General features: G+C 33.9%; 2 protein-coding genes, 2 long non-coding RNA genes and 2 pseudogenes across 5 annotated transcripts in view; all 6 read right to left on the bottom strand.

Moving 5' to 3' along the window:
* Nucleotides 1-473: 473 nt before the first annotated feature.
* On the bottom strand, nt 474-21986 carry LOC147387402 (G-type lectin S-receptor-like serine/threonine-protein kinase B120; annotated as a pseudogene). Its single transcript, XR_015171200.1, has 7 exons — nt 20619-21986; nt 2570-2677; nt 2274-2467; nt 1979-2189; nt 1554-1791; nt 992-1141; nt 474-899 (listed from the first exon to the last, which is right to left on the bottom strand). The product of XR_015171200.1 is annotated as a G-type lectin S-receptor-like serine/threonine-protein kinase B120 (transcript).
* An 8359-nt stretch (nt 21987-30345) lies between these two features.
* On the bottom strand, nt 30346-30807 carry LOC147387403 (G-type lectin S-receptor-like serine/threonine-protein kinase SD1-13 pseudogene; annotated as a pseudogene).
* Nucleotides 30808-33838: 3031 nt separating this feature from the next.
* LOC147387404 (uncharacterized) lies at nt 33839-35273 on the bottom strand. The gene is made up of 3 exons (XR_015171392.1): nt 34824-35273; nt 34497-34732; nt 33839-34266 (listed from the first exon to the last, which is right to left on the bottom strand). It is a non-coding gene; the product is annotated as an uncharacterized LOC147387404 (long non-coding RNA).
* A 1078-nt stretch (nt 35274-36351) lies between these two features.
* Nucleotides 36352-37721, bottom strand: LOC147387405 (uncharacterized). Its single transcript, XR_015171389.1, has 4 exons — nt 37647-37721; nt 37051-37120; nt 36824-36949; nt 36352-36710 (listed from the first exon to the last, which is right to left on the bottom strand). It is a non-coding gene; the product is annotated as an uncharacterized LOC147387405 (long non-coding RNA).
* A 7549-nt stretch (nt 37722-45270) lies between these two features.
* On the bottom strand, nt 45271-49557 carry LOC147387406 (G-type lectin S-receptor-like serine/threonine-protein kinase At1g11300). The gene is made up of 7 exons (XM_086420182.1): nt 47828-49557; nt 47659-47679; nt 47289-47554; nt 46888-47098; nt 46247-46484; nt 45853-46000; nt 45271-45743 (listed from the first exon to the last, which is right to left on the bottom strand). The coding sequence occupies exons 1-7, from the start codon at nt 49161-49163 to the stop codon at nt 45435-45437; spliced, it is 2529 nt and encodes an 842-aa protein (XP_086276308.1). The 5' UTR covers nt 49164-49557; the 3' UTR covers nt 45271-45434.
* Nucleotides 49558-69294: 19737 nt separating this feature from the next.
* LOC147387407 (G-type lectin S-receptor-like serine/threonine-protein kinase At1g11300) overlaps nt 69295-72089 on the bottom strand; it is a 3841-nt gene continuing 1046 nt past the window's right edge. Inside the window, exons 1-7 of the mRNA XM_086420183.1 lie at nt 71746-72089; nt 71578-71598; nt 71205-71473; nt 70806-71016; nt 70232-70469; nt 69889-70036; nt 69295-69780 (exon numbers count right to left, since the gene is read on the bottom strand). The exon at nt 71746-72089 is cut by the window's right edge and continues 1046 nt beyond it. Of these exons, the coding sequence (XP_086276309.1) occupies nt 69472-69780; nt 69889-70036; nt 70232-70469; nt 70806-71016; nt 71205-71473; nt 71578-71598; nt 71746-72089 (1540 nt within the window). The 3' untranslated portion in view covers nt 69295-69471. The remainder of the gene's footprint in view (nt 69781-69888; nt 70037-70231; nt 70470-70805; nt 71017-71204; nt 71474-71577; nt 71599-71745) is intronic.

The raw sequence follows: 72089 nt of genomic DNA on the forward strand, positions 1-72089 counted from the left end.
CACCTCAAGATTTACTAATCGAGTCCTATAGTTTTCTTCTTTTCACCTTGATTTCTACCACGCCAGAGTGCCTGTAGATTCATTCCAATCTGATGGAATGATGGCCTATAATTGTTTTTGTTAATTTTTTTTTTCCCAAAATTACTATCTTTTATAATTATAAAAACAAAATCAACCCTACTTTTAGAAAAAAAAAATCATCAAATTAATAGTAAAAAAAATGAACAGAGTGAGTACATATTTGTTCAATATATTGAATATTTTCATTTGATTTGAAATATCATTGTAAAAAGGATTTTCATGATGAACGAGTTATCCTCTCGAAGATATAGAGGTCGATCACAAACCTCATATTGACCGATTAAGAGTGGATCTAAATCAAGAAAATAATAGATTTATAGGGTGAACACCATGAAATTACCAAGTTAGGATGATTTAGCTTAATCCGACTAGATTTTTAAGGAACTGTTGGATGGAACAAAATTAGGTTTCTCTTATTCAAAGTTTAGTGTGCTCTGTACACAGAAAATGGCATGAGAACACTATAAAATTACAGCTGCTTATGTCAAGAAAACTAGGTAATCATGGAAGTCAAGAGCACCACCAAGTTATCGCCCTCCAACTGACGTTATCGTAACAGTATTTATCGAGATACGACTTACATCAGAGCCCACATGTATTCTCTTGAAAGTAAATGCAGGTTGCTTTGGTGTTGGAAGGGTTGTCTCACTGCCAAGCATGAAAACTATTGTAGACATGTTTGGCCTATCAATTGCATGTTCTTGCACACAAAGTAGTCCCACATGAATGCATCTCATCAATTCTAATGGAGAATATGAGTCAACCAATGATGGATCCATCAACTCACATACCTTGTCTTCATTCCACAATCTCCATGCCTGAAAAGAATTACAAGTATTGCAACTTGAAAATTATAAGAAACAATAAGATTGTAAATTATATAAAATAGAATAAATTGAAATATGCTTACATATCCTAAAAGGTTTAAAGATTGTTCATGCTGATAGAAGCTTGTATTCCTCTTACTGCTCACAATCTCTAATAGCAAGACTCCAAGCTAAAGACGTCAGATTTCTCAGAAAATGTACCTTCCATGGCATACTCTGGGGACATATAGCCACTGCAGTCGTTCGTAAACAAGTTATAATTAATCAAATTATTAAGGTAAGGAGGAAAAATAAACACTACGTGCAAACTGGAAAATTCGGCATAAAAATTTGACTGGCCAACACCCACGAATATTAGAAACTGAATTTTGACTGTCTAGGACCATCGAAATTCTTGATGTTCCCAGATTCAACGGCTTAGAGCTGTCAAATTTCTCTCATCCTTCGTTAATTTGACAGTTTCGGCCCATCGAAAAAAAAAAAAAATTGACAATGAAAACTTGGACGCCAATTTGACCACTTGGTCTGTCGAATTTTATGAAACTTACTATGAAAACAGGTTTTTTTCACATTGTGAAAAATTCTATGCCAATTGGGCTTTTTTCACATTGTGAAAACTGGTTTTATTTATGAAATGAAACTTACTATGTTCCAACAACTCTATTCGTATTTGCTAGTGTTTGCTTCCCTCCAAATATCCTAGCCGTGCCAAAGTCTGAAATTTTAGGGTTCATATCCTCATCCAAAAGAATGTTACTGGCCTTCAAATCTCGATGAATCACTCTTAGCCGAGAATCACGATGAAGATAAAGAAGCCCCCGAGCGATACCATCAACAATGTTGAAGCGTTTACCCCAATCTAGCAACACTCGTCTTGTTGGATCTGAGACACATACCAATTACAATATGATGTCCAAATGTAGGTATGTTTTACAAGTATAAATTAAATGATATCGTGATAAAAGTAACATCAATAGGTTTGTGTTCTAGACTCTTGGTTTAATTAGTCAAAATATGCATTTTGAACTATTTCAATATATATCTTTAAGAGAGTATTTGGGTATACTAACCAAAGAGAAGGGCATCCAAACTTTTATGAGGCATGTACTCATAGACTAAAATCTTCTCCTCCCCATCAATGCAGAAGCCGAGGAGCCTAACAAGGTTCCTATGTTGGAGTTTAGATATCAACTTAAGTTCATTCTTGAACTCTTGAATGCCTTGTCCGGAGCTTCTCGATAGTCTTTTCACTGCTATCTCTTGTCCATCTCGTAGCGTACCCTGAAAAAAACACATTCATGGAAGGAATTAATTCTTCATATTCATACCGATCCATTTCCTACATTTTAATAAATTAAAGATTACCTTATAAACCGGACCAAATCCCCCCTCCCCAAGTTTATTCACAAAGTTGTTTGTAGCGATTTTTATAGTCCCAAAGTCAAATAATGGTAGTTCTGTGTTTTCGCTTCCCTTTGCATGACCTTCCAACACAATTGCCTGTGGAGACTCTATAATTTTACCTGAATCAGTAATCTCTAGCAATTCTTTCTTTTTCCCTGAATTAGAAAATGAGCATTGAAAATTTGATAATCTCAAACAAATGAAGTTATGATTTAGGAACTTCACTAGACTCACTAACAGAGTCACGAAACACTAACCTCTTCGTTTTGCCTTCAACCAATATAAAATGAATGCTAAGGCGCTCACAATTATTAATCCAGCAATGGTTATGAGTACAATGATGTATGTCTTATGTTTCTTTCCACCTGTATAAAAAATAATTAGTAAGCGAAGTGGACAAAATGTTTCTACAACTTTCTTAAGATTGACCAAAAAAGAAAAAAAAAAAACCTTACTTCGACCCATAACATCTCGGAACAAATTTGTCTCAGAGTCCCCAAAGAATCCAAAATAAAATTTTAAGGTGGGACTAGTTGAAAACAGAATGAAACAGAATAGTAAATAAATAATAAGATATTGAACAAGAAGAGAGATGAAGAAATAGTAAATGGGATTAATACATAGTTCTAACTATGAATAGTGTTCCCTTGATGAATGCATCCTCCTTTCGCTCACAGCGTTATATGGTCCTGAAGGTTTGAGTGCAGAAATAGAGAGGACCATCCAACACCATGGCCTCCAGAAGGGTGTACTCTTCAATGATTCCATTCTTGTCAACTTTGGCACCCAATCTGTTGGAACATGTGCGATGTGAACTCTTCATGACAGGGATATATTAACTTACCAAATTCTGAGTGCGCAAGATGAAGGAAAAGATTCTCTCCACAAACGGGAAACTCCCGAATATCGATCAGATCACCTCCCCAAACCATACAATCAATTCCTGCAACAAACGCATATGCTAGACACGGACAATTTCTCAAGCACTCATCTTGGCATTGTGTTTCATTGTGAACATTCAAGTAATTCGAAAAATCTGGCAATTTAAAACCTTCCAACTTGAAAAACTCATCTATTCCCCTCATTTAAATTTGTATTATTTTTCTCACACTGCAATTGTGTTCTTCTAACACACCCTCCAATCCAATTCCCCTTACCCCATTCCTCAATAAAATTGGCTTCAAATCCTTGGAGACGCCTACACATCGGTGACTTAACCACAGTACATGTCCTGAAAGGTCCACACCTACCATAAAAATCACATTGATCCTCAGGTGTCCTCCAATCTTCAGTCCATTTCTTGACCCCTTCATTCCAACTCATCTGCTTAAGAATTCCCGAAGAACCCATAGTGAGAAACAAAACCTGAGTGTTGTACATCGAAAATGACAAAATATACCCCGGCTTGATTATCGGGGAGGTACTGAAAACCATTAAGATAAATTGAATTCATTGCTGGCACTCCAACTAGGGTAGACCCATTCCATTCCCCACTTCTCCAATATGGAACTGATCCGTTCCAAACAAAAGCCTGCGGTATTTGTGAATGACCCAACACCGAAAATGAAATTTCTGGGTGATGGATCATTGTCGCTTTTCCATGAAGTTAGGAAATTTGTTTTGTTTGTTTTAGTGATCAATCCGATCTTCATATTCTGCAAGAATGTATCCGTCGGGTGATTGAAGCTCTGGCATAAGTAATTGCTTTGTTGTGAATTATTTGTATTTAAAACAAGATTTCCATCATCTAAGAGTTGTGCTATTGAATTATTGGATGAAACAGTAACTTTTGTCGACCATATAGTTTTTGTCTCCCATCCAAAGGCATTACATTTCCGTCCCTACTAATTGCTACAACTCCAGAGGAATCACTTAACGGTTTCTCTCTATTAGCGACCCATACTACTTTTCAGTCAGAGATTTTCAAGTATCACATTCCAACGTAACGATTACTAGAATTTCCAGGACTAAAGAAGCCTAATTCAAAAACTTCACCTACCGACGTTAATGTTTCTCCAACTTTGATCGATTGGGTCAATGATATAATGTTTATCCCAAAGCAAAATCGCGAAACAAACAAGTATACAAACAATATAGATGAAAGAAGAAAACTTACTTCTCTATTTTCAATACCCATTTGCATCAAAATATCTTCTTCTTGAGAATGAATTGATGAGGAAGGAAATATAATTATGGTGTGATTGAAATTGTTTCAATCACTAGAAGTCAATAATAATTCAATTAAACTGATTATATTTTATAATGTAAATCACTAAATCTAATAATATTTTGTATTTGAAGGAAAAAAGACTAGAACTAGCCAAACGTAGAAATTTCTATTTGGATAATCAAAGATGATTACCACATCTTTATATAATACTTTTTTAAAGAACTCAAGGACTTCAGTCTTTAAAGAGAATGTGAACAATTGATTAATCAATCAATCTTTACTATCAGGTTTTCTTTTTAATTAAAATAATAGCAAGATGGACTTTTGGGAAAGACAATTCAAACGTTGTGTCCTATGCATGGATAATGGAGAATCCTTAGATCATATTCTACTTCATTGCAAATTTTCTCATGGTATTTGGGCACATTTCTTTAAGTTGTATGGAATCCTAACTTGTCTACTAAAAATGATAAAGGACCTCTTCGCATGTTGGATATCGATTGGGTATCCTTTTAGAGGCACGAGGAGACTGTTGTTGAGCATTACACCTTTCGCAATATGTTGGGGGTTGTGGCTGGAGGGGAATAGACGCATTTTTGAGGGGAAACAAATGGATGGCACAGATATGATTGTATATTTTGGGTCTTTTGTTTTGTTGGTACAAAGTTTATAAGGAACTTAGGGGGCTATTTTTCGAGGATTTTTTTTTTTTCAACTGGGATGGGATTCATCGTATTTCTCGAGAGTAGCTTCTCTTGTAAGGTCCTGCAAGGTTGATCATCTCGATATCCTAGCTTTGATTCATGAATAAATGTTACTTATCAAAAAGAAAATTCAAACATTATGTTTGGATTGAGAGAAACGGAGAGAAGAGAAAAGAAAGTAAATAAGTTTCTCTCCATTTCTCTTTTTTGGTTTGTTAAGTGAGGAGGGAAGAGAAAATAATTTGAGGGAAGAGGAAAGTTAAAAAAACAAAAGCTGAGTTTTCTTTCTCCAAAAGTGGAGAGAAGAAGAGAAAACTTTTTAAAATATTTTATAATTCCAACTCTACCCCTAGATTTCTTTTAAGATATTTTAAATTTCCAAAGTTGTCCCAAGTTCTCTCTTGTCAATCCAAACATGGTCGAGAGAAATTGAATTTCTCTTCTCTTCTCTTCTCTTAATGAGTTTCTCTTCTCTCCACTTCTCTCAATCCAAACATAAAACTAGATGTAACAATACTATGGAAGAACAAAAAAGGAAATTTCAAAGAAACTAAATTTAAAAAACTGACCAAAATGTATTGGGGTATTTAAGTCATTAAATAAATAAATGAAGAGTATTATAGTCCAAAAATCACAAACTTAAAATTTTATTTGATTCAGAGGAAGCCTAAAAGGAGAAAGTGAGGCCTAACAAACTCACTAGAAATATTAGAAAAAGTCAAGATGAAGAGAGCTACTATTAGCACTGGAACTTTTACTTATTACAACCAAATTAAGCAAATGTGAATTACTAAAAATAAGTAAAACTTGGGCGACCAATAGAAACTCTTTCTCTTTTTTTGTTTAGATTTCTATTTGTTAGATTTAGGATTTTATATGAGCCTAATCTTAATCGTAAAAAAACTGTTGAAGTTGGTTGAATGTGTAATAATGCTTTGCAATGTTGAGGTAATAACTTGGACCAAACTTTTGTAATGTTTGAATTATGAGTTTTAATCTTTAATTAGGGTGTGATAAATAATTTAAAAAATTGGAGTGTAATAAGTAAAAGTTGGGGTGTTAATAGTAACTCGTTAATATATTTGGTGTGCAATAGAATGTCCCTAATAAAATTACTTGATTTTTAAAAATTATGACCTTAGAAATGTGGGTGGTCTTCCCTTCAAACTTACCTAGTGTACCATTGATTAATGATCCTTGAGTTTGACATTTGGTAGTGGCACCAATAGGGATTCTTTAAGGATCAAGTCAATATGAATTGGAAAATGTTGAGGTAACATTAAAATTGACATCACTTCTCACATTGCTAACGTGGATGTATGTACGAAATCATAGATGATTTTCATAAAGATACGAGGAAAAGGCTATATGTGCACCTCCATAATAGTAATATGAGAATCGACGTAAATATTTCAATGTTACTCTAGCACGACTTGTATGAGTTTTATATAAAAGAGTTTAGGTTTTGGTTCAAGGAAAATATTGACCTTTACTATAAAAGATTGTCATTTACTGGGTAAGAATCCCTATTTAGATTTATCATATTTTGTACTTTCGTCATTGTCGAGAATAAATTTCGACAGATTTACCTCGAGATTCGTAAGATATTATCACAAATGATTTATTAATTTTTGATGAAAAAAGAGATATAATCTCAGTGTTTCCTCTGATTAACAGTCAAGTACAAAATAGTGACGTATGCAACATTTTTTTTTTTTGAACTTCACGCTTTATTGACTGAGAAAGTTGCCTGGACGGTGGCTTTGTTTGTGCTTTATCTTCTTTAGAGGATTCTGTAGATTTTCTTCTCTACGGGCTTCACACTTTATCTGTTGAGAATATTTTCTTGGTTTCTAGAAAAAGACTTTATATTTAATCTTCTCTTTAGTCGGAGTCTGAATCTCTGAAGAATTTTATTTTGTCTCTAAAAGAGTACTTGAGAGCTTCTTCTTCTCTAAAGGGAGAGCTTTTGTCTTTCTAGAGAAAGTGATCCAAATCCATTCTCAATGAGAGAGGCTCTTGTATTTATAGACTTAAAGATAAATTGACTTTCCAATTGTACCATAACTTAAAGAAGTTTAATTGATTTGTTTAAAGGTTAAATTTGTCTAAATCCAATTTTAAGGTTTCTACGGATTATTTTTGGGTCAAACTCATTTATTTGAGTATAAGGCCTAATATTTAATATGGATCAATTGAATTTGTAGGATCATGGGTTTTATCTGTGAAAATCCAAACCCAAACCATATGAGACCTGTCCCGATTAATAGACCCCCAATTTGAATGTGAGGCTCATTTATATTTTCATTATTTTTTTATTTACAACATTCATAAAAGCCTCCTCAAAAGTTAGGTGTCTACAAATGCCCCTTCAAGGATGCATAGCTAACGACTATGTATCCTTGATTCTGTTCACAAGAGCACCATGTTTTGATAAAGATGATTTTTTTATTATTAAACATTACCAAAATAAAATGGATTTTGGTAAGGCATGATGATGGAATCCCATTGAAACAAATAGTTTGGAGTTTGGACCTTAGGCTTAGAAGGTTAGGGCCCACAATAAATTTGGCTTAGAAAATTGCTTTGGCACTAGGTACGTGCCATATAAGAATTGGGTTTAGATTTGGATAAGCCCATTAAAATGTTATTTGTTCCCAATTACTTAACCTCTAAGGTTAGGTGTGCCACGTACATGAGAAGTATGCAATCTAAGCCCTTGAGTTATTAATTTTTAAAGAACAAAACTTACAAACCTCTTTTCTGTATTGATTTTTCTTTACCATTCCAGGTAGCACAAACAGGTACGTACTCCTCTCAACCATTTTCAATGTGGGCAATGATTTGGGCTTTAGATGTATTGGGCCATAAGTTGAGCTCAATGGCCTAAGTAAGATTTGAATCTTACTAAGTTAGTAAGCATAGCTTACAATTTCTTCTTTTTTTTCGAATTTTTTTTTTCACGTCTCTGTTTTTCTTCTTCCTTACGTCTCTGCACCGTTGAGAGTCCCACTCCTCTTCCATCTCTTCTTTCCTACTCCTTCTCCAATTCCACTTTTTCTTTTGCTTATTTATTCCATTCTCCCTCCCTCTTTTGTTACGCATTTTTTTTGGAGCGATCTTCACAACATGTGTATCCACTCACGTTCTAATTGCAGCCACTTACCAGTATTCCTCTGTTCTCTCTCTCTCTCTCTCTCTTTAAGGGGAACAGGGACTGTCCCCAACATACATAGATGCACACAAGTAAACTACTCTCTCCTTTTCTTTTCTCTTCTCTTCCCTTTTTTTTTTTTTTACATAAAACAAGGATTGCTCCACACCTATACACACCACCACATACGTGATATACGCACACTCACTGATCCTTTCTTTTCTCTTTTCTTTTTATTCTTTTTTTAATTTTTGTTGTCCCCCACACACTTCGATGAACACATGGACACTCTTTTTCTATCTAAATCTTTTCTTCAAATTTCAATATATATATTTTTTAATTCTTCCTTTGCAGCAGCATCATATGTATATGACATTTTTTTTCTTTTTCTTTTCTTCTCTCTTGGTTCTTTCTTCTGTCCTGCTTCACATAAATCGATTTTTTTTAAATTCTTCTGTCACACCACTTTCTCACATGCATCACGTATATATATTTTTTTTAAAACAAAACAGGGGTTACGCCTTGCACTCACAAACACACGTGCTTGTATGACCCACGTCACTCAAACAAATCATCTTTGATATTGATATAAGACTATCAATAACATTGATATAAAGATTTGATACTGTCATATGTGTTTTGTATCTTCCCCTGATTAGATTTTGCTTTTCCATGGTTCAAAACTTGTGAATGAGCTAATATTGAAATTTATTTATACTTCTCTTTTTCTTATAGATCTAACACTATCAATAGTATTGATATAAAGATCTGATTCTTTTGAACTGATAGCAGCTCGGCTACAACTTCGAAACTATAGAAAAGTATGGACCTTAATCATTCCTCTCATATTTTTTTTTTGGAACTTTATCATCTTCGCATATTTTTTCTTTTTTTTCTTATGATGAGTTGTAACAAGAATTACAAATCAGGAACTTGTCAAAAGTATTGCGTGATGAGAACTGTACACGTAGAAGACCCATGCGACGAAACATTTGTACAATTTCAACTATTCATCAGTAGTACTTAAGAGTGGACAACGTCAACTGACTAAAAAAGGTTAATTGGCTAGAAGAATTACGGGACACAAAATTTATACACACAGAAGGACCATGCGACGAAATATTTATAAAGCCGGTTGATTAATCTCTAAAGCAACAGTTCATCAGTAGTGCTTAGGAGTGGACAACATCAATTGGCTAGAAGAATTATAGGACGCAAGATTTGTACAAGTAGAAGGACCATGCGATGAAATATTTGTATAGCTGATTGGCAATCTTTAAAGCAACTGTCCATCAATAGTTCTTAAGAGTAGACAACGTCAACTGGCTAGAAGAATCACGAGACAAAAGATTGTACACGTAGAAGAACAATGCGACAAAATATTTGTATAGTCGATAGGCCAATCTCTAAAGCAATTGTTCATCAGTAGTACTTAGGAGTGGACAATGTCAACTACTTAGAAGAATCACGTGACGCAAGATTTGTACACGTAGAAGAACGATGTGACGAAATATTTGTACAGCAGATTGACCAATCTCTAATACGACTGTTCATCAGTATTGCTTAGAAGTGGACAACGTCAACTGGTTAGAAGAATCACATGACGCAAGATTTGTACACACAGATGGACTATGCGACGAATATTTGTATAGTCGATTGATAAATCTCTAAAGCAACTGTCATAAGTAGTGCTTAGGAGTGGACAACGTCAACTGGCTAGAAAAATCATGTGACGCAAGATTTGTACAAGCGAAAGGACCATGCAACGAAATATTTGTATAGTCAATTGGCTAATCTCTAAAGCAACTGTTCATTAGTAGTACTTAGGAGTGGATAACGTCAACTGGTTAGAAAATTATGTGACGAAGTATTTGTTCATGTCGGTTGGTCAATCTCTAAAGCAACTGTTCGTCAGTAGTATTCAAGAGTAGATAACGTCAACTGGCCAGAAAAATCATGTGACGAAATATTTATTCATGCCGATTGATCAATCTCTAAAGCTACTATTCATCAGTAATGCTCAAAAGTGGATAACGTCAATTGGCTAGAAGAACCATGCGACGAAGTATTTGTACATTCCAGTTGACCAATCTCTAAAATAATTATTCATCAATAGTGCTCAAGTGTAGACAACGTCAACTGACTGAAAACATCAACTGGCTAGAAGAACCATGCAATGAAATATTTATACATGCCAATTGGCCAATCTCTAGCATTAGAACATTATTAAGCATGTTGGCTTTTTTTATTCATACTATTATATATTTTTAGTCAATATGATACTAGTACTTAGTGATACATGATATTTTTGAATAAGTGTGTTTATTCTTTTTTTTTTTAATGTCGTAAAGATGGCTAGAGATACTTTTTCCAAAGGTTCAAGGAATAAGAATAGTTTCAAACTGAGCTTATCGCGTGAAGATTGGGTAAATGACCCTACATATCCTTCTTAGAAGGGAAAATGATTTTTTTCCCATGTTATGATAGTTGGTCCTTCGAGAGGAGGAAACATTTCATTTGTGGAGTTGAAACTTATCATACACACACCGATGACCGATCCTTCGAAGGCACAGGTGTAGACACCCCATTTTTGCATCCGCCTGATTAATCAACTCGTCAACTCGATCGCAAAAGTTTCCAATGATGGATGTCTATTCCAATGCTTTATTTTGTTACCAGATATATTTTAGAAATTCGGATGAGGTATCGCGAATTGACAAAACTTAGAAACCACGCTACGCTAGGAAAATACGACCCTAGAAACATAGAAATCATCATCTTGCAGACCAAAAAGAAGCTTCACGATAAAAATCACTAAAAATGATCAAATTACCAAAATACCCCTAACATCAAAACAAACCTAGAGCCTACATTACGCTTAGGAAAACCCATTCAAACACATAAAACAACAAATCGAAACCAAATAAATCATTTCACCAATTTTCACAAAATTTGACAAAATTACGAAAATACCCCTCATAAAATTCACTATCATTTCACACACGAAATTTCATAAATGAAAAAAACCAACATTCCCATTGAATTCCTTACAAAAAACTGATTCCAAAACATCCTGAAACATTGAAAAACGACTTAAAACGTAAAAAATCCTCTCCGAGGGCAAAACGATAATTTTACAACTTTAATAATTAAAATTTTCGAAATTAATAAATAAATCATTAAAAAATGTAAAAAGAAACATTAAGGTCAATCAGGTAAAACTAAAGTCAAGTAAGGCTAAAGTCAAAACATTAAAATCAACCAAGAAAGACTAAAGTCAAAGTATTAAAGTCAATATCATAAGACTAAAGTCAAAACCCTAAATCAAAACACTAATCAAGTCAATCTCATAAGACTAAAAGTCAAAACCCTAAATCAAAAACCTAATCTAAACTAATCAAGTCAATTTCATAAGACTAAAAGTCAAAACCCTAAATTAAAACCCTAAAGACTAAGTCCATCTCATGAGACCAAAGTCTAAACCCTAATTGAAACCCTAAAAGAAACCCTAATGAAACCCTAATTCTCTTAAAAAACTTTATAAATAGGAGCCTCCACACCCTATTTTCATATCAAAGAAAAAACCCTAGGAAAACTAAGTAAAGAAGCCTCCATAGCCTCCCCAAAACCCTAATTTTGGAGCCCCAACTCCTTCCCTAACACCCATACTCCGATTTTAGCCTCAAAAACATCCAAAAACCTCTCAAAAAGATCCCAAAAATCTACAACAAATTCGAAGCACCCAGATCCAAGAAGGAGATACCTTATCTCGGAGATCAGAAATCAGATCCGGAGATAGAACGAAGTAAGGAATACGGTACAAAGAGCCATTCTCACCAGATCTGAGGAAATAGCACTTTTGTAGATCGAAGGTAAGTTTTTTTTTATTATTTTTTTAATCTAGGTTTGTCATTAGCAATGTAGATGTATTTGGGATAAGTAGAGACCGGCATTGGCCGGACGGGGTTGGTGCCTAATACCTTCCAACCCCGTAACATGATCCCCGGATTCGGATTTTCTGTAGTAGATTAGTTTTTATCCATTTTAGAGTCAGTTTGGTTCCTAGACCACAATAACTAGGTGGCGACTCCCAAACCTCAAGGGTCAAAAGCGGATCTGCGCACCCCGCGGATCGAGGGCGCTTTCAACAGGATAAAGAAAGGGACACATTACTTGACATGACAGCTTTAACTGAATATCCTTCAACATCTGACGTACTCCATGGAGATGAGATTGATACGGAGCGTCAACTACCTTTATGTCATCCTCCACATCATGATCAAACTCGTAATTGTCCACAAGCTGTTGTAGCGCTAGAAAATCATGCAACTTTCCATTGGATGGGATTCTAATATTGAACCTCGAGGCAACATTCGATATCTTAATGATTTTTTTATACTAGAACTCGGATATGAGTCATAAACTGTAGAGCAGAAAGTCAGCAACTTCCCTTGGTGAAGCTATATTTGCAGCTAGTAAGGAGTATAGTCGTCCTAATAGCATGTATCTGATTTTATATGAGTTTTGATCTCTCGAGACCAACACTTTTTGTGATGGGTCGTGGGGAAGTTGACATTTCTTTATAGCAAATGCAGAAGATTTTTGGGCTTTCTATCACGGGTGAATATAAGAAGAAGTGGTACTCAATTTCAATAAACTCATGGGTTGCAACGATGTTTCAAGACTTCTTCTTTCTTGTTAGTATTTGTTCAAGGCATATGTTTTACTGATTTTTGAAAGGGGAGTGACTGTGTTAGCCATAGTAAGTGGCTTGATTTCTGATACACAAAAATTGAATGAATTTCTAATCTTCGTCTGATGGTGGAGTATAAGGAATGACAAAATCATTCTTCTTTGATTGTAATGACCGCTAGCATCCTAGAACACAATTACGAAGACCTTTTTTTTCGAGTTACTTTGGTTAAGGAAAATTGTAAAAAGGGCGAAAATCCATTTATTAGACTCAATTTTCCTGTGAATCAGAATGTTGAAGATGAAGCTATGATAGTTACATATCTCTCATTGTGGTTGTATCGCTTTGTTCTCCCTTACGAGGATGGTGATGTTCTTCATCCAGGCACTTTCAAGGTAGCAGTACTGATGGCTCGAGGTACTATATTCAGCTTGGTACCTCCACTTTTGTGTTGTTTGTACAAAGGTTTAACTCAGACCTATTGGGGTATGAAAACACAGATAGTTGTAGGTGCTTCCACGAATTATTATCCCCTTTATTATTTTTTTGGGTGGGTTGGATTTCATTTTTCTCGAAGAGTATTTGGTGACTTTGATGTTGACTTTGAACCTTCGTATTTAGTTCGCACAGCTAGTATTTCCAACTCGTACTTTTGTTGGGAAGATAGTATTAAGGATGCGAGGGATTTAATTATTATCATGAATTCTAATGATTTTAAATGGCATCTTGAGGATGTTTGATCGCCAAAAGGTCATAAAATGATACAAACTGATAATGGTGATGACATTTTTAAGATTCAAGCTTCATGATAAGCTATCATCCTAGATTTGTCGTGTTTTGATGTGGTTATGTTTGCGAGGTGGAAATGTATAGTCCTCACAAGTTTGCTCATCAACAAGACTTTTGTCAACGTATCCCTAGAACTCCAATTTTTTTCACAAGATTCATGTACGTGATAGAGTTACATAGTTTGTGATCCTCTTTGACCTAGACCAAGAGTCGAGTCAACTTTTTTATTCCTCCGAAAGTGCAAGACATGAGTCAGTAATTTAATAAGAGTTATAGAAATTGGTGGGTTCAAAACGTAGTGCCTCATTTAGATGCCCTTGATTTTCGTCTTCTTAAGAATAACGTTTTAGTTCTGAACTTTAATTTAGATGAAAGGAAAGAAGTTGAAGATCATGAGACGCGTCATACTTTGCTTGTCACGTAAAAACCTTTTCAAAAAAGAAAAATATAGCATACGCTTATTAATGAAATGCAAAAGGTCATTACGGAACCTATATTGAAATTGCATTTCAAAAAAATACCGTTCATTGCAACAGCTATTCAAATGAAGCAGACCAACATTCTTGGGGTAGATATAGAGAAGGTTGTTTGTAAATCAATGCCTATGGATTCTTTGAAGCATGTTGTTCAAACTGAGCTTAATGATACGGGTGTAACCTCGGGTAGGCAAGAAACTGAAGCTGAGAATGATGTGTTTTCTAGGAAATGTAATTTTACATACTTTCTCTTTGTTGGAAATTTTATGCTTCTTATATATATACATAATTTTTTGTGATCTAATTATTCTCGTAGGATCATCAACTGATATATATACTTCGTTGCCAATTTGTTTGCCCCAGAAGATTTTGCAGACCTATTTGCCTTCTTGGGTATAGGAGATATTTGGAATGTCAGTCATCTTAGCAGAGGGATTTTGAAATTAGTTGGTACTGAAGACCTTTCAAAAAGTGATGGGAACGAGATTTCTTCTTGCCATCGTCAAAGTTTAAGTGGTACTCCATCACCTTCAACTACACATACTGCTACCACAAGTCGCTACTTCTGAAAAGTCGCTTAATACCCAAGTTTGAGAAGAAGGGGGCTTTACTTATTGTTGAGACGAAGTGCACTTGATGATGATGAAGTAGTTGCTTACGAAGCAAAGAGGGAGTCTTTGAAGAAGAAGTTTTGGAACCTTACTTCTTTATATTAAGCTATTTATTTATTTTTATTTTTTTTTTACTATATATGACTTAGAAAATTATGACATTATTTATTTCATTTGAAATTAATAAAATTCCCTTATTTCCTTATACAGGTATATAATTTTTTTTGTTGATGTGGTTGAACCTGAAGTAAATTTACAGGCTGCCTACGTACCTAAAATGGGATCAAACCATAATGTAGTTCAGACGGGTTATACTCTAAGTTTTGCTTAGATTGCCCTCTTGAGTTTTCAATCTAGCGAGCTCTTTCAACTCTTTTTTTTAGACCGTTCATAGTTTTAACTTATGCAGGTTAAGAGTATCATGTAGTTTAAGTTCGTACAATAATGAACATTGTCAAACAATTTTGACTCCTACCAATGAGCATTGTCAAATAGTTTAGGCTCGTGCTAGGGAGTATTTTCGAGTTCTTCATCTGACGACGTACAATTTTCTTCAAGAAATTCCTTAATAGTAATGTGATTTACAGAAACAACATTTTCAAAATTTTCTATTCCCATAGTTGAAACTCGGCTGTCATTTGTTTGGTTTGTGAGATGGTGTATCGTTTCACAACTAATGCATCTAATATTGAGACCTTTAAAGCTGTTTATCTTTTCATGCTAGACGGAATAGTGATATGCAAACCATTACTATCTTTATGCTCAATATATTTATTTTTTTGCTTAAGTCGACATCGCGATTCTTTTCGTATTTTACTCTAACATTCTAACTAAGTCTAGATAATGCAGACACACGAAATTTATGAATTTGTACATCATGCTCATCATCTAAAGCATCCAATCGATCAAATATCGACATGGTCGAGAAGTGACCACCAATTTGATCAAAAACCAATGTTCGTCGAACTAGTGTTTTTTTTATAGACACATCGATGACTTCTATTGTAGTATGTTGTGACGAAGCTGTCTTCATCTTAGAAATTTTGATTGGAGCCTCTGACGTATATCCTAGCCCTATTCGTGTGAATGGGACTCTCTCTCTAGCTCGAACAAGTTTGACTTGTGTTGTCACTAAACCATGAATTTGATCGGTTGGTGGTTGTTCACCCAATCGCATATGCTCACATTTCCCATAATCAACAATCTTAGATAACTTTGAAGTCTTAAGACTGAACCAATTTTTGGACTCTACCTTTGCGATGTTGTTTTTATGGTTCTTTACGATTTTTGTAGTAGGGACAATATTTTTCACAAGTGTCCTTACTACGTAAGATTTTTGAAGAAATATAACCGGAAGGATTAGCTCTTTTTTCAACGTCTCCAATTTAATTTTAGAAACAAAAGGCTTGGTCTTTGAAGAAATCTCTTCGAAAGGTGATTGTCTGGGCTTCCATTGCGATTGTGGTACATAACGAAGCATTGGGGTTGGCAACACAATTGTGGATGACGCATTCACCTTTGATTGACTCACTTTGATCCGTTGAATTTCTAGTTCATATTCATGTACTTGTTCGTTCTGAATTTAAGGACTAGAAGAAATCTTCTCGACATCATTCATGGTATGCTTTCCTTTGTCAGGTTTTTGCTTACTAGAAGAAGGTACCGAAATTGAAATTGCTTATTGAATTATGTCGTCTCCAAAATAAAATTTTGCATCGACAAAATATGTTTTCGCCTTGTCAAACGATTGATCTTCGATTACTACACATTTCTATACACCATCTTGGTTATACTTGAAGCAATGGTGTAATGTGGATGGTATTACTACAGTTTCATGCAACCATGGTCGATCGAGAAACAAGTGATATGAAGTTTTACAATCAATCACGTAGAAGAGCGTTGTTGATTTCAAATCTGCGATTGAGAGCTTAACTCTTATTATACCGATAACTCTCTAGCCACCCAAGTTGAAGCCTTGAATTATCAACTTACTGCGAGTAAGTTGATCTGATGAGATTCCAACTTATTTCATGGTACGAATTAGCATGATGTTGACTGCAGAATCATAATCCAAGAGGATTCTTTAAACTTTATTCTCCCTTACATAACCTATGACATAAAAAGACCTATTGTGAGGTCTCGACCCCAATTGAAGATCTTCATCAGTAAAGGTAATCGTGGCTATACACATACCATCTTGTTGTGGATCTATGTCGGGTTGAACTTCCTGTTTTGATTTAGGTGAGGTTTGCTTTGAAGTATGCTGAACCTTTTGGAGTTCATTAGAGAAATCCAAGTCGACCTGTGAATCTTTTATTTTCGATGTGATATTATCTTTCTCAAGTCTCTAATCTCCATTACTAGAAGTAGTAGGATGTTATTTGGACATATCATCAATATCATCTTCTAGCACTTCCGTTTCAACTTGTTGACATGAAATCATGTAGATTTCCTTCAAAAGCTTCATAAGTAAGAATTCTATAAGAGTAATCGGCACACGAGGAAGTTGCTGAAGGATGTCTTCGAGATTTAAAGGTAGAACTCGAAAAGCTTTCTTCTTTGTTACTCTCTTTCGTTCCTTTGACCCTATATTTGATTTTGACGTTCTTATTTTTCTCTTTTGCTTTGGAGTTGGAAGAGTCGACACATGTGTATAGCGTCTTTCTCGACGAGTGACGACTGTCCCACCTTTTGTCATCAATCAAAGTAGACTGCAAGATACTCGACTTTGCATTTGAAGCCGAATGAGATCCTTATTAGGGTGACTTAGGAAATGTGACGATCTTTCCTTGATTTGGCCTTGCTCCCAATATGGGATGGGTCTTTTCAACATCAAAATGTACAAACATGAGCTGTGGTGGTTGAAGTAAAGCTTTTGTGATTTGGGGAAAATGGAGTGAGTGTTGCATATGAACTTGACAAGAGTATTGGACCAAAAGATCCAAATGTGATAGAGGTCATATTGAAAGTAGCAACATTTTCGACACAATCAAGTTCAATTTTCCCTTGACATGCTAAATCCATGATTTTCTCTTTAAAAACGAAATATTTTTCAACAAAGTGACTAATCACCTATGATAACGATAATACTTTAGATCATTGTCACAACTTGCTTCCTCAGGTTGTTTGGGCATTGGAAGTTCAATGAGTTTTAATTTCAGCAGCTCTTCGAACATGCCTAAGATGGTAGCATCAAGAAAAGGGTACTCCTTTGCCTCAAGCTCTTTAAGAGTTTTCCAAACTTTTCTTTTTTCTTATGTTGAATCAACTATTGGCTGATATTTTCTTCTCTTACATGTGATCTTGACAAATTTTCTGGTGGTGGTAGACAAGACTTCTTTAGTTTTGAAGGACTTGCCATCCTTCTTTTCCTACCTTCAAGATTCGCTTGGTCATGGAGTTTGATGTATAGTTATAATCTGTTCCATGTCATGGGTTCGAGTAGCTAACTCTTCAAAAGTGTGTGACTTAATTCCTTTCAGGATATAAAAGAGTTGTCAGTGCATCCCTTAAACACATATCTCGATAGCATAAGATTGAGAGAGTAGATCCATATAGTTAAGGAAAAGATTTCTCCAACTCTCGATATACTCGATGATCGATTCATCCTTCCTTTGTTTGACGGTAGCGAGCTTCACTAAACTCACCATTTTTCTAGTGTTGTAAAAATGGCTAAGGAATACTCTTTTAAGTTGATCCCAACTGTCTATTGAGTTGGGTTCCAAGTCGATGTACCAATCAAACGCATTGCTGCGGAGGGAACGAACGAATTATTTTACCATGAAGTCATAGAATGTACCAGCGTTGTTACGAGTTTCGATGAAGTGGGAAATATGTTGTTTTGGATTGTCTTTTTCCTCGAACTGTTGAAATTTTAGCAGTTGATATCTTGTTGGAAGACGCATTTGTTTGATGCGTTCAACGTAGGGTTTGGAATAGACCAATGAAGACTGTGGCATGCCTCCATAGTGAGCACGAATGTGGTCAGTGATCATCACTTACAGTTGTTGAATGGAAAGCGAAGCAACAGACCCATGTGGTGGGTCTCGTGTAGCTTTCTGTGAGCCAGAATAGTTTTCTCGTTGTTCATTTTCGAGTGGAATCGTGTATGCTTCAGGGGTGAATCCTGGAGGATGTGAGAGTCCAGCACTAGATTCATTTTCATTGTCTTTCTGCTCTAAACTACTAACAATGGTTCTTCCATTGCCTTTGTCAATTTGTTGATGGTGTCTGCCATCTGAGCAACTTGTTCCTCCCTTGTTAACGCTCCAACTGTCATCACTACCCTGATAGAAGTGTGAGTTTGTGAAGAAGAAATGATCGATAGAAATCTAGACAATCCTTGCTTGACTTCGAATCAGATCCAAAACCTGATAAGTCATCTTCTACAATGTCCACCCACGATGCATTCGTTGTGAGTCCCATTTTTGTGGCACGTTTCTTGAAGTAATGCTGGAGACGCTCCATCAATTTGGAACTACTTGTTTTTGTCATTGTTTATGTTACATGATGATCACGACTGATAACCTAAGCAGATTCAAGGAAGAAAGTATTTTCTTACCTTTCTCAATAACGGTAGATGTGATAGCGTTGATGTTGCAAGATACCATCAATGCTTTGGTTGATGCTTTTGTAGTTGACTGAAAAGATGAGAGGTTGGGATAATCCCATCGGGCATGTCAGAAATTTGTCAACAATAAATTTCAACATATATACCTTGAGATTCATGAAATATGATCATAAATGATTTTATTGATTTTTGATGAAAGAGGAGATACAGATCTCAGTGTTTCCTCTGATTAACATTCAAGTACCAAAATAATGACATATATAGCTTTTCTTTTCTCCGGACTTCGCGTTTTATCAACTAAGAAAATTGTTTGAACGGTGGCTTTGCTTGTGCTTGATCTTCTGTAGAGACTTTTGTAGATTTTCCTCTCTCCGAGCTTCGTTCGCCCTTTATCGGTTGAGAATATTTTCTTGACTTTTGGAGAAGGGCTTTATGCTTAATCTTCTCTTTAGTCGAAGTCCGGATCTCTGAAGAACTTTGCTTTATCTCTAGAGGAGTGCTTGGGTATAAGACCCAATATTTAATATGGATCACTTGGATTTGTTGGATCATGGGTTTTATCTACGAAAACTCAAACCTAAACCATATGATGCATGTCCTGATTAATGGACTCCCAATTTGAATGCAAGACTTATTTATATCTTCATTATTTTTTTATTTACAAAATTTGTAAAAGCCTCCTCAAAATTTAGGTGCCTACAATCATCTCTTTCGTAGGGTTACTGTATAATACTAAATACTATGAAAAAAGATTATATAAATCAAATCAATACTATAACTGTCTTTTAAAATTGTTGTTCCACATTGAAATTTATTCTTAAATGCTCCAATATATTCATGCTTGTAGTAAAAAATGATAGAAGAGAAGAAAGAAAAGAATAAGAATATGAACAAGAACAAGAACAGAAATGAAGAAATAGAAAATAGGGCTAATACATAGTTCTAACTATGAATTGTGTTCCCTTGATGAGTGTATCCTTCTTTGGCTCACAGAGTTATATGGTCCTGAAAATTTGGGTGTAGGAATCAAGAGGACCATCCAACACCATGGCCTCAAGAAGGTTGCACTCTTCACTGATTCGGTTCTTGTAAACGTTGACACACAATAAGTTGGAGCATGAGAGTGATAGATAACTTACCAAATTCTGAGTGTGCAAGACGAAGAAAAAGCACCTCCCCACCAACGGGAAACACCCGAATATCGATCAGATCACCGCCCCAAACCATACACTTAATTCCTCCAACAATTGCATATGCTAGACACGAGCAGTTTCTCAAGCATTCATCTTGGCATTGTGTTTCATTATCAACATTCAAGTAATTCGAAAAATCTGGCAATTTAAGACCTTCCAACTTGAAAAACTCATCTCCTTTCCCCTCATTTAAATTTGTATTATTTTTCTCACACTGCAATTGTGTTCTTCTAACACACCCTCCACTCCAATTCCCCTTTCCCCATTCCTCAATAAAATTGGGTTCAAATCCTTGCAGACACCTACACATCGGTGATTTAACCACATTACATGTCCCGAAAGATCCACACTTACCATAAAAATCACATTGATCCTTAGGTGTCCTCCAATCTTCAGTCAATTTCTTGTCCCCTTCATACCAACTCATTTCCCTAAGAATTCCCGAAGAACCAATATTGAAAAGTAAACCATAAGAGTTGTTGTATACCGAAAATGAAAAGTATAGCCCGCCTTCATCATCAGGGAGGTAGTGAAAACCATTAAGATACGCTGAATTCATTGTTGGCACTCCAATTAGGATAGACCCATTCCATTCCCCACTTCTCCAAAATGGAGCCGATCCGTTCCAAACAAAAGCCTGTGGTATTTGTGGATGACCGATACCGCAAATGAAATTTCCGGGTGATGGATCATCGTCACTTTTCCATGAAGTTAGGAAACGTTTTTCCTTTGTTCTAGTGTTCAATCCGATCTTCATATTCTGCAAGAATGTATCCGTCGGGTGATTGAAGCTCTCCCATAAGTAATTCCTTTGCTGTGAATTATTTGGATTTAAAACAAGATTTCCATCATCTAAGAGTTGTGCTATTGAATTAATGGATGAAAAAGTAACATTTGTGGACCATATAGTGTTTTTTCTCCCATCCAAAAGCACGAGATTTCCATCCCTACTTATCGTTAAAACTCCAGAGAAATCACTTAGCGGTTTCTCTCTATTAGCGACCCATACTACTTTTCGATCAGAGATTTTCAAGTACCATATTCCAACGTAACGATTACTAGAATTTCCAGGACTAAAGAAGCCTAATTCAAAAACTTCACCTACCGACGTTAATGTTTCTCCATCTGTGACCGATTGGGTTGATGATATATTGTTTATCGCAAAGCAAGATCGTGATACTAACAAGCACGTAAACAATATAGATGAAAGAAAAAAACTTACTTTTCTGTATCCAATACCCATTTGCATCAAAATATCTTGTTCTTGAGAATGAAATGATGGGGAAGGAAATATAGCTGTGGTGTGATTGAAATCGTTAGGATAGCTAGAAGTCAATAATTCAATTTAACTGATACTATGTATATGTCATATTTTATGTTTCCTAATGTAAATGTCAAAGTGAATTTAGTAGGTAATACAAAAAGAGTTGACTTAGAAATCCAAGTTGAGGTGCTTGAAGTTCTTGATACGTTTCCTTCCAAGCTCCTCCACTAAAATCACTTTCAATTCATCATTCTTGACTTTGACTTTGATATTGATATTTATGGTCACAAATGCTTAGTCCCTTACAACCAGGTTCTCTGCCAATACTGTGCTTTCAAGCGACTTAATTGCTACGTAAACTTCATTCGTCATATAAGTAATCATTTGTTTGAAACTTGTGTGAATAATTAGGACACCACATGGTATAAACAACTACTCAATACCCATATTTTGAAGTAATCATGATTAAAAATTATATTACTTCTTGTTGTGTGAAAGCGTGCAATAAATAAAATGAACAACGAGCAAGAAATTGAATGCAAATGAAAATAGAAAAAAATAGAAAACAGAAGACATGATTTACATGGTTCGGTAAGATGCATATGTCCACGGGTAGTGATGATCAATCCACTATCTTCAACAAGATTTTACGAAGTTCGTCAAAAACCCTAATCCCCTGTTACACCCCTTTTCACTATCTCTCTCTAGCGGCTCTCTCTTACACGTTAAGAATGAACCCTAAAATACCCTTTATATACTTAGGGTAAAAAAATATATTGACAATGGGTTGGATCAAAACCCAAACCAAAATGGGTCCAAATTTTCAGATCAAACGGGTCAGAGAAAAGGTGGGAAACCCCCACACATTACCAATTAATCGGGTGAAACGGGTCGTTAACAGATCATCAAGAAATCAGATTGAATACATAACAATTCTCCAACACTTCTAATAAAGGGATAAGGATGAATGTGGAAAGAATTCCAATGGAATGAGAGAAGGAGAATTTATAAATAAGAGGTCATCCAAAGTAAAGGAATGCAATTTCAATTCTCTCAAACATTTGCTCTATGTGAAAAGTAGTAAGGTAGAAGGAGCAAAGGTGTAATTGTAGACAAGAAAGAGGGAGAAGACATCATTGTTCATTCTCCATCTTATTATTGAGAAAATTCGTTTTACATTTTTCAAAGCACGGAAGTACACTATGTGAAAAGTAGAAAATTCTACAGAAAAAATTGATGGGCGAAGGCCCACAAATTTTAGAAATTGAATTTTGACGGTCTAGGACCGTTGAAATTCTTGATGTTCCTAGATTTGACAGCTTAGAGCTGTTGAATTTCTCTCTTCCTTCATTAATTTGACAGATTCGGCCTGTCGAAAAAAAAAATTGACAATGAAAAATTCGACGCCAATTCGACCTTTTGATTTGTCGTATTTTATGAAATTTGATGGCCAACGGCCATCAAATTTGGGCTTTTTTCACATTGTGATAGTACCATAGACACATCAGCCTTCTTCTTCTTTTTTCTTGGTATGCAATTAAAAATGCAGAAGAGATGGTCAAAATTTTGGCCCCTGATGTGTTGGTCAAACGAGTGTAATTTTGGAGACTGCATGAGACCACACCTTCCCATTGGCCGATTTGTATTGAAGGGCATCCGAACAGGCATAAAGTGGGTAGTTTTTGTAATTTTGAGATGCCGTTTAGTACACGTGGACCAATGGGAATATATCGTGTCGGTGCGGTCTCTAAAATCCCACTCTGGTAGTAACATTGTTAGTAATCGATATGAAAAGGGAGAATATTAAGTACCCCCTATCTTTTGGAAGATAATTAATAACTAAATTAGTAAATTTTTTCTTTCTAAATACCATCCATTTCAACAAAAATTTAAAGTATCCAATATCCTTCCTCACATCATTATTATTATTTTTTTAACTCGGTTGAGTTTTTCAATTGTGATTATAATTCATACCAACAATTTGTGATGGCGAGTGACAATCGAAGAATGACATACTAATAATAGCAAAGATTTAGATGTAATTTTCGATCTATAACAATAAATGACCAATGAAGGAGATACTTACTACACTGGCTTTCAAGAGTTGACTATGACTTCTCATCAACATAAAATTAAGAAATACTTAAAATATGCACGTTATCTACCTTCAAAAAATGTACTAGTGACATTGTTGATTGAACATGTTTTATGGCTCTCTAGAGATAAATCTGAACCAGAACCAATATGTCTTTCAGTAAATGGAGATTGCTTTGGGGTGGGAAGGCTCCTAATTTCACTAGTAAGCATCGAAATTATGGTTGACACAGTCGGTATGTCTTTGGCAAAATCTTGCACACACAATAGTCCCACATGAATACACTTCAAAAAAAATTCTGTGAATCATTGTTCAGATAAGGTCAAATCAATTAGTGCTACCACCTCGCCTTCATTCCATAATTTCCATGCCAGTGTCAATCATATATAAAAGACTTCAATTGCTTGAAATTGACATTTTCTTTAGTTCAAAATAGGTAAATAAAAAATAGTTAATGGTAAGGTTGAAGATGATGGATTTTGGAGAGAAAATTTAAGGTTAGAAGTTGAAGAAAAGGGCACTTAGATCATTTCTCGTTAGCTTATGGGAGAAAACCAAGCTCAAGTCAGGAAACGTCATCAATTTAAAAATATAGAGTATTTTAAATATTAACCAAAGCCTACGTGCCCTTAACTTCGATCTTCTTAATATACTAATGCAAGATGAACTCATCACCCTCATCTTCAACCTCAAATTGAAAGCCTTTGATTTATCTTCTCAGATTCATTGAATGTCAACAACTTGAGTGAAAAAATTCATCCTAGTCTTCAACCTTACGGTTAATATACTTTAGGTTTTAAATCTAAAAATAAGATAGGATTTTTGAAATTGAAGAGTATGAGATTTTTTATAGAAAATTTTAAGATTTCGTTCTGGGACTAAGGTGTTCATTTTCCAAAACGATGAATTGAATATGAGGTTAAATAGATTAAAACTATTTTAATATAAAAGTTAAAAAGCTTTAAAATGACTAGTATTAGGAAGAAAAAAAATTCTTGTTTTTTTGTTACAGGTTGAAAATGAGGGTATTTTTGTTGTTTTTTGTGGGTCAACAAAGGGAGAATAATGCCAAGGAGCACATGTCGTTAGATTGAAAACATTGGTGGGCGCTCATCTCAAATAATGACCAACATGTGTAGTGAGGTCTAAAGAAGCAAAAAAATTGATGTCTGGCTCCGCCATTGCATGCTTACCCCAACCATGCATTAGAAGTGAATGTTTTCAACAACCTAAAAAACAAAAAACAAAAACTCGTTAGGACCGATGGACGTGAACCTTTACATTTTGAAAATAAAAACTTTAAAACGTGTTGTTCAAGGGTATGTTTTGGACCTGATGGACAGTCAATTCCCCAGAAAGAGTTCGTTAGTGACCATTGGACCTGAACTTTTACATTTTTGTTAAATAAAAAATTGAAAAGATGTTGCTCAAATGAATGTTTTGGGATACGTAAAATTGAAAACGCGTCTTTAAACCGGATGTTTTGATTATTTTTAAAAATTGAAAACATGTCCTTGAACCAGACGGTTTGACTGACACAGTGAAAAGAGGCTCTTCAACGGCTTGTTTTGGGAGGGGTAAAACTGGCAACCTCAAAATAACCGGTTTGTTACCCTTTAAAAAAAATTAAAAATCATTAACTTTTAATAAATAAATTGTTATTTTTTTAAATAACTTTCCCTTTTTTTTTGTTTTCAAAGTTACATTGAGGAGACTTCCAAACAACTCCTTTCTTTATTTTTGGTTTGATTTTTTTTCCCTCAAACCCAAGGGCCGAGTCAGGATTTTCTTGTAGTGGGGGCAAACTATGACATAGTGAAGATGAATGGTCTTAAGGAGAAATTAAGAGGTTTTAAGTTAGAAGTTGAAGAAATTGATATCTAGGTCATTGCTAATTAATATTTGAGAAGACCCAATCAAGAGGCAATGTCATCAACAAAAAATTGAAGAGGTGAGGGAGTGGGGACAAATGGGGCATGTAATTAGTTTAAAATATAGGAGTGTCTTAAAGTTCTGTGGGAACAAATGAGCCATGTTATTCATATTTTTAAATAAAAGTTTAGCCTCATGTTGAGGCTCTCCATCAAACAAATGGTTGAGATGATATAGGTTTTCAAGAAAAATGTTCCCCTAGAAAAAAAAAATTTGTATTGGTTCCTAGGCGATCAATATTGATTATTCCTCTTATCTCAATTGTTTGTTTGATGGAGGAGTTGGAATCTAGCATTTTCAAAAATAATAAAATGAAAAATGAAAGTGATGTAATTGTCTATAAGCGGATTTGTGACTTATAATCCAAGACATTGAATGCATTTTTGGATGTGTGGTTCAATTCGAATCATCCAACTAATTAAAAAAGTATTATGATGAAGCTTATAAAACATTAATAAGATAGAGACAGGGGTGGAGCCAGGATTTTCCTGTAGTGGGGGCAAACTATGGTTAGTTGTTTAGTGAAGATGAATAGTTTTAAGGAGAAATTAAGAGCTTTTTAGTTAGAAGTTGAAGAAAATGATATTTAGGTCATTTCTAATTAATATTTGAAAAGTTCCGGTCAAGAGGCAATGTCATCAACAAAAAATTGAAGAGGTGAGGGAGTGGGGATAAATGGGGCATGTAATTAGTTTAAAATATAGTGGTGTCTGAAAATTCTGTGGGGGCAAAAATTGGAGGTAGGTGAGGGTGTAAGGGAAAATAGGGAGAGAAGTGAGGGAATGAGGACAAATGGGGCATGTAATTAGTTGAAAATATAGGGGTGTCTCAAAGTTCTATGGGGGCAAAAATTGGACGGAGGTGAGGGTGTGGAGGCATATGGGGAGAGAGGTGCGGGAGTGGGAACAAATGGGATATGTAATTAATTGAAAATATAAGGATGACTCAAAGTTCTGGGGACAATTTGCCCCCACCAACTCCTTACTAGCTCCACCCCTGCTCAAACCACATCCTCCCTCTCTTTTTTCTTTATTTTCAAACTTAATTTACGCGTGAAAGACTCTCAATATTGTTGAAATACTAAAACAACAATGGTGTTTGAAATGAAGTTAACCGAATCACATTGATTTTTTGTAGATACTTGATAAATAGATAAGACAACTACAAGTAGTGAGATAATTGATTCACCACCCTGGCCACTTGATTTAATCCTTAAATATGATTCAGTGGTTCTCAATGTACCTTAAAAGGTTACAACATAACTATTTCTCTGACACCCTCTCTCAATCGAGTCCTTTGAATGAGGAAAGTATGATTGATCACATAATATCAATATCATCGATTGTACTTGTTGGATATCACCACCAATGTGTTGACGAACCTGATTGTCAATTGCATGTCGATGAGATGAAGGGTTCCTCTTATTTATTGTCTGAGAAAATTGTATGATATGTCCATGCATATTAAAGATGAGGACCATTTCACGCAACTTAGATGGGCAAAGATTAGTTTAGGCTAGATTGAAACCAGACGGATGTTAATCTGGAAACAATTTGATAATCAAGTGATCTCCAATGGACCATTAAACGGGCTCAATGTCGGGTTATGTTGTGGGCTTGATAATCGACCATGACCTCTATTGGGCCTGAAAAAGAGAATGGATCTCAATGGGCCAAGTGAATTTTCAAGTTGGTATCAACCAAGCAGGCTTGAGACAAATAAGGCATCTTTTAGGCCTTAAGTTAAAGAGATTGGGCTCATCTTAGGCCAATGGGCTTTTCATTTTCTTATAATACCCACAAGCAATACTGGAAAAATGTGGTTTTTTTTTTTTTTCGAAGAAAAGAGAAAAAGATGATTGGGGATATTATTATATGGACAAAATAGAAGCGAGGGACTCTTGTTTGAGGAGGATTTATTTTGTTTCAAATTATTTTAGATAATTTTCTCTTCTAAAGAGAGGAGAGACAAATTCAAATCTTGAGATTTTTCTCCCGATCTTAAGAGAATTCTTTTGAGAAATTATGACGAAGAACTATGTAAAATCTAAGTGTCTCTTATTCATCCATTTGAAGGAGCAAGAATTCATTCAGATATGTATAACATTATTTTTCTCTATCTTACAGTTTCTTGATTCTCTATGTTCGATTATAAATTTATATATTGGATTTTGACTTGTTTACACTTGATTTTATTTCATTTTTATTTATGAAAACAAAATTTTAAATTCCTAAGTTCACTATTTTATCATTAATTCTGATTTTCAATCACAAAATTTGATCTCAAACTTTGGCGAAATTCTCATTTAGATCTGAATTTTCGATTCAAATCTGATCGAGAAACTATTTTAATCATGATTTCAAGTTTGGAACTTAAGAGAGATTCCAGAATGAAGAACATGACTGATCACCTTGTTGTATTTGTGATATTGGATCACGGATCATTCTATTTGCAGTGGGGACAAGATCAGTCAAGAATTAATCACTGTCCCCCAAATTCAAATAAGATCTGAGTTATGAGAGGGGGAAATAGGAGGAAAATTTTTTTTTTTTTTTTTTTTTTTGTATTTCACATTTCCTTGACTGAGAGTAGTGTCAAGATTCCCATTCATGACAAATCATGTGATTCATAAGCAAAACCACCTATAAAAGGTAAATGTAAGGTTATTAAATGAATCCTTTTTTCGCAGAACAAAATTATATCTCCAAAGATTTAGTCACAAAAACTCAAAACACGAAAAACAAGTGGTTTTTACTGATGTCAAGTTCAACATTTTTTTTTAAAAAAATTGTTGAATTCAATAAGTTGAATGCCAAACTTGACAATAAAAAGTGGTGAGCCTAAAATGTAGTGAATTCAACAATAAATAAAAAGTGACAAGCCAACCAATAAGAAATAAAAAATTTGTCGACAACAAATTTAATAAGAAATTTGTCGATAATAAATTTCACAAATCTACCTTAAGAACCGTGAAACAAGATTGCAAATGATTTTACTGATTTAATAAAAATGAGAGTGCAAATCTCTATGTTTTCCTTTAATTAACAATCAAGTACAAAACTAAATATGACGTGTATAGCTTTCTTCTCTCCAGGTTTCGAGTGTGATTGACTAAAAATGTTGCTTTGACAGTGGCTCTGTTTATGTTTGATTTTCTTAGAGACTTCTATAATTTTTTTTTTTTTCGGATTTTACATTTTATAAGTTGCTAATGATTTCTTGACTTCTGAAGAAGGGCTTTAGGCTTGGATTTCTCTTTAATTGGAGTCTGAGTCTCTTGAAGAACTTTATTTTGTTTCTTGATGAGGGCTTGAGAACTTCTTCTTCTTTAATAGGAAAATTTCTATCTTTTGAGAGAAAGTGATCCAAATCCCCTCCCAATGAGGGAGGCTATGGTATTCATAGACTTAAAGATAGTTTAACTTTTCAAATATACTATAATTTAAAGAGTTTTGATTGGTTTGTGTAAAAGTTAAACTCGTTCAAATCCAATTTTAAAGATTGTTGGTGGGCCAAACTCTTTTATTTGGGTGTGGGGCCCAACATTTAATATGTGGATCATTTAACTTTGTTTTAGATCATGGGCTTTATCTACGTCAACCCAAACCCAAATCATACGGGATTCGTCTCAATCAATGGGTCTTAATTAAAATGTATAGGCCCAAATTTGATTTTAGGGACTTTTCAATAATTTAAAGAGTTGCAAGGTCTTCTTAAAATTTTTAATGCCTACAAAGTTAATTTACTAAATAGACTATCAAACTACCGGCCAAAACTTAGGGACTATTAAGGTCCTTTAAGTAATTTTCCCCAAATAAAATGATTTCATGACAAGTTGTGGTAACTCACCCTTCTTTTAACCTTAGAAGACTATTCACTGAAGTTCTTACGTGGAGCAAAAGGGTGTCAAGGAAGTTATAACCTTACACCCTCCAACATGCAGTCCAAGGCCAGAGTTTTGGAACATTAAAACAAAAAAATATTAATAGTTGAAAACTTGAAATAGCTCCAATAGCAATTGTTGAGGGGCATAAAGGAAATTCAGTAACATCAAATTCTTTAAGTCTTAGCCAGATTTCAAGAGAAATTTCACCAATGTACGCTTACACACCATATATACAACTCATAGGAAGTAAATTCAATGTAAAATCAAGTCTATTTACTACAATACATTGTTTGAGTCTACTCATACATAGTGGGTCAGATTATGTTGGATTCATTCTCGAAATCTTTGGGATAAGGGTTTTTTTTTTTTTCCTTCTTCAATAAATACAAGAAATATGTGCACACTATCTACCTTCACAACGTGAAATGGTGACATTGTTGATAGAACATGTTTTATGGCTATCTAGAGATGAATATGAACCTGAAGCAATCTGTCTTTAAGTAAATGCAGGTTGCTTTCGAGTAGGAAGGTTTGTAATTTCACTGGTAAGCATCGAAATTATGGTCGACACACTAGGCCTGTCTTTGGCAAAATCTTGCACACACCATAGTCCCACATGAATACACTTCAAAATTTCTGCTGTGAACAATGATTCAGATAAGGTCGAATCAGTCAATGCTACCACCTCGCCTTCGTTCCATAATTTCCATGCCTGTATCAATTATATATATAAATGATGTATTAATTACTTGAAAATGATCGACATTTTTAATTAGCTCAAATAGGTAAATAAAATTAGTTTGTATACACTTACGTATCCCGAAAAGCTCCAAGATTGTTCTTGAGTGTGAAAACTTCTGTTCTTTTTCCCATTCACAATCTCTAGTAGCAATACTCCAAAACTGAATAATTCCGATTTTTCAGAAAATAATCCCTCCATTGCATACTCAGGGGACATGTAGCCGCTACATTTCGTCATGCAAGGCACAAATTGTTAGTGTTTAGAGACTGAAATATAAATCAATTGGGATAAAAGTCTATAAACCTTACCAAGATTGAGACTTGGCTTGAAAGAAAAACATAAAACCTTCTGTTTAGCACTTTGAGGTATTAAAGGAGTATTACTTACTATGTCCCCACAACCCTAATAGTATTTGCTTGAAGTTCATTGCCTCCAAATATTCTTGCCACGCCAAAGTCTGAAATTTTAGGATTGAGATCTTCATCCAACAAAATGTTGCTTGCCTTTAGATCTCTATGGATAACTTTTAATCTATAATCTCTATGAAGATAAAGAATGTTGAATTCATTAAAATTAAGTGTTAAATCCATAGAATCATGTTTGTTACACATTGCTGAAATTGGTAAATTATCTTTTTAACCCTTACAATCATATTACACATTGTTTGCATGTTTCAAATGCTTATTTTTTTTATCAAACACAATAAAATATATTATTTCTTGTAAAATTAAAATACAATTTATTTTTAAATAATAAGTAATACTCAAATTTTTAATTTTTAAATAATAATTTTTATTTCTAAAGCCTCACAAATTTCAAATTAAAAACAATAATATCATATGTTCAAACTTGTGGTGGATGATTGCAGATGCAAAATTGAACAAATATAAAAATAAACTTTGGTGAGTAAGGTTCGTCCATAGGGACAACAACGATTCGGATTTTCTTTCGAATTAAAACCAAAACAGATTAGAAGATTTGCAACTAAAAGGTAGAAAGAAATTAAAGTAAGAATTGAAAGTAAGGCAATGTAAAGAAATTAGAAAGATGAAATCCACATTTGCAAGCCAACTTAATAAGCTAAGCAACTTTAATTTAATCTCAATCCACGCAACAAACCATTATTCGTGGATTGGAGGATCATTCGATTAATTCTCTTAGATAAATCTGAAAATGTGTGTGAATTATAAATCAATGAGATATTATCAAATTTCTATTTCAAGTTGTCACTAAGCATAATTAAACTTAATCTTATCTAAGCATGAGTCATCAAAGTGAGGACAATCGATACAAATTGGATAATTCAAACTTAATAAACTTCACACAAGTACAATTAAAATAGAAATAATAAAATTGCTTGAACTAGAACAAGATAGACTCGCTTAAGCATCATTGACATCTCTATGGAGAATCTAGCCGATCATTACGAGGAGTAAGTTGCAACAAAGTAAAATAGAAAAATTAAAGTGGAGATGAGAGTGAGACAATCTGTGTTGTAATTTGATTTCCAAACTTGAAAGTATGATCTCCTTTATTACCAAACTTCAAAATAAACTAAGAACTAAACTAACATTACAATAAGAAAAGAGAAGAGAGGGTTATTTTAGCTCTCATTCTAAAAGAACTCTCTCTCTCACAAAAACTAGAAAAATACAAAGAAATTAAGAATATCAAAAGGGACAAAAAGACCCCCTTCCTTTGGGATAACCCCTCAATTTATAGATTTTTATTCAGGTAATTGGGTCATATTTTTGCTTGAATTGATTCAAGAAGGGTCTTCAGTTACAACGGCCAAAGCGTCTGGAATGTTAAATTCGAATCTCAAGGCATAATTCATTGAGATTATCGCGGCGCAGTGACGTGGCAACTTTTATTGTTGAGTTTTGGCTGGCTGCTCCCTCTTGGCTTGTATATTGTAAAAAAAAATTAGTGCAAAATATTTGCCTCTTAATTTTGCCATTTTTACCTGCAAATAGTAAGAAAATCTATTAGTTTCAATAATTTGACAAATTAATACAATTTATGTTTATTTGGGATAAATAGCAATTAGGTGTCCATAATCCTCGTGTAATTACAATGCTAAAAATGATTTTATGGGACCTTATCATCATACAAATCACCAAAATTTAAAATCAACATTGAAAGAACTTAATTTTGGATGAATAATTTCGATGGAAATGAAGGTTATGTAATTATAAAAGCACGTCACGAATTAATAAAGGCAACCCACACTATAGCCAAATTTTTTTTGTCTTATATGAGTTAAAGCTTTTGGAATGAGCTAATTTTTGGTAAGGATGATCTATATGGTCTGAAGATCGTCCTCACCAAGATCAGCCCATTCTGAAACTTCTAACCACATCAAAACTAGTTTCCAAAAAAAATTGTCGATTTACGATTCTTGAACTTGTTTTGATGGGGTTAGAAGTTTCGAGATGAGCTGATTTTTGGTGAGGATGATCTACTCATTATAGAGATCATCCTCACCAAAAATCAACTAATTCCGAAACTTTTAACCCATATAAGACAAAACTATTCAGTCATGATGTGGATTTATTAATTTGTAGGGGTGCTTATATAATTATCCATGGGATATGAGAGGCAATATCCTTTTAAGTATAATGGCATACTTGTCCATGCCGAAAAATAGAAGTGCTTACGGCTTCAGCGCAAAAATTAAGCATTGAAATAGTGTTAAATATTTTTTTTTTTCAATATTAAGCATTGAAAATTAGCACAAACAAACAGCCTCTTATTTAAAATTTACTTAGATTATAACTTACATGGCATGTGTTACAGTGTGAGAGGAGGGTTTCAATCCTCCACCCTGGGTGCATAGAATCCGCACTCATAAACTAAAAAGGAAAGATAAACCCACGATCCTATTTTGGAGTGTGTGGGAGTTATTTCCCTACTAAACATGACACGTGGTATGTGAGATAAATGGAGATTTTTGTTAGTTCCAATGTGAGAAATTAGTGAAGGGTATTCCTAGCACTACAGTAAAATTAGGCTATAGCGACGGCCGTGACCGTCGCTATAGGGACAAACACCGGCGCAAAAAACATTTAGCGACGGCCAGGGAGGCCGTCGGTGGTCGTCGCTAATAGTCCCATCGCTATATGTTATATCGACGGCCAACAATTCACACGGACGTCGTTAATGCATGACTTATAGCGACAGCCAATATTGGCCGTCGCTACAGGGTATCATTTAAAAAAAAATTAATTTACGCTTTAGCTACACTTTTGGCCGTCGCTGTAAAGGTTTTTAAAGAAAAAAAAATTCTATTTTACACCAGCCCCCTCATGTATTGCAGAATATTGGGGATACCCCTGTGTTTTGAAATTGATGACCATGACCCCAATTACCAATATGAAAGACCCAAATGCCCACTCTACTAGACCTGCTTCACCCTGAACAGGGGGATTGGGACTAATGTTTTATTAGGCTTTTTTCTTTTCCCCCATTTCAAACATTCATCAAAACTTACACTAAAGTTACAAATCATCGAAGAAATCATAAGTTTCTACTCCATTTTCCAATACATTAAAGTTACAAATCAAATGTGGTCTTTCAAGACGTTCGAGTCAGAAAATCGTTAATTGCAAGATTTGTATCTCCATGGGCCACAGCATCCTCTGGTTCTGGCATGTAAAGACTCGAAGAAGAAGCCTGCGCATCGGATTTTCCCCATTAAGTTGAGAAAAGAAGGAAAAAATAAAATAGAATGGATTTTAGACCGAAAAAAACTCCCTGAAAACATTTGTTTTGGATTTGCCCAACACTCCTGAGGTGTGTAAAATACGAGTATGTTTTATATTTGAAAATCCCAAAAGGAGAATTAATCAACTGAGAGAAGTTTGGCATGCCCAAAGAAATTAAGCTTGCAAAATTCTATATACCTTTGTGTTAAGCTGCATCTCTCCACTATTGTCTATAATAAGAGATGCACCATGTGCTCTCAACCATTCTTCGCACTCGTCCAAGCCATATGTGTCTTTCTCATCACTTCCCTCAATTGTTGGTGAGGAGCTTGTAAAGCCCAGAACCTGAGCGATGAATACCAGCGGGACTGTTGGCCGATATGAACGAGACATGCATTTCACAGCCTCGAAATGCATCTTCTCAACGTAAAGATCTACACATACAGTAATTACTTTGGAGTGATTTAACTGCATAAAATATTCCAATAGTTGAGCTAGTAGACTAAACATCTATATTTTGCATACCCGTAAGACAGGTACTCAATTTAGGAGCTGTCTTGTAAAGTCTGAAGAACGAGACATAGTTTCCGGACGTAACAGCTACACGAACTGCAAGAGCGTGCTTTACAGAATCATCCTTTTTTGCTTCATCCGATAATCTGGCAACATGAATTCAGTGCAAGGAAAGAAGACAGTATGAGTATACATTTAAGCATTCCCCCAGTAGGATGAAATTTAATTATGCAAGACACGTTGCACACCATCACATATCTGACCCATTAAGGCTACTATGCTGTGGTGTGCTTCCTAGCTGCTTGGTTAATTGCTACTTGTAACATGTCCAAGGGAAATATATTTTTCAGGAAAAAAAAACAAAAATGGTGTACCATATGGTTTTCTCCTGTTGAGTGAATTTGTTTTCAACCAAAAGGAAGGTTTTAAGATTACATTGTTTTAAGCATTACAAGCAGAATATGCAAGAATATGAAGTTGGGGACTTGAGACAAGTAGAGAAAGATAGTCTAAATATTCAATGTGAGACTAATTAGAGAGGAAACAAAATGCCTTGTTATTTATTAAAAATATCACCCAAGTCTTTTATATAACAAGTAAAATTGCATGGATAGATAGATAGATAAAAGAGGAAAGTGTGTACCTGTGGTTTCATGAGAGATTTGAGCAAAAAAGGCTGCAATCTCGCGCTTGCGAGTTCCTATACTGCCTGTAGTTCCGAATGTAGAAAAGCAACTTGTTGCTCGGATGAAAGAATTGTAGGTGTAGAAGTCTTTTGCAGGGCAAGCAGCGTCATCTTTGCGGAGAAAGATGGAGCTGAAAAGCTCTTTAGTAACGATAGATGATATGGGGATGGTGGAATGGAGGGACTCTGCGCTTGAGGATACAAAGGATAATAGATAGCAGTAGAAGAAGAAGAAGAAGAAGAGGAAAGAAACTGAAGAAGAAGAGGCGGCCATGGAAATGGGAGTTAGTTGACTTGGCCTTACTTCTTAGGGGTGGTTCAGAATGAGGGATCCAAAAGATATCACTCCTCTAATATATAGCTTTTAGTTGAAGTATTAATTAGTAAAGGGAGAGGACGTGGGACTGCGTTAAAACGCCTTAAGCCATGTGAGCTGGCTGAGTTTCTAATGGGTCTAACCTGTTAATCACTTCCTGTCGATCCTGTAGGAACTAAATTTGACCCTTTAGTCATCAGTGGATCTTGTAGCAAATGTTGGTAAGTCCCATGGTCGGATGAAATAAGATAATTACTGAGGATATGCCTAGAACCCCAAGTAGAAATACTACAATCATAGACAACTCTCACACGGGAACAAATGAAACCGAAATAGACAAGTCAAAGTCAAGGCATCAAATTGCAGGCCATGCCATAAATGGTCTAAATTAATGGAGAATTTTTCATTTTCAATTTTTTTTTTCGACGGGCTAAACTGTTAAATTAATGGAGAATGGAGAAATACAACGGCTTTAAGCTGACGAAATTTGGTTTCTAAAATTTGTGAGCCTTGGCTAATCGAGTTTTCCAGTTTTCATGTAGTGGAATAAATTCAAGGCTAATAATTTCCTTCTCTACTCACATATAATATGCCTAACCTATGTAATGTAAATGTTGTAGAGTTCTTATAAGACAGAAAGTGGAAGATTGTGATGTTGAGTTCCACAGGAAGCTTGACAAAAAAGTCCACAACATTACGAATTCAGATATTTAGGCATTATAATCTTAAAACATGACATCTATCCTATTACTGTATTACAAAACCCACAAATTCAGCAATTCACTAAACAGCATTTCAATACCAAATGACAGAAGAAACAAAAAACCTTGTAAGCATTACCTAATTTTTTTGTGGCCTCAACCACAGGCTTCTTCATCTCTTTATCCAGACCAAGCCACTGTTTTACTCAAATTAGGAAATAAAAGGTAAATTATTATATATAAAAAATAAAAATAAAAATAAAAATAATAAATAATAAAAACAAGAACTATAAGAAGCTGGAAAACATACCACCCATCCAGAACCTTGCAAAGCAGCACCTTCTGCATTGATTTTTTGCACCAATGAATTCAAATAACCAAAATGTTGGTCAACAACCCAGCCAAGAGCTCCCTTTGGAGGCCCACCACCTCCTTCCTGCTAGTAAATTTCACTGAGAAATTCAATTGAGGAAATAAAAGAACCTCTGCCATTGAACTTGATGGCACTTTGCAATTTAACGACAGTGGACGAATCACCTTTCAACATGGCCTTCTCAAGCTGCTCAAGAGCTTTGTTGTAGTTTGTTAAGTAGGTCTGATGGTGCTTCTGAAAATGAATCATTTTTAGTTTTTCTCAAAATGAATCATTTTAAGTTTTTTTGTAAATATTAATAGGCATTCCAGATCTTGAAACTGTAAAATGCTTCCAAGTATAGAAATCAATAACAATGAATCAAGAATCACAATTTTAGAAAACCAATAAATTCCATTGCCATTTTACTGCCAACACTTTCACACTACAGAAAGGACTCGATCAAAATTAATTAACTAATTAAAATACAAGAGTTTTATGGATTCTCAGTCAGAAAGTGCATCAATTGCATGCAAAGGACAGATATAGCACCATCGCACAGCTACCAACTAATATAAAATTTACAAAGATGCAGACATAAACAATTTTGTTCTAACATACAGATTCAGAAAAAGGTTGGAAAATTAAGGAATCAATAAGTACATATTATGCTTATCCTAGTGAACTTTACTGGTTTTGACAAAAATAACCCTCATTATATCACATTTAAATGTAAAGGTGGGGGCATTTTGGGCCTTCCAAATTTTGGTGTTGAACGTACCTGTGTCGTAAGATTTTGAACCAACAGATGATGATCAAAAGGAAGATGAAGACTGGCCTTTATGGCAATGACATTTAAGCTTGAATCCCCTGTAATTTCCATTCAGAAAGCAGAAATTAAGTGAAGTTGTGGACACCAAAAACAACAAAGGAAGAGATATATCGACGCAATGAACCAAAAAGATGCATATTATGAGACAATAATATCAAACATGAAGGCATGGTGCAAAACATTTCAAAGGCCCAAAGTGTGAAGCATAAGCTTGAAGGCATGAGGTATAAGCCTTAGTATATGAGACATACACCGCATGACCTTTTACGGTTTTTAAAAAGACAGTGGCCTCACCAACTAGTAGTTCAGTCTCAATCCCTGCTGGCACCACTACAACATAGAGCATAGAAGCAAATTAACACAAAAATCAAGCAACACAACAACTTCACATCAATTATAAAGCTAGTATTCTTACAACGTTATGAATTTTCTCAAAAAACAGAAAAGAATATAATTCCTGTGTGTGACAATATTGACTAATGGGTTCATGGGTGGGTTCGATTTCATTCAATTTTAAACATATCTATGAGTTTACATTAATAAAAAATTATTCAGATTTTATCATTAATTTTTATCAGATTGTTTCTATAGTAACAAGTAGAATTAATAATTAATATGGAACCAACATTTGATAATATAAGAATCAAAAGCTCATATTTACACAGCAGGACACACATTAAAAACAAAAAGAAGCATAAAGAGAGAAAAAAATCATCACCACAAGCCTGATTTCATCTTTGCTCCACTGCCTTTGTTGCCGACTGGAGAGCTTCAAAACTACATACACTATGAAGATTTGCTGCATATAAGAAAAAAGTTCAGATATCTGCCAAACCTGATTATTTATGTCTTGAAATATGAAACAATACCTCATCTTTTCCCTCCTCTTTTATCTGGGCTTGAGACCGGCAATGTAAAATATTAATTTTACATTGGCGGAGTTAAAAAAGGGGTTAGTTACAAAAAAAAACAGTTATTAATTAAACAATATGTCTGTAAAAAAGTCTAAAGTGGAGAAATTAAATGTACCAAGAACTAAATGTATCTAAATTTTACATTGGAAAGGCTTTTCTTCAACATCCTCTTCAGGTATCACCATGGCTTCTACACCATAGCTATCATGAAAAGGCTGATTCCTTGCAATACTATCTATATTTGTCAATCAAACACATATAGCATAGAAGCAGTGGTGCCACGTGGTTGAGCTGTTCCTCTTGGGACAGTGAGGTCACAATTTTGAGTCCCAAATGAGACAGATAAACAAGGAATGATAGGTTATGATACAAAGGAAAAATAAAAGATGTATTTGGGTTCTATTTACGCTTTATGGACCCAAATGATTAACAATCAAGAACCATCATGTTAATAAATTGAATATAACATAAATGAAGATATCGATATGGATGAGTAGAAAAATGTAGGAACAACTTTCGTATAGACTATAATATACAGGAAAGTTGGCTGAGATGATTTGGGACCATTCAACGAAAAAAAATTCAACTTGAAGATTCTAAAAGAACATTGATAGAAAGGGCCATCGACCCAAGTATGAAACTCTCAATAACCAAAGAATTTAGATTTTGTAAAATGAATTGGAGGAAACATTATTTGTTTAGCCGAACCCATTTTAAAATAAGGCTTTGTTGTCGTTTGAAAACCAGTTTACTTGCATAAGATTAACATGACTATGCATTGATAGAATACTGAGGATTGTTCATGTGGGGGCTTTTGAATCGCTGCTCAGAGGCCCAATATGGAACCAGCTGCTAAATTTTCATGATCTACAGAAGCATCACCTACTTATGCCTATAATGACTCTCCATGCACCCAATACACAAAAAGAGCATGAAACTCTAGCTTCTCATCTTCTCATAAATTACTCTCAGCTACAATCTGTAAGCTTCTAAACCTGTGTTCTTATCACAATATTAGCATTGAGTGAAGTACAACAACGTAGATGAATGAGAATGTAGCCAAGCATATATAGATGGATCAAGGAAATCTGGAGATATAAATGATGCAAAGCCAAGTATTAGATCAGTCCAATTAAGTGAAGACCAAAGTTTAATCTCTCTTGGTACTAATATCAAATATGTATTATTAGTAATACATAACAAATCAACATACTCATTATTTAACAACTTATCAAATATGTATTATTAATAATATGAGTTGCAATTAATATAATATGGTGTTATCTACAAAGTTCTTATCCCTTACTAATGAAAATAGATAGAAGTGTCTATAAAAGAATAAAAGTCAAAGAGATTAAAAAAAGAAGAAATAATTATTGATAAGGGTTGACATTGGACAGGAAACAAAGCAACAAGAAAGAGTTGTACAACCTTTGGATCTCAAATATACAAGTTCAAGAATGTGTGTGAACATATAAGTTCACTTTTCATGAGAGAAACTTGTTGAGTTGGTCCCAGGTGTTCCATTTAGATCCACATCATAAAAGCAAGAACTAGAAATTAAAAATAAAAAACATGACTCTAAAAAGTCTTCATCCACAGGACTTACAATCTTGCATTCTTTCATAAAACATTACTATGGAAATTGAATACTAGTCGAAATACCGAGGACTTACAGAGTATATTATATTTATGAAAAGCAAATGCTACAAGTGAATTTTCCTTTACATTTTTTTGCTAGATAAAAATAAACAATACAATTGGGACAACAAAATGAAAAAAGCAGCAGCACACTTGAGTATGCTTTTCAAAAATGAACTAAGAAACTACATTGCTACGATGAAAAGGGTACTTAGAAATGTGCAAACTATATATATTACTAATCCTTTCTGTTTTATTTATTTCAGATACTCTGGAGTGTGGTTAATAACACGCTGCGGTTCACTTTTCAAAAGCGGGTATAATGTTCATGATTGGACTCTTTGTATATTTATCCTTATACTCAATGGTATAATTAATCGTGCCATAGCTTTCTTTTGTATGGTGACCTTCCAAAAGAAATGAGTCCAAATTATAATTCTTTTGCCAATCTTTTATTTATCATACAAGAATCCCCAGGATTTCCCTAATAATCAATGGGAACTGCTCGCTAACCTTTACACACAAATTTTTAGTCACATTGTAAACCAGAACAGACTACTGTATTTTAGGAGTAAATGAAAGATTAATTTTTTTGTTCCATGGTTCAATTAGGATTCGATTTCACATGTAAATCGGAACCTACATAAAACATTGGGTAGGGTCTACCTCAAACATATTGTTGAGAGAAGTACGATCAATGAATGATAACTAGAAACTTTATTGTTGCTGATGAAGAACATAAAGATCTTCAATAGTTCTGAATGTTTTCTAATCTATTTTCATGAAATTGGTGTAAGAATTCAAAAATAAAATTCAGAAATCATGAGTAATTGACTCTTACGAATAGAATATTTTCAAATCCAACATATTATTCCAAATGCAGAATATGTATAACAGATTAATTACAAATTGAACCAAAATTTCTGAATTTAAATCGAACCAAATTTTCGAAATTGGGATTTTGGATTGCAATCGAACCAAAATTTGAATCAAAGGTGTAGAAATTAGGATTATACAGCAAAATCAACAAAATATCAACAAAAATCCAGGGTTTAGGGATCGATTGGACAGAAAAATTAACAAAATATGTAGCAAAACATACCTTAATTTTCGGGAGGCCGAGATCAGATCGGATCTGATTAGATTGAACCCTCACGCATTTGAGAAATCAAGATAGAAAGAGATCGACAGCGAGGCAGAGAGGTTCTATGTCGAAATCCTTAATTTGAAGATCAACGGAGAAAAAGTGTTCGAGTTTCAGCGGCTTGAGATCTTCGAGCTTGTGATCTTCGAGCTTGAGATCTGTTTCAAATGAGATCTTCAAGTATGCGACAGAGGCTTCGAGTTTTAGCGGAGATGAGAGAGAGAGATTGTTCAAGTTTCAGCGGAGATGAGAGAGAGACAGAGATGGGAGAGAGTGTTCGAGTTTCAGCAGAGATGAAAGAGAGACTTCGAATTTCAGCGGAGATGCGAGAGAGACGGAGATGAGAGAGATAGAGTGTTCGAGTTTCAACGGATCGGAGATGAGAGAGGCGGAGAGTGTTCGAGTGTTCGAGTGTTTGAGGGAGAGAGTTCGTATTTCAGTCAAATAAATCGTTGTTAGAGCGACGATCAGATTTTGACCGTCACTAAAAATCGTCGTTATAGCGCACTTTTCCTGTAGTGTAGCATGTAAAAATTAAGTGGAGATTTTGGAAGATTTTCTTTCAATGTGTGAAGGGCACTCTTGGCATAAAATTTTTAAAAATTTCACCGAATTCCCTTTTACTTTCACCAAATTCCCTTTACCTTTTCCTCCAATCACTTTTTCTTTTTTATAAAATAATGAAATAGAATATAATAATTCATAAAATTATAATTTTAATAGGAAAATAATTATTTAGAAATTCTTAGCTAAATGATGACATTTCTATTTAGAGTAAATATTTAATAAATATTGAAAGTTAATTATTTTTATCAAACGTCTCAGTCATCCCATCCTATCATGTAAATCAATTGAAATAGAAACGTTTTTAAGTCCCATTTGAGATTAGATGATTTAGACAAGTCAACTCAGTAGCTGTGTGGGAAGGTAGAATACATATTTTAAATTCTTGGATGAATAGAAAAGGATTTGAGTAGAATTTTAAAGATATTGATTATGAAATATTTATTATATAAAATTTTCACAATATATATATATATATATATATAAATATAGATGGTCCTGTTCGGCAACAAACATTTTGGCAAAATATTTTTCAAAACATGGGTTAGAGGTTTTGGAATGGGCTGATTTTGGTGAGGATGATCTCTACGGTGAGGAGATCATCCTCACCAAAAATCAGCCCATTCCAAAACTTCTAGCCCCAATTTACAAGTTGAAAAATCGTGGACCGTCCATTTTTTGTAAATCATTTTTGATGGGGTTAGAAGTTTTAGAATGGACTGATTTTTGGTGATGATGATCTCCAAACCGTAGAGATCATCCTCACCAAAAATCAGCCCATTCCAAAACCTCTAACCCATGTTTTGTAAATTGTTTTGCCAAAATGTTTGTTGCTGAACATTTCCCATATATATATATAGCTAGAAGTTTTGGAATGGGCTGATTTTTGGTGAGGATGATCTCTTTGGTGAGGAGATTATCTTCACCAAAAATCAGCTCATTCCAAAACTTCTAATCCCATCAAAAATGGTTTACAAAAAATGGACGGTTCACGATTTTTCAACTTGTAAACATAGGGCTAAAAATTTCGGAATGGGCTGATTTTTGGTGAGGATGATCTCTACGGTGAGGAGATCATCCTCACCAAAAATCAGCCCATTCCAAAACTTCTAACCCATGTAGGACAAAACACGTTTGTTAAAGTGTAGGGCAAAGCTTAGGGTGTTGAACATTTCCCTATATATATATATATCCTCAATTTATTTGGTTCGAGTAGTGAAATCCTTCTGTTAGGGTGGCGCTTATGCTCTCAAATCTGATACTGACGCTTTCAGAGCAAATCCTTCTCCAATCCATGCTCTCAAAATATGAGAACCCACTCTTAAAATGTTGAAACCCGCTCACATAAAGAATCTTATTCAAAATGTGAAAAAAACCCAAATTTGATGGACCAAGAGGTTGAATTGGCGTCGAATTTTTCATTGTCAAATTTTTTTTTCGATGGGTCAAAACTGTCAAATTAATGAAGGATGAGAGAAATTCGATAACTCTAAGTTGTCAAATCTAGAAACTTCAAGAATTTCGACGGTCCTAGACCATCAAAATTTAGTTTCTAAATTTTGTGGGCCTTGGCCCATCAATTTTTTCTGTCAAAATTTCCAGTTTTCACGTAGTGATTTCATCTATCATATTATGTATTTTTTATTTCTTAAATAACTATTAATCATGCATGTCCTAAAAAATAAATATTACAATGAATTATTACTGAGTATTACAATTAAAAATAACTATGTTGAAATGACTAAAACATTAAAATATTACTGTAATTATGAAATTGATTTGAATCCTTCAAAATAAAAGAACTTCAATCATTAAAACATATATTGGTTATTTAATTGGTAATAATTATATTGATCAAGTATAATTTTGTCGTAGTTAATTGGAGGTGTTGAGTAGCATAGTAACAATAGTAATATAGTCAAACTATATAAAAAGTACTAAAAATAAATAAAAATACAAACAAGCAATGGGGCAAATGAAAATATAGCAACCATGGACCATGGCGAAGTTATGTAAAGAATCTATTATAAAAGTGTGTTTATTTTATTGAAAATTATTAATTCTAAATTGTAAAATGTGTTTTTTGCAAGAAAAAATATGTAATGATGGTTAATTGAAGTAAATGAAGTATACAATAATAAAATTGATATTTGAATATATCATATATAACTCAATACATAATGCTTTAGAGCACTTTGCACCTAAAGATATATTTTCAACTAGATGTTTTCATGTATTCCGCTCCTGCTTTCACACCCGCATCCGCTCCACACTTTGGTCACTACGACTCAAATAGGAAAAAAATCGTCCAAAGTCTCTATTTAATTTTTACATGCCAAGAGTACCCTTCATTATTTTTTCACATTGAATAATCTCATAGGGCCACGTGTCAGAGGGAAGTAACTCCCACACACCTAGTCAGAGCATGGGACTACCACGCCACTAAACTAGAATTGGGACCTTAAATAGACCCACTTTATTAAATATTAGCCTACTAAGGTACAGTTGAAAATTCTTTAAATAAAATACCTAAACTACCCCTTTAACAATTCAAGTTAACCGTGATTGGTCTGAAAGCTGACCCCCTCCATTTTTGAATATTTGAGAAAACCCATTAATTATCTAAAAATAGATCACATGCCCTTTGATCTTGGTCCTCTTTTATAGATTAATTAAAAATGATCTAGATGATCAAAAGCCTAATTTTTCTTCCCAAACGAATTATCTTCAATCCTCTTAGATGATGACGATGATTATGGGTAAAGAGATTGAAATTCTTGTGAATTTATTGCTCACCCAATGGGTTAGATTACATCCTTTATATAGACAGAAGATACAATCTGATGGAGAGATTTTCTCTCAACTACATCTAATATTTTGGAGAGATTTTATCTCAATCCTGCCAAGATATGGTCAACATGGACTCAGTCAACTGAAGAAATCTTCTTTTTGGAATGGGTCAACCAAGGAGATCCATCATCTTAACTCAAGAAATTCTTTTAAGTGTGTGTTTGGTTACACATCGGAAATCAGAATGGGGATAGTCCACCTTTAAAATTCAGACTTCAGAAGTTTTATTTCCGTTTGTTTCATTTCAGACTTAAGATTTCAAAACGAAAATTCAGAAGTTTTGTACTATCAACGGGGGAAAGCTAAATGAAACTTCTGAAGTGTGATTTCTAGTTTCAAGACTATAGATGTTTCCAAACTTTAGACTTCATAAGTGTTACCAAACATAGCCAAGCCTTAGCCAGATTCAAAGAGAAATTCCACCAACGTATGCTAACAACACCATACAACTCACTGGCAATAAATTCAACGTAAAATCAAGTCTATTCATACAATACATTATTTGAGTCTACTCATACAAAGTGGATCTTATTATGTTGGATTCATTCTCCAAATCTTTGGGACAAGGAATTTTTTTTTCTGTTTTTTCTTCAATAACATATAAGAAATACGTAAATTCGCACACTATCTTCCTTCACAACATGTAATAGTGACATTGTTGATAGAACATGCTTTATTGCTATCTAGAGATGAATATGAACCTGAAACAATCTGTCTTTCAGTAAATGCAGGTTGCTTTGGAGTAGGAAGGTTTGTAATTTCACTAGTAAGCATCGAAATTATGGTCGACACACTAGGTCTGTCTTTGGCAAAATCTTGCACACACAATAGCCCCACATGAATACACTTCAAAATTTCTTCTGTGAAAGATGGTTCAGATAAGGTAGAATCAATCAGTGCTACCACCTCGCCTTCGTTCCATAATTTCCATGCCTGTATCAATTATATAGAATAATAAAAAAGATGCAATAATTACTTGAAAATGATTAACATTTTTAATTTGCTCAAATAAGGTAAATAAAATTAGTTTGTATACACTTACATATCCCAAAAGGCTCCAAGATTCGTGATTTTGAAAACTAGCATTCCTTTTCCCACTCACAATCTCTAGTAGCAGTACTCCGAAACTGAATACATCCGATTTTTCGGAAAATAATCCATCCATTGCATACTCAGGGGACATGTAACCGCTAGATTTCGTCATGCAAGAAACAAATTCTAAGTGTTTAGAGACTGAAATATAAAAGAATTAGGATTGAAGACAACAAACCTTACCAAGATTGAGACTAGGCTACAAAGAAAAGCATAAAACCCTCTGTTTATCAATTGAAGGTATTCTTTGCTTTCTTTAAGTACTATAAATTACTGCTTATAACAATAATCATAACTCAATAGAACTAGTTATTATAATACTTATTAAAAGGAGTATTACTTACTATGTCCCAACAACCCTTCTAGTATTTGCTTGAAGTTCATTGCCTCCAAAAATTCTTGCCATGCCGAAGTCTGAAATTTTAGGATTTAGATTTTCATCCAACAAAATATTGCTTGCCTTTAGATCTCTATGGATAACTCTTAATCTAGAATCTCTATGAAGATAAAGAATCCCTCGACCAATCCCCTCAATAATTTTGAGCCGCTTTTTCCAATCTAAGAGTGCCCGTTTAGTTGGATCTGATCAAGAAATCAAATAAAACAAGTAATTTGAGTTTAATAAATGAAAACTGAATAACATGAGTTTTATTAATTGCATCACTCATTAATTTTGAGAATTAGGCACACCTTCCTTATTTAAAAATTCAATAATCAAACTGACCTTTAATTTTTTATTTTTAGAATATGTAGAGGCATTTCAAAATTCACATAATTAATGAGTTAGATAAATCAAAATAACTTATATAATACAAAATTTCAGACATTAATTTATATTTTGATTGTTATTACTACCTTGTTCAGGAGCCAAAATCAAAACATTAAAACCATCCTCGGAAATCTTGGAATTCTATTTGTGGTACTAAAGCAATTAATATTCAAAATTGAAAAAATAATTAACCGAAAAGAATTGAGAAAGTTTTACCGAAAATAAAGGAATCCAAACTTTTATTGGGCAGAAATTCATATATCAACATCTTTTCATCCCCTTCAATGCAGCAGCCCAAAAGTCTAACAAGATTCCTGTGTTGAAGTTTTGAAATCACCACAACCTCATTCTTGAACTCCTCCACACCTTGTCCAGAGCTCGTAGAAAGTCTTTTTACAGCTATTTCTTGTCCATTTGGTAATGTTCCCTAGAAACAAACATCAATCTATTTAAAATAACCAGGTTTTACAATAAACCCCTTCACTAAATTAGTTTTATCAGTTCAAGTTGGGTGTTATTAAAAGCTAATTTTCATTTATAAGTAGGCAATTCTAATTTGCCTACTTTTAAGGGAGTAAAATTAAGAAGATAATGAAATCAAGTAAAACAACTAATACCTTGAAAACTGGCCCAAAACCACCTTGCCCAAGTTTATTCCCATCATCAAAGTTGCTTGTAGCAATTGAAATCATCTCCAAATTGAAAATTTGCAAATCTGGATTGTCTCCTAGCATATTTGAATCTGCAAATTCTGCACTTGTTTTATTGCTTCTCTGTTTAATCCTCTTCTTACGATATAAGTATGTGCAGACTCCAACACCAACGATAACTACCATTCCAATAACAACTGTAATTATGATAATTACCTTCACATTCTTTTTATCTGCAATTTCAAAAGAACCTCGTATCATAAAAAACAAACTTGCATCTTCAGATCACTTCAAACTAAAAATATTTTAGTTTAGAAAGAAATTTCAATTCAGTTACCTTTATTTCCCAAGTAATTATCTGTCAAAGAAAAAAGTAGAGGTATTAATTGGGCATGAAACAAATAGAGAGAGGACTCAAACTATACCAAAATTTCCTACAAATAACAAAATCTTACTTTGATTTTGAACTATAAATGAAAGAACAAAATAAAAATAAAGAATCTTACTGAGTTCTGAATGTGCCACGCGGAAGTAAAGATCGACTCCATCCTTGGAGAACTTCTCTATGTCAATTAAATTTCTGTTCCACGACATACACCCGATGTTGTCAACATACGAATAAGCTAAGCAGGAACAATTATTTAAACACTCTTGTTCACAACCTTTCAAGTCCTTTGGACTTGCCCAAAGATTTTCAAAATCAGGCACTTTAATCTTTTCCATCTTCAGAAAACCATCTGAATTCACCACTTCACCATTTGTGTTATTTCTCACACACTGCAATTGGGTCTTCCTCACACACCCACCTGACCAATTTCCCTTGCTCCATTCCTCCATCAATTTGGGCTCAAAACCATTTAAACAACTACAAATTGGTGATTTTGCTACATTACAGCTTCCAAAAGCCCCGCACTTTCCATAAAATTCACATTCAGTAACCGGTCCCTCAAAAAATTGATCCCATTTAGTATTCCCTTCATACCAACCATATTCGTTCAATTTCCCATTATAATTCAAAACATACCTTACAATAGGATACTTGTTGGCAATAGACAGAGTTAGATACACACTTCCTTCTGTATCATTTCGATCAATAGTGAATCCATCGTTATAAAGTGCCGACATATCTACATAGTTAATAGCCGAGTACATATTTTGTACCCCAATAAAGATCATTCCATTCCAAGGACCACTTCTCCAATGTCGAACAGACCCATTCCAGTTGATGACTTGAGGAATGCTCGATGTGTCAAGTTCACTAAAAAATCTTCCATGAGATGGATCTGAACCGCTTTTCCATGCTGTTATAACTCTTTTCTCCCCTGTCCTCTTATTGTTGCCCATACTCATGCCTGGTATGATAGTGTGCGTTGGGTGTTCGAAACTCTGCCATAATTTCCTCCCAGTAGAATTCAATTCTCTTAAAATAAGATTCCCATATTCGTTTAGCACAGCAGTAGTTGATGAGTTATAAGAGATATCTGAAACATTTGTACTCCAAAGAACTTTGTTTCCACCATCTAAGACTACTAGATTGCCATCATCACCAATCTTGAAAATTCCAGGAGAATCTGTGATTGGGTTTTCTCTGTTTGCAACCCATACAATTGTTTGTATAGGAATGTTGTTATACCAAATTCCAATGTAACGGTTGGTAGAGTTACTTGGGCTGAAGAAGCCTAATTTGAAGCTTCCACCTGATGAGGTAATAGTTTCGGGGTCTGTGATATATTGGGTGGGTGTGATGGTTTGTATTGCAGTAACACAGAGATGTAAGGCCAAGGAGAGAATGAAGATCGAAGGAACAATCGTTACAAAGTTTATTCTAACACCCATTGCCATAACTGGATGAATTCTTGACAGAAAGAAACAATATACTTATATTTGTTAATAGAGAAGAAAAAACAAAGACAGATAGGAAGCTGCCCACAGCCTACCATGGTGATGCACTCAGTCTTGGTACATGGTTGGATACACGGCTGATGTGGCAAGGGCACAAAACCATAAATCGTTTTCATCAGGATAATCATGAAAAGATGTGCGGCTATATGTGTTGTGTATGTCACACCCTTGTGAAACTTACTTAGTAATTTGGACAAACACCTATTGGGTACTTAATCAAACACCTTATATGGTACACCTTCCAAGACCTTGTTTGATAATAATAATGAATGGTAACCTAACTAATAATAGCAATTGTAAAAAAGATAAACAACCACATAAAGAAAATAGTAAGAATACAATACCCACAACACAAGATTTTATGTGGTTCACTCAAAGGTTGCATCCACAGAGGTATAAGCGTTGGAGTTCGATTTCACTATGAAAAAAAAATGGCAAATTGATTCAAAGATTTTCTTAGTCACTTAGATCCACCTTCTTCTAAATCTCAATCTTCCCAAACCTCTCAATTTCTAATCTTTTGGGTTTCTTTGTTTCGCTATTCTCTTGTTTAGAAAAGACTTAAAGTTAAAGTTAGACTTCTTATAACAAAAAAATAAAACATTTTTCAAAAACACCACATAAGTGAGTCACTTACACAAGTTACAAATTCAACCCAAATTACCTTGGATCGACCCAACAAACACACACTTGGACTGGACTTAACTAATTTTTGAGCCATACTTCAACGATCTCTACCTTGACGAAAAAAATCTTCGACCTTTGGAAACGTTAGAATCTCAATGTGTTTATAACATTTCCACCTTGACAATAAACTTTTAATCTCCATACACCTCAAATGTGTAGGTGCCCTCAAATCTCAACAATCAATAAGATTAAATAACTTTCAACAATCCTCAAACTTTTCCCTTATATCCGGTATAGTGAGATCTCCCTCACTTGCCATTAGTGCAATGGGCACTGTTAGAATAATAGAACTTGAACTTAAATTGCTCTGAGGCACGTAGTAATCTACGTTGTCTTATAGACAATAGACACCCCCACTATGATTAAACACGAAGATGCAGATGAGTTGTTGGCGAACTTGTCTTCAGGATACAACAGAGCCCAGTTTTAACACAACTGTATATTTCCTCAAAATTTGCACTATTTTGAGAAAATCTGTCACACTGAATCTCGGATACACGAATGCCTCTTTTTGTAGAAAAATTTTGAATTATTATTATTATTTTTTTTTAACTGAATTGATCTTCATAAAATAGATAACAATTATAAAAGTCACACCCATTCGTAAATGGTTTTTGAATCTCAATAGGTATGAAACCCATTGGAACCACTAGGCACCTATTCGGATCAAGGAATCCGTTAAGCACCCTTAAGCCCCTTCAACACCTTTCGGATCAGCCTTAGTGCCTATCCAAAATTGGACGGCCCTATCAAATATTTAATTTTTTCTCTCTCTCTCTTTCTTTCTTTTCTTTCTTTCTTATTTTATATATATATAAATAAAATAAAAAAGAATTATTAAATTTCCATATAGCTTGAAGCCATTAGGAGCTCTCAAGGAGAGAGTATTTGGAATGAAGAAAGAGTTGAAAATAGGTTCTTATTTATAGGTTTAAAAATTCCTCCAAAACATTTTAAAAAGCAATGTGGGATATATAAAAATTTGAAAAAAAAAAGAGCCAAAAGAACTTTTACAAATTTCAATCCATGTGAAAAGTTATCAACCAATATAAATGTTCTTTTTAAAAAATACTTACTTTTCTTTAACAAAAAGAACACCAACCATAAAGTAACTTTCAAATATCATTTTTAAAATAAATTAAATTAATTTTATTTGAATCAATTTTAAATCAATACTAATCAACATTTATTTTAACAGGCACTTCATCTTCCAATCCATATCATTGAAGTGAGATCTCTCCCACTTAAAATACTCAATCGACTCCCTTGACATGACATGTGCTAGAATTATAGATCTATATTCCTAGAGATACACAACTGCACAACCCATAAATAAGTGTAGTTATGTATGCTGCGCATCTACAGTGTCACGTCAAGGGGAGTCGATTGAGCATTCACATGGAGATTCATTTTATCAAGGTTTATGATGGCAAAGGCTTCATAACATTAATTCTCACATCGCTGACATGGATGTATGTACAGAATCATAGATGCTTTTCATCATGATACATGTGACTCAGCATAACTCTTGTATGATATAACATGTATTTTTCAAGCAAGGGCCATCCTAGAGTAACATTGGAATTGACATTGTTGCGCACATTGGTGTGCATAGAACCATAGATGCTTCTCACTTGTATCTTGATGAAAAGTATCTATGATTCTTTACATATCCATGTCAGCAATGTGTAAAATAATGTTAATTTAGCATTTTTCTCAAGTAAATGATTGCAAATACCTCTATATTGAGAGTACGGTTTAGGACCACTCATTCATTTATGAGTCGTGATGGTGCACGTTGCATTTAGAGCCACATGTCTCTTTTTCTTCAGGAGCCATCACCGTGTCAATGTAAGCAGTCTTGATTCAATATTAGTCTATTAAGGTCCAATTGATAATTTTCTTAAATAAAATACCTAAACTACCCTTTTAACAATTCAAAGTAACTGTGTTTGCTCTAAAAAGTGACCCCTCCACGTTTTGAATAAAACTTTTTTCTAGGACATCAATGGAAAATACATATTTTATTTTAGTCCTGATAATATGAAACCCCAGGGGGCATACTCAAATGACTCCACGACGTAGACAAAATTGATTACCATGGATCTGTACTCCTCAAGATACATGATTTCCTTAGGATGTACATTTTATAAGGAAGTGCAGTAATTTATCCCGAGGCATACAGATCAATACTACTTGAACTTGTCACATCACAAAGCCCTTTTAACTAATGGCTGAAAAAAAAAAAAAAAAATCAAAGTTGGGCAGCGTGACCCGTTTCACCACTCAATTATTGGTCTTCTCCGTTTGTTATTATTGATATGATTTTTCTAACAAGTGGATCATTTCTCGCTTTTGTCTGTTTCACATTTTCTTCATTGAGAGTAATGTCAGATTCTTATTCATGGAAAGACATTTGGTTCATAAAATATTTAGCCCACCATAAAAGACAAATATCAACTTATCAAATGAGTCCTCATTGGCATAACAAAATGAGTCCTCGTGATATGACTTGTTAGGTGTGATATGACTTGTTAGGTGGCATAATCAAACGATTCCATAATGTGGACAAATTTGGGAACCGTAGATCTGTTTTACCTCAGGATACACAGTTCCCTCGAGATACACTTTTTATGGGAAAATGCAATCGTGGATCCTGAGGTATATAGATCTACGGTACCCAAACTTGTGACATCATGGAGTCATTTGAGTATGCCACCTGGCAAGTCATATTATCATAACTATAACAAAATTATAACCCCAAAGTCACGATGAAATGGCAAAGACCACGTCATAGGAAGCAGTCTTGACTTAGGGTCCCACCCTTGGGATTTATCCCAAAAATTACTTGGTGTGCGTGGTGCGTGTAGGGGAGTGGATCCTTTGTAGTGCGTCTTCCTTGTAGTTCCCTGTAGTGCCTTCTAATTTGTAGAGATTGACATCTTGAAAATAAAATCAGACAATTCAGCCTTGTATTGATCATGTTGTAGATCAAGTTTGAAAAAGAAATAGAATCTTTGAGTCCGATGAAGGCTTTGAAGATGGACGATCCATGACCTTCAATTTTTTAATGAAATAGATTTTATGGATATGTGATATGGTTGTCCTTCTAATATCAAATATCACTACAGAGTATTGCAGGAAAAACGCACAATAGAAGATCCATCCCCTGCATGTAGTGCAATGGGGTGGGGACTGCATGTACTCTGAGGATAAGTTGGTTGAATTAAAAGTTGTTAAATGAGAAATAATTTCGTACCATCAACTCTTCCATTCAAGAGGGGAACAAGACCACATGTACCTTGAGGATAAGGTCGATTGACTAAAAGGTTATTAAATGAAAAATAATCTCGTATCATCAACTCTTCCATTCAAGACTACTCTAAAGCCACTTTCCGGCTATAGACAAACAGTAGGTGCCAACTAGCTAAGTTGGTAAAGTTTCGAGAGATGATATCAGATACCTAGGTTAAAATCTCGTCAGCATTGAATCATTGAACTCATTAAAAATAGGCTTATACACAATAAAAATAAATAACACAAAGAATAGAGATTCTCTTCACAATTGGATGACGCCATAGAAAATGTTTGCGCTCTGATTGGTTAGTCAAAAGCAAAATATTTTTCTAGCATAAATCATGTTATAATCTTTTTCTTTCAGATGAATTTAAAACTCTAGAATATATCTTATCAATCAAAATACAAAAAATGTATAAAGCAAACTCATAAATTGATATCTAAAGGGGATTGTAGGCTTAATAACACCCTGAGCTCAGCCCGGCCCAAAATTGGAGCAAATGCAGATGGGATGGGTTAGAGGTGAGTCCAGCTAGGACTTGCTATTTATTTAAAAGCCCGGCCCAATCAATATGTCAGACTAGGGTATGCGAAGCCTAATTAAATCGGTCCCATCCAACACCAACTTTGAAATATTCCATGTTTTGATTGAAGAAATCTAACGAAACTTTTGCCAAAAACTGTGAGTCTAAAACTTTTAACAGCATGCCACTTAAGGCCATACATAAATCACAATTCGACTTCTTGAGATACATAGAACTTCAAACCCCCTAAATTTTACTGATTTAAGATACCATTGTAATACTTTCTACAGAATCTCCAATGCCTAATTTAGATTCATATGAATAGATGTAGTTTATAGTAAGAGTAAGATCACTCAATTCATGCTTATTTTAAGAGAAATTTAGCCACTCATGTTAAAGTCATCACTGACTTACAACTGTATCACTCTTAGTTTAGATTAAGGCTTAAAATTGGATTAGGTTTCTATTTGTGTTAGATTGGGATTATTTTTAATTAAATAAAGTTAGATTATTTTAAGAATTCTAATATATATATATTTGTTATATATAATGTCACTCATAGCCGTGAGAGTTAGTTAGTATGCTGAATTTTATAGAGAAATAAAATAATATTTTACTAAAAGAGAAGCTCTACAAATTCTATTCTTCTTCTTCTTTGGTTCGTGGGTGTGTGTTAATATTTCTTAGACATGCCGATTCGTAATTAGATATAAAAAAAAATATAGATTTCTTTGGCTACATAAGTGAGACCTATGGCATAATAATTTCAACAATTGATATCAAAGCAGGATGATTTGTTGGTAGAAATTGTTCGACACGCCTAGACAACAACTTTGATTGAAGAAGTAGTTGACCGGTGACTCAGGTTTCTCGTTTTTACGGAAGCTCAACAACTCCAAGAATGACTTATGGGTCACCAGTTTTGGGATGCAATGTGTGGAGACAACACGGTACCATCAAAAGACTCTACATCGAAGACAAAATGGAACGCCAAGATTGGTCGAGCTCTCTACACACTGAAGAAATACATAGATGACGACATGTTGGTTCGTATCTTGGATGAGAGAACACCAAAAGAGGCATAAGATATATTTGTTAATTTATTCTCAAAGAAGAACATGCATTGCCTTCAACTACTAGAAAAGGAGATTGAAAGCCTTGAATAAGGAAAACTCTGTGGTAGAGTATTTCCTTCACACAAAGACAACGTGTAGGGAATTGTACCTATTAGATCCAGATAATAAAATCTCGGATGCCAAGATGAAGAGACTTTTGATCAATAGTCTACAACCAGAGTAGGAGGCATACGTGATGACTATTGCCAGATGACAGACGCAACCTTTTGTGAATGAGTTACAAAATTTTCTCATTAGCCACAAGATGGTGCTCTTCAAAATCGATACCTTGAAAATTGAAAACAAAGAAGAAGACATGTCCTCCAAAGATTTCAAAGAAAAGTGGCAAGACAAATTCAAATTAAAACTCTGCAAAGACATATTGAAAAACAAGGAATATACCAACGTCAACGGAAAGAATGACAAAAAGACACAGGATAAGCAAATTAAAAAGTCAGGCGATCGTTGTGGAAAATTATAGTATTTTGCACATGATTGTAAAGTTGATTCCTGTAGAAACTAATGCAACCACTGAAGACTAGTGACCTACAAAAACTAGCAAACGAGAGGGAGCCAATGATGAGGAGACTAGGACCCACAAGTAAACTACGCATCAACTGTAGAAGTGCAAGATACATCCACAACAACCATCAAAATCAATGAGCATATATTCACAATTGTGTTAGAAGATCAACATGATGAAGTTAATCTAGCATCAAAGAATTGCACATCTAAGTAGAATGCAACAATTGACTGTGCGAAAGATTGGATTATGGACTCGGGTTGTTCAAACCACATGATGAGTGATGAGAAGAAATTCATAGCCATGCATCCATATGATGGAAATCAGATGATTGTAGTGGTTGACAACTCAAAACATCTGACAAAACACATGAGTGATGCGGAAATCACAACGAGATTTGGCAAGAACTGCTTATTACGTGTTGTTTACTAAGTTCCTAGCATGGTGAAAATTTTATTATTTTTTCCACAGATACCTGGGATAGGACAATACGCTTTATTCAGACCCCAAAATGTGTAAATATTTAAGAATGTTAAAGTATATGGTATACCTGTGATGAAAAGGAATACGAGTGAAGTCTATGTATGTAATGTCAGTGGAAGAAGCATACAAAAAAAAAATTACTAGAAAGAAGAAGACACCAAGACCTTTAGCATGCACAATTAAGGCATGCAAAAAAACTCAATGAGACGACAAAATGTGAACTTGTCAGATGACTTCCAAAGCTACACTTTCATGAAGATACATTATGTGCAAGATGCCAGTTCGGTAAGGTGCATAAAAATCCTTTTAAAGAATCAAAGTTTCAATCGAAAAAATCAATATGTTTGGCAAGGTGAAGTACTCGTCCATAAGTGGTAAGCGCTATATGATCACTTTCATTGACGATTTCTCAAGGTATGTTTGAGCATACTTCTTGAAAAAAAAATCTAAAGAATTTGATAAGTTCAAGAAATTTCGTGCAGAAATAGAGACATTGGTCGGAAACAATAGCCGTTGTATATAGTCCAATAATGGCGAAGAATATACCTCAAAGGATTTCAAAGAGTACTTGAAAGAACACAAAAATAGAAGACAACTCACTTGTGCAAACAAGGAACAACAAAACGGAGTAATTGAACAGAAGAATTGACATTTGGGTAACACGTGTCGATGCATATTGCACTCTATAAATGTGCAACTACAATTTTGGGCTGAGTATATGGCAACAACGACATATGTGATTAACCAGCTACTGCATCCTCGGCTTGAGTTTATTTCTCCATATAAGAAATTGCTTGGACAAAAGTCAACTATAAAACATCTTCGTATTTTCAGATGTATTTATTACGTTTTTATCATAGAAAATTTACAGGCAAAATTTGATAAAAGGGCAGTAAGGTGTATCTTTGTTGGTTATAATTCCAAGAGAAAATATTGGAGGTGCTATGATCCATCAACAGTAAAAATTTATGTCTTACGGGACATAATCTTTGATGAACCATTGCCGTAGTGATCAAACGACAACATTTTGTTACTAGATTCATTAGAGTTTGAAGATGACATGCAAATTCGTCTCAATAAAGAAGAATCGAAGTAGAGGGAAGTTGATTAGTCTAGATCTGGATTAAATACTCAAGTGACCAAGGTTGGTGAGGCCATTCAACCTGAAAATTCTCCAAGAAATCGTAATGACCCTTGGAAAACTTGAATAAATTCAACTAAAGAATGTGACATTAGAAAAAAAAAACTTTTTTCGCAACTTGAGATCGTGGAGGACGATGCAGAATCAAAGCCCTGGTGACGTAGCAAGAGATAACCAACAGTATCACTTTTGACGACCGGAGCAGAATACAAGGAAGCAGCTATGATAGCACAAGAATGTGAGTGGCTCATGTAGTTGATGTCAGACATCAAGGAAAAGAGTAACTATTCAGTTAGGTTATACAATGACAATGAGAGCACGATTCAACTAGCAAAAAGTCCAATACTTCACGCTCGTATGAAGCATGTCGAAATGCATCATCATTTCATCAGAGAGAATGTACTGAAAGGTGATATCAGTCTTATCCCAGTTAATACATAAGAACAGACGATGAGAATTTTCACAAAGGGATTGACTCTTCCAAAATTCTCTAAATTTCAATGGCAACTTGGCATTATGAGTAAAGAGTCAGCGTTGGTTGGGGGAGTATTAGAGTCATCACCGACCTATAACTATTAGATGGTGGAATCACTTCTAGATTACATTAAGACTTTAAGTTAGATCAGGATTTTATTTGTGTTAGATTGGGATTGTTTTTACTTAAATAGAATTGATTATTTTAAGAATTCTAATTGAATTAGGACTTTAATTTTTTTTTTTTTGTTTCTAGATAAAGTCACCCGTAACCATGAGTTAGTTAACGTGCTGAATTTTATAGAGAAATAAAATAATATTTTATTGAAAGAGAAACTCTACACATTCTATTCTTCTTCTTTGGTTCATGTGTAGGGTTAGTGAAAATAGAACAAGCATGGACCATGGCGAAGCTATGTAAAGAATCTATTAGAAAAGTATGTTTATTTTATTGAAAATTATTAATTCTAAGTTGAAAAATAATTTTTTTGTAAGAGAAAGTATGTAGTGATGGATTAATTGAAGCAAATGAAGTATATATATACAATAATAAACTTGATATTTGAATATATTATATATAACTCAATATTTAACGCTTTGGAGGCGCTCTGCACCTAAAGATATTTTCAACTAGGCGTATTAGCGTTCCCATTCCCACTCTCACACCCGCACCCGGATCTGCTACATACTTTGGTCGCTATGACTCAAATAGAAACAAGATCCACTAACATCTCTACTTAAATTTTACATGCCAAGAGAACCCTGTATTATTTTCTCACATTGAAACTGGCCAAAATCTGCCCTTATCTCATAGTCACGTGTCACATTTCAGAGGGAAGTCCCACTCTCCTAGTAGGAGCGTGGGGCAATCACGCCTCTAAACTAGAATTGGGACCCATAATAGGATCTGTTAAGGACCCACTTTATTAAATATTAGCCTACTAAGGAACAATTGAAAATCCTCTTAAATAAAATACCCTTTTAACAATTCCAGTTAACCATAGTTGGTCTGAAAGTTGACCCCCTCCACTTTTGAATATTTGAGAAAACCCTTTAATTATCTAAAAATAGTTGAGATGCCCTTTGACCTCCGTCCTTTTTTATAGATTAATTAAAAATGATCTAGATAAGCCTAATTTTTCTTCCCAAACTAATTATCTTCAATCCTCTTGATGATGAGGATGATTATGAGTAAAGAGATTGAAATTTCTGTTAATTTATTGCTTGCCCAATGGGTTAGATTACATCCTTTATATAGACAGAAGATACAATCTGATGGAGAGATTTTCTCTAAACTACATCTAATATTTTGGAGAGACTTTATCTCAGTCGAAACTACCAAGATACAGTCAACATGGACTCAGTCAACTCGAGAAGTCTTCTTTTTGGAATGGATCAACCAGGGAGATCCATTATCTTAACACCCCTTTCAAGCTGATGGGCGGACATGCTTTTACCATCAGCTTGTCTTGTAATAATTTGAATCGTGCTATATTGAGGCCTTTAGTGAAGATACCTACATTATGAGCATCACTTGGCACAAACACAATCCGTAGAGCTCCACAAATAACAAGTTGTCAGAGAAAATGATAGTCAACCTCAATGCTCAATGCGCTTGGTCCATGCATGTAGAATCAGATTAGAAGCTAAGTAGCACTGACGTTCTCACAATGTAAGGTTGGTAGTTGTGGAAGTGCAATGCCCAATTCACGAAGAAGAAAATACAACCATTGAATGTCAGCCATAGTATCAACAAGTGCCTGATATTCATCTTCAGTGCTAGAACGTGAAACAGTAGGTTGCTTCTTAGTTATCCAAGTGATGAATACACACAAAAACCAATTGTAGATTGTCTAATATCCGGGCAACCAGCCCAATCTGCATTTGAGAACCCTCGAAGTTGTTCATCCTTTCTTTTGGTAAAATGAGACTAAAATGAGGAGTAGCGTTAACATAATGCTGATGTGCTTGACAGCAACTAGGCGAGGTTCTCTAGGTTGATGCATGTTTTGACAGACTTGGTTCAAAGTGAAGATGATGTCTAGTCATGGCAAGGTACTGTAAGGCACCAACAAGACACCTATAAGAAGTAACACCATCAAGAAGCATCCCATCATGTGAAGATAATTGTGAACCAGCAGCAATAGGGCCACAAGTCTTTAACTTCAAATCAAGAAGGTAATTGAGGAATTACTTTGGATATAAAAGAAGAACTTAATTGCACCAGTCAGTAAGATGTCTTCGACCAAAAGAAGAAGGATGGTAATTCCATGAGAGGAAAAATGTAAGAATGTAGAGGTATCTGCGCAGCAACGTACACGTCCTAATTCAACTAAGGCTTCATTGAACCCATCAAACCAAGTGCAAGGAGCCTACCGAAGACCATAAATAGATTTAAGTAGACAAAGATGATGAGGAAAATGATGATCAACATGTATACCACCTCATTAAGAACGTCATGCAAAATAGCGTTTTTAACATCAAGCTGATGACTAATCCAACCTCGATTGAATGCCATCGAAAGAACCAATCGTATAGTAGGAGGTTTAACGATAAGGCTAAAGGTGTCACTAATGTCAATCCCATATTGTTGATTGTAGCCTTTAGAACAAGATGGACTTCATGCCTTTCCCATCAGCATGTCTTTTAACCTTGAACAGCCACTTACATCCACCTACATTGGTTGCTTGAACGAGGAAACAGCCATGTCCAGTGTTTAAGAAAAATGTTGAATTGATTGAGCATTGTTGTCTACCACTATAGGGATTTGTGGACCAATAGATGCTATCATAGCAGATGGTGGATTGGACCATTCAGTGTTAAATGTGAGGTCATTGCGTGGCAATTCCCGATGATGGATGAATGTTCTTAAAGTTTTTGTTTATCACTAGATATGTTTCTAGAGCTCAAGTGAGGCATTTCACACTAAAAAAATATTACAAACCACACTATGCTAGAAAAATATGACTTAAACAAAGAAATCATTATTTTTGGGACTAAAAGAAGTTTTACAAGAAAATTTGTCAAAAATTGATCAAATTACCAAAATACCCCCTAGTACCAAAACACTCGTCGAGACTACATCATTCTTACAAAACCCCTTTCGAAACATCAAATGAAAAAAGTATAACTAAATAAATCATTTCAACAATCTATAAATGACACAAACCGACATTTTCAATAAATTTCTTATGAAAAAATGATTTTGAAACATCCCAAAACATGAAAAAAAAAAAGTCCTCCCAAAGCAATTCGAAAAGTTTGACTATTTATTCAAGTGGGACTGACCAAATATTTAATTAAAAACCCTTCCATGGGCAGTCTAAAAAAGTATCAAATAATTAAACAAAGAATCCTCCATTGGGGGTCGCAAAAATATTTAAAAGATTTTATTCTACGTAAGTCAAATAAATCGAATCCAAACCTAAATCACTTAAAATTTTATGTAAAACCATCAGAGGATTAGTTAAAAATAGACTTTACCTAAAGGAAACCTAATCTAACTCAAACATTATCAATAACTTCTTTAGAAAGGCAATTCTACCACGAAATCTCGAATGACTTCAGAATTCTTATTAAAAAGTAATCAAAATCTCCGTAAAATTTTACTAAAACCCTAAAACTGAAGTCTCAACTCAATAACAATTCCCCATGTCTTGATTCTCAACACGAAAACACCCAAAAAATTTAAAAATACACTTAGATTTTGCCAAAACAATACTAAAAAATTCTCATCTTGGAGTTCAGAATCAATTACGGACCAAGAAATTTCGTGAGAGAAATACTCATCGTCATTCTCTAATGGAACACATCGCCAACAATCAATCATCAATAACATTTGAAGCTAATCACATTAACGCTAAATATTAATTATTTTTGTTTGCAATATAGATTTTTGGTATTAATAGAGACCAGCTTTAACCAAACAAAATTGGTGCTTACCACTTTCTAATCGATACTATGTAAATTACAGAAATGTAAGATTGAACAAATAATGAGAGTAAGATTTATTCCACATGGACAATGAAAATTCAATTTTTCTTCGAATAGAAATCAAAACAGAATTTTAAAACAGATTAGAAGAATTACAACTAAGAAGTGAATTAAAAATTGAAATGAGAACAAGAATAGAAATTGAAAACAATGTAATAAGGGCTTAAAAAAATCAAATTAGCCTTTGCTAGTAATTCTAATGCTGAATAATTCTCATTTTAACTCAATTCACATAACAAATCGTTGTTCGTGGATTGGAAGATAAATCAATTAATCACTTGAAGGCAATTAGAAAATAGAAATTATGAATCCTAAATTTATAGGAGATTATCCAACTTATATTTCGAATTTATCACAAAGTATGATTAAGCTTGAACTCATTTAAACAATAATCATAAAAATTAGAATTGGAAATACAAATTGGATGATCTCACCTTAAGAAACTTTATAAGAACACAATTAAAGCAAAAATAATGGCATTGAAACAGTAATATTAAGATGAACTTGCTCCGGCATCATCGACCTCTCTAAGGAAAGTCTAGTCGATCATCGTGAGGAACAAATTACAACAATAGTAAAATAAGGGAAACATAGTAAAAAAGAGAATGAGAAGAATCTATGTCGCAATCCGATTTCTTCTTGATGATCCTCCAATGGAGTTACAAAGAAATTTAAAGAACAAAGATAAAAAAAAAAATATTCTTGAGATCTCACTTCTGCAAGAATTTTTTCTCTAAAAAAAAAAACCAGAAAATTACAAAGAAATTAAGAAGAAGAAGAGAAACAAAAGGGACCTTTTCTTTAGAGATTGAGACTTTATTTATAAAGAAAAAGATGTGTAAAAGAGTCCAAAAGTAGCTTCCACTTTTCTTTACACAAGAGGACAAAAGAGGAGAACATGAGTTAAGGATTAGGGCATTCCAAAATTAGTCCAAATGCTTTTGTCTTGAGATTTGAACTCCAAAATGTTGATTTTCTGCACAAAAAACACACGTAATCAAATTTATAAAATTATTTATGTATAATTAAGCATAATTATCATTTAATAACATGCAACATGATGTTTCGAGGCTTATCATGATTATTACCTTAATACGGAGAAATAAGGATAAAAATTAAGATAAATGTCTGGGAAACGTGCGTATAATTCAGTGTTTCAAAATACTCACTATTTTCCAATCCTGTAATCTGATCCCTAGATCCGATCTCTTCATAGATTCCAACCTTTTATCCATATTAGAGCCGATTTCAATTCCTAGACCATAAAATTATGTGGAGACTTCGTAAATCCCACAAAGTAAATTTTCTATAAATTTAAATTAGATCAAAGTTTTTTTGTGGTGTCTCCACTGGGAAATTTTTTTTGAATCAAACTTGAAATTACCAACTATGTTATATTGCAAAAATTTATCCTTTGTGGTATGTGAACCTTTTTTTTCTTTTTTTTTTTTGCATGATGAAATGTGGATCTACTTCTTTTTTTTTTTTTTTGTTGTTGATTGATTGTTGGCATGTGGGTGGGACCTTGTTAAATAAATAAAATAATAATTTTTTAAATAATTTCCCCATTTTTTTCAAAGTTACATTGAGGAGGCTTCCCACCAACCGCTTTCTTTATTCTAGGTTTGATGTTTTTTTTCCACAAACTGCATCCTCAGTCTCTATTGCCTTTATTTTCAAATTTACGTGGAGGAGAGCAATTTTTTTTTATTCCGCATTTCCTTGTCTGGGAGTATTTCAAGATTCCCTTTAATGAAAAATCACCCTAAAAGGTAAATGTCAAGTTGTTAAATGAGTCCTCATTTGCAGAAAAAAATTATATCCCAAAAGACTTAGAAAAATTCAAAAATGAAAATGGGTGGCTTTTACTAGTGTCGAGTTAACCTATTTTTATTATTGAATTTAATAAGTTAAATGTCACGACCCCAATTTTTATATCTTGCATTTGTTTAAAGCTCAAATATAAATATTGCAGTAGGGATACTTATCATTTCCAAAAGCAATAGCATTCATTAATATAATGAAGTCTTTATATTGACACCACAATAAACCCTTACAATCACCCTTAAACATAAAAAAGAAAATTTTTGACTCAAAGTAAAGCCTGCTTGAGCAAAGTTTATCCATCCAACATTCGTCTAGCATTGTAAACCATATGTTGACATAAAACGCTAGTGAACTATGAATTGAAGCCCAACAATATTCCAGCAGTTCTATATCAAATATGAACTTTATAAAATAAGGTAACATATTAAGTAATTTATCATAACTAAATAAATAAAATAAAGGCCTGTCTCGTACAGATTGTAGCTTCTTTGTAAATGAATATATTTACAAGGATTTGTCACTTAAGATTAATATCAACCTCTCTTGAGGTAACTGTGGCCTCTCAAAGTATTTAGCCAGTTAAAATTTGTCTCAACTAAGTTATACCAGCTCTTGAGGTACTTGACACTCCTCATGATTTTTCACCAGTCAGAGTGTTTTGTTTACTGTCTGGGAACTTCTTTATTTCCTGTCCATGGGCAAGGAACAACCCTACCCCTCTAGGTAGGTAGTTAGGTGGAATTGGGTAGGGGTTGTATTAATTTATATTCTTTGTTCTGTTGAACAATTTTTTTTTTTTCTAAATACATTTAAACATACAACAGCTCTAGGCCGATAATTAGGAATTTCAAGGAATTAGTGTTATTGTTTTCAATATGTACTTCAACATTTTAGCTTGCACTAATTCAAGTACTGGCTGATCTTCTCTAAATCAAGCTTCCCAATAATTTAAACAATAACTTATAAGTCATGACAAGAATATAATCAATGCAGAATTTTAAATGATCACTTAGCGATCTTTGGCACTCTTTCTGGAAAAATTCGAAACGTTATGGGTTTTGACTTCCATATCAGAGTTGTAGATATTTGAAAATTAAACATGATAAAATCAAGACGCATCAGATATCATCGACGATAGCGATTTTAGAAGAGGTTTATTCTATGTACAGGTTTGAGACTCTCCACAGGTCAACACCTTTGGGGTCATTTTTCATTAGGATATAATGGAAATACAGATGAAATTCCTTCTCGATATTTGTAGTACATGAAGATTAGATGGATTTAGAGATATGGTTCATTTCATTCTGCTAACAGATATCCAAGTTAAGGGCACCGCAATACAGCTCTGTAAATCTGAAATTTTTCCTTAATGCAGGTTGACAGGAATGTCAGAACTTTTTTGTACAGAAGATTCTAGTGAGAATTAGGTCTGGTACTTTCTAATAAAACGTAGATCTCATCAATTAGATAATTTAGAACCTGATTTTTCGCGATTTCGTTATCAGTAGCATTAGATATGATTGATACAAGTTTGGACTATATTTTTCGAATTTACAGAAAATCTAAATTCTTCTAGATTGCAATTTCGGTTTGAAAATATAGGCCGATAGTTTATAATTCAACATAAAATTAAGAATAATTTACCAAAACGGTAGAGTTTTCGAAATTAATTCCGAAAATGGTACATTGTAGCAATTAATTTCGAAAACGGTAAATTTACCGTTTTCGGAATTAATATTTTTTACCAAAACGGTAAAAGCAGTAAAATATTTTTTTTATACCGAAAATACCCTTTTTTTGTTTTACATATATATTTACAATTTTAACCTTTAAAAAATGAAAATCCAACTAAAAAGATACACTCTTTCCGTAATCCAACAATCATATGTTTTTATAATTTGTTTTTACCGAAATCAATTTTATTTTTGTAATTTCAGTCAAAAAAATAAAAAATGGCATTTTCGGTATAAAAAAATACATTTTATTGTTTTTACCGTTTTGGTAAAAAAATTAATTCCGAAAACGGTAAATTTACCGTTTTCGGAATTAATTGCTACAGTGTACCATTTTGGTAAATAAATGAAAAGTTGTGCATGTTTTGGTAAATCTGCCTAAAATTAATCTATTTTGATAAGTTTAAATCCAAAATAGAAGGGTTAGAAAAAGACAAAAAAGAAAAAAAAACGCTTGCCTGTATCTAGGGGAAATTAGAAGACTTTGCACGAAATGGCCTTGCCTACTTTATGCGAGTCTTCTCAACCTTACATGGTTTGAGTCTCCTTAGAGAAAGAGATAGAGAGAGGGAAAGACATGAAGACGCTGGGAAGAAGAGAATGTGATAGAGAAAGCAATAGAGGGATGCAAAAAACCGTGGCCTTGAGGGGGTATTTATAGGGTGAGACTTGGCTTTGGCTCAATGAATACAAGCCATGGCCATACGGAACCAAGACACCAATTAATCCATACGTGAGCCAAGTTTTCTTCTCACTGGGTGTTTATTTTTTCCTATTTATTTGAAGAATTACACAAATTTTCTTCAAACCTAAGGACCTGTATCAAGTATCCATTTATTTTTCAAAATTAAAAAAAAAAAAAAAAAAAAAAAATTCATAAGGGTTCACACCAGTCACAAAGTCCGAGTACAGGTTTAAACTGTTTTGGAAAAAATGTAGAAAACAAAAAGAAAACAATGAAACGCAAAATATAAAAAATGTTTTAGAGATGACCAAAAACGTAAATATCTAATCATGCATAAGATATTTATTTTAAATTATTCTATATTTTCAATATAATATTTTCTCAAATATAATTATACGTGTTATGATGCCTAAAAAAGCTTACTCATCAACATATCTTCTGTTCAAAATAATAAATTAATGAAAAAAGTAAAATAAAGAATCATAACATTAAGATATTATCATCAAATCCCATATTTCTACATTTAAGAATCACCAAATTATATCATGTATCAAATCCCACATTAAGAAAAGAAAGTGTTTTATTTTATTTATCTTTGAAAAAATCTGGTTTAAAACTTAAAGAATATGTTTTTTTCTAAGTGTCATGTTTTTAATTGTTTTAATCATCTAAGGTACCAGACGCATTTTAAATGCGTTTATTTTTTTCAATAAAAAAACACCATTTTTTGTTACTATATGTGGTTCACAGTATGGAATTTTTCCCTTGTGGACCTGCAAAAGCTTTTATACACGAAGTGGGTCTGCAATGTGGACCCCATAAATGGTACGGCTCCATTGATATGTCTCCATATTTCTTGGGGTCCCACTTGAATGCTTATACATGGGACTAGGGGTGCAACTTGGCTCGATTTGAGGCCAAAGATCGAAACCCAACCGACCTACATCGGTTCCATTAAATGAGAACTAGAACCTAGCCAAATTGTCATAAAACGAAACCAACCCAAACAGAGCTAAGATCAGTTTGGTTCGGTTCAATTCTATGGATTGTCAATATCTTAAAATCCTAATTGCATCAACATATTTTTAAAAAATAAATAGATATGAATATGAAATCTCATTTAATGAGTTATTTATTTATCCATCAATAATATATAAAAAATCATGTATCCATTTAAAAACAAAGTTCAATAGTTTTTTCATCAATTAAAGAAAGTCATTAATCCCATCCATCCAAAAAAAATGTTATTAATCTATCTACAAAAAACAAAAACAAAATCAATTTATCCATTAAAAATGGGTATAGTTTATTAAATAGATTAATAATATTTATTTATAATTTTATTAATATAAGAATTCGATTCTCGATTTGATTAAGTTCTTAAGGCATGAACTAAGAACCAAACCAAATTAGTCGGTTCTCTATTTTGTTTTAACAAAATCGAACTGAAGTTCATTATAAACCAAACCAAACCAATCCAAAGCTCTCGGTTTGACTCGATTCTCGATTTGAACCAGACCAAGTTGCACCCCTACATGGGATAACCTCTCTTCAATTTACCAAATAGTCGTCCCCTAGTAAAGAATACGGGTCATTTAAGTCCTACTTAATAAAATATTATTCTATTAAGGATCTTTTGAAGATTTTTTAAAAACAAATACCTCAAATACCCTTTTAACAACTTTACAAAGTCTTTGATCTAAAAATATAGAGAGTCAAATAAAAACTTGACCAATTTACGTGATTATTAATATTTTCTGTGAAAAATAAAAAATAGATATTTTATTTATTAAAAACTAGTCATAAATTTAATATAATTTTATTTAACTCATTTGTGTCGATTTGCTAATTTTGAGTTGAATCAATTCAATGAACATTCAAGTCGAGTTTTAAATTTATGTTTTAATTATTTAAAATTTAAAATTATTTATATATTTTAATAAAGCTAATATAAAGAGACCAATTTATTTAGTTATTAATAAATCTATGAGATTCAAAGATTACTAATTTTGGTAAGAGAAATATATTTTTTTATTTTTTTAATTGATCTATAAGAGATGACCGTAGTTAAGGAGCATGTCATTGATTATAAAACATAGGAATAGCTCAAATATTCTCAAATTAACATGCTTTTTTTTTTTTACTTCAAAAATCATTAGAAGGGTAAATATGGTATTTTTGCTTTAGAAAACCTTTTTAAGCTAATATTTGATAAATTGGGTACTAAGAGTTCATAATTTTTAGAAGGGACAATTTGGTATATTTTCAAAAAATAGGTTTTTGTGGTCGTTGTCCCTAATTAAGGAGAATGAGGGATCCCACATGTTCCACATTGTATGACATGTGGCACCCAACACCTTAGGGTTTAGTTTAAACTAACATCAATTTTAATCCAATATTTACAATAGTGGGTCCCATAAGCTTATGTGTTCAATGTCTCTTAATGTGAACATGAACAGAATTAAGGTTGTGCACATTGGCTAAAGGGTGTATATACATGGGGACGTCCCCCATTGAGAGTGTTGGTGTTTTCACACCATTTAGACAATTCTCTAGGGGACATGACCTCCTAAGTGGCTGACTAGGTGTGGTTGGCATAGGTGGCAATGCGCATTTATCATTATCATAGTAATATACCCTATAGTATTGGCTTAGATTTAAATGCAGAAGTACCATTAAGCAACCACCCAAAGCTTAGGGACTATTTAAAAAGAAAGCTTAAGGATCATTTAAAAAGAAATCCCTCCATCAAGGTTCTTTAAATAATTTTTTCAAAAGATAATTTTTCCTAAAAATGATTTCAACACATGTTTATGGTAACTCACATTATGTGACAACTGAAAATTTTGACAAGAAAATACGACGGGCCAAAGCCCACAAATTTTAGAAAGTGGATTTTGACGGCCTATAGCCATTAAAATTATTGATGATCTCAAATTTGACGGCTTAGAACCATCAAATTTCTCTCTTCCTCCATTAATTTAACTGTTTTGATCTGTTGAAGAAAAAAAAATTGACAATGAAAAATTTGACGACTTGGTTCATCAAATTTTATGAAATTCAATGGCTTTGGGTCGTGAAATATAGGTTTTTTTCACGTCGTGTCACCCTTCTGTTAACCTTACAACACTATCCATCGAAATTCCTACTTGGAGCATAAGAGTATCACGGTAGTTACAACCTTACACCCTCCAACATGCAGTCCAAGGCTAGTGTTTTGCAACATTAAAACAAAAAAAAATTAATTGTTGAAATAGGTCCAATACCAATTGTCGAGGGGCATAAAGGAAATTCAACAACGTCAAATTCTTTTAAGTGTGTGTTTGGTAACACATCTAAAGTCAGAATGGAGATAGTCCACCTTTAAAATTCAGACTTTAGAAGTTTTATTTTCGTTTGTTTTGTTTCAGATTTCAGAACAAAAATTCAGAAAGTTTGTACTAGCGATGGGGGAAGCTAGTTGAAACTTCTGAAGTAGGATTTCTACTTTCCAGACTTTAGACTTCAAAAGTGTTACCAAACATAGCCAAGTCTTAGCCAGATTCCAAGAGAAATTTCACCAACTTACGCTAACAACACCATACAACTCACTGGCAATAAATTCAATGTAAAATGATGTCTATTCAATACAATACAATACATTATTTGGGTCTACTCATACATAGTGGATCTTATTATGCTGGATTCATTCTCCAAATCTTTGGGATAAGGCTTTTTTTCCCCGTTTTTTCTTCAATAACATACAAGAAATACTTAAATGTGCACACTATCTTCCTTCACAACATGTAATAGTGACATTGTTGATAGAACATGTTTTACTGCTATCTAGATATGTATATGAACCTAAAGCTATCTGTCTTTCAGTAAATGCAGGTTGCTTTGGAGTAGGAAGGTTTGTAATTTCACTAGTAAGCATCGAAATTATGGTCGACACACTAGGTCTGTCTTTGGCAAAATCTTGCACACACAATAGTCCCACATGAATACACTTCAAAATTTCTTCTGTGAAAGATGGTTCAGATAAGGTCGAATCAATCAGTGGTACCACCTCACCTTCGTTCCATAATTTCCATGCCTGTATCAATTATATATATTAATAAAAAGATGTAATAATTACTTGAAAATGATTGACATTTTTAATTTGCTTAAATAAGGTAAATAAAATTAGTTTGTATAGACTTACATATCCCAAAAGGCTCCAAGTTTCGTGATTTTGAAAACTAGCATTCCTTTTCCCACTCACAATCTCTAGTAGCAATACTCCAAAACTGAATACATCCGATTTCTCGGAAAATAATCCATCCATTGCATACTCAGGGGACATGTACCCGCTAGATTTCATCATGCAAGAAACAAATTCTAAGTGTTTAGAGACTGAAATATAAAAGAATTGGAATTGAAGACTACAAACCTTACCAATATTTAGACTTAGCTTTCTTTAAGTAGTATTAATTACTGCTTATAACAACAATAATAACTCAATACCACAACTTATTATAATAGTTATTAAAAGGAGTATTACTTACTATGTCCCAACAACCCTTCTGGTATTTGCTTGAAGTTCATTGCCTCCAAAAATTCTGGCCATGCCGAAGTCTGAAATTTTAGGATTTAGATCTTCATCCAACAAAATGTTGCTTGCCTTTAAATCTCTATGGATAACTCTTAATCTAGAATCTCTATGAAGATAAAGAATCCCTCGACCAATCCCCTCAATAATTTTGAGCCGCTTTTTCCAATCTAAGAGTGCTCGTTTAGTTGGATCTGATCAAGAAATCAAATAAAACTAGTAATTTGAGTTTAACGAATGAAAACTGAATAACATGAGTTTTTTTTTCCAATTTAAGTGATTTTTTTAAGAATATGGAGAGGCATTTCAAAATTCACATAATTAATGAGTTAGATAGATCAAAATAGCTATTTAATACAAAATTTCATACATTAATTTATATTTTCATTGCTTTTCACAATCTTGTTTAGGAGCTAAAATCAAAACATCAAACCATCCTCAGAAATCTTGGAATTCTATTTATGGTACTAAAGCAATTAATATTCAAAATTGAAAAAATAATTAACTGAAAAGAATTAAGAAAGTTTTACCGAAAATAAAGGAATCCAAACTTTTATTGGGCAGAAATTCATATATCAACATCTTTTCATCCCCTTCAATGCAGCAGCCCAGAAGTCTAACAAGATTCCTATGTTGAAGTTTCGAAATCACCACAACCTCATTCTTGAACTCCTCCACACCTTGTCCAGAGCTCGTAGAAAGTCTTTTTACAGCTATTTCTTGTCCATTTGGTAATGTTCCCTAGACACAAACATCAATCTATTAAAATAACCAATTTTTACAATGAACCCCTTCACTAAATTAGTTTTGTCAGTTCAACTTGGGTGTTATTAAAGCTAATTTTCATTTATAAGTAGGCAATTCTAATTTGCCTACTTTTAAGGGAGTAAAATTAAGAAGATAATGAAATCAAGTAAAACAACTAATACCTTGAAAACTGGCCCAAAACCACCTTGCCCAAGTTTATTCCCATCATCAAAGTTGCTTGTAGCAATTGATATCATCTCCAAATTGAAAATTTGCAAATCTGGGTTGTCTCCTAGCATATTTGAATCTGCAAATTCTGCGCTTGTTTTATTGCTTCTCTGTTTAGTCCTCCTCCTCTTACAATATAAGTATGTGCAGACTCCAACACCGACGATAACTACCATTCCAATAACAACTGTAATTATGATAATTACCTTTACATTCTTTTTATCTGCAATTTCAAAAGAACCTGGTATCATTAAAAACAAACTTGCATCTTCAAATCACTTCAAACTAAAAATATTTTAGTTTATAAAAGAATTTCAATTGAGTTACCTTTATTTCCCAAGTAATTATCTGTCAAAGAAAAAGGTAGAGGTATTAATTGGGCATGAAACAAATAGAGAGAGGACTTAAAATATACCAAAATTTCCTAGAAATATCAAAATCTTCTTGGATTTTGAACTATAAATGAAAGAACAAAATAAAAATAAAGAATCTTACTGAGTTCTGAATGTGCCACGCGGACGTAAAGATCGACTCCATCCTTGGAGAACTTCTCTATGTCAATTAAATTTCTGTTCCACCACATACACCCGATGTTGTCAACATACGAATAAGCTAAGCAAGAACAATTATTTAAACACTCTTGTTCACATTCGTTCAAGTCCTTTGGACTTGCCCAAAGATTTTCAAAATCAGGCACTTTAATCTTTTCCATCTTCAGAAACCCATCTGAATTCACCACTTCACCATTTGTGCTATTTCTTACACACTGCAATTGGGTCTTCCTCACACACCCACCTGACCAATTTCCCTTACTCCATTCCTCCATCGATTTGGGCTTG

The sequence above is a fragment of the Akebia trifoliata genome, chromosome 13, assembly GCF_017979445.1.
Source record: "Akebia trifoliata isolate Shusen 1 chromosome 13, ASM1797944v1, whole genome shotgun sequence".
Lineage (NCBI taxonomy): Eukaryota > Viridiplantae > Streptophyta > Magnoliopsida > Ranunculales > Lardizabalaceae > Akebia > Akebia trifoliata.

Bases quoted from the DNA above. Each gene is read 5' to 3' on its own strand.
- LOC147387406 (XM_086420182.1), bottom strand. From the start codon at position 49,163: ATGGCAATGGGTGTTAGAATAAACTTTGTAACGATTGTTCCTTCGATC. The intron at 46,001-46,246 runs GTAAGTAATACT...GACGAAATCTAG, and splicing joins AGAAGGGTTGTTGGGACATA to CGGTTACATGTCCCCTGAGT. The intron at 45,744-45,852 runs GTAAGTGTATAC...TAATTGATACAG, and splicing joins CTTGGAGCCTTTTGGGATAT to GCATGGAAATTATGGAACGA.